General features: G+C 44.2%; 1 protein-coding gene and 1 long non-coding RNA gene across 2 annotated transcripts; one reads left to right on the top strand and one right to left on the bottom strand.

Annotated features, from left to right (window-relative positions):
- Nucleotides 1-14,680: 14,680 nt before the first annotated feature.
- LOC136627495 (uncharacterized) lies at nucleotides 14,681-16,829 on the top strand. The gene is made up of 3 exons (XR_010792796.1): nucleotides 14,681-15,324; nucleotides 15,654-15,951; nucleotides 16,554-16,829. It is a non-coding gene; the product is annotated as an uncharacterized lncRNA (long non-coding RNA).
- Nucleotides 16,830-16,975: 146 nt separating this feature from the next.
- On the bottom strand, nucleotides 16,976-48,304 carry LOC136627494 (aquaporin-3-like). The gene is made up of 6 exons (XM_066602643.1): nucleotides 48,136-48,304; nucleotides 29,052-29,178; nucleotides 25,749-25,886; nucleotides 23,558-23,676; nucleotides 20,022-20,239; nucleotides 16,976-17,792 (listed from the first exon to the last, which is right to left on the bottom strand). Exons 1-6 carry the CDS (start codon nucleotides 48,241-48,243, stop codon nucleotides 17,624-17,626), a joined length of 879 nt encoding a protein of 292 aa, XP_066458740.1. The 5' UTR covers nucleotides 48,244-48,304; the 3' UTR covers nucleotides 16,976-17,623.
- Nucleotides 48,305-72,089: the final 23,785 nt, after the last annotated feature.

A 72,089-nucleotide genomic window follows, 5' to 3' on the forward strand; every position in this document is an offset into this window, starting at 1 on the left:
GAGCATGGAAGCAGCCCTGTTAAAAAAAAATTGGTTCATGTTAAAGTATCAATGCTTTTAAAAAATTTGAAAAATTGTTAAAAAATTGTAAGCACAGCCTTTTGGGCCGTAGAAAAATTGGCAGTTCAGCGTGATGACATGATGTTTCAGGAGGAGGAGCAGGAGGAGGACGACGAATATCATTTTTTTCCGGTGATAGAGAAGAATGCTTGCATCCGCGGTTGCAGCGAAAAGAATCTTTAGGTTCCGCTGCCCTTCGCTGGTGGAGAAGAGAAGTCTGGGGAAATCCAGGCTTTGGTCATCTTTATGAGTGTAAGCATGTCGGCACTGACAAGACGCTAGCAGCAGGGCAGGCAAGCACCTCCAGGGCATACAGCACAAGTTCGTGCCACGTGTCCACCTTTGACACCCAGTGGTTGTATGGAGCAGAGGCATCACGGAGGATGGTGGTACGATCAGCTACGTACTCCCTCACCATCTTTTTACAGTGCTCCCTCCCACTCAGCCTTGACTGGGGAGTGGTGACACAGTCTTGCTGGGGAGCCATAAAGCTGGCAAGGGCCTTGGAGAGTGTTCCCCTGCCTGCGCTGAACATGCTGCCTGATCTCTGCGCCTCCCCTGCTACTTGGCCCTCGGAACTGCGCCTTCTGCCACTACCGTTGTCAGATGGGAAGTTTACCATCAGTTTGTCCACCAGGGCCCTGTGGTATTGCATCACTCTCGAACCCCTTTCCTCTTCGGGAATGAGAGTGGAAAGGTTCTCCTTATACCATGGGTCAAGAAGGGTGTACACCCAGTAATCCGTAGTGGCCAGAATGCGTCTAACGCGAGGGTCACGAGAAAGGCAGCCTAACATGAAGTCAGCCATGTGTGCCAGGGTACCAGTACGCAACACATCGCTGTCCTCACTAGGAAGATCACTTTCAGGATCCTCCTCCTCCTCCACAGGCCATACACGCTGAACAGATGAGAGGCAAGCAGCATGGGTACCCTCTGCAGTGGGCCCAGCTGTCTCTTCCCCCTCCTCCTCCTGCTCCTCCCCCTCCTCCTCCTCCTCCAAAATGCGATGAGATATAGATATGAGGATGCTCTGACTATCAAGCGATATACTCTCTTCCGCCATCTCCTGTTCTGACCGCAAAGCGTCAGCCTTTATGCCTTGCAGTGAACTTCTCAGCAGCCATAGCAGAGGAATGGTGATGCTAATGATTGCAGCATCGCCGCTCACTAGAGATGAGCGAACGTACTCGTTACGAGTACTTACGCACCCGAGCACCGCCATTTTCGAGTACAGCAGTACTCGCGCGTAAAGATTCGGGGGGCGCCGTGGCGGCACGGGGGGTAGCAGTGGGGAGTGGGGGGGAGAGGGAGAGAGAGAGGGCTCCCCCCTGTTCCCCGCTGCTCCCCCCCGCACCGCCGCGCCTCTCCCAGCCCCCCGGCGCCCCCCCGAATCTTTACGCCTGAGTACTGAAGTACTCGAAAATGGCGGTACTCGGGTGCGTAAGTACTCGTTACGAGTACGTTCGCTCATCTCTACCGCTCACCATCTGGGTAGACTCCTCAAAGTTTCCAAGGACCTGGCAGATATCTGCCATCCAGGCCCACTCCTCGGTAAAGAATTGAGGAGGTTGACTCCCAGTACGCCGCCCATGTTGGAGTTGGTATTCCACTATTGCTCTACGCTGCTCATAGAGCCTGGCCAACATGTGCAGCGTAGAATTCCACCATGTAGGCACGTCGCACAGCAGTCGGTGCTCTGGCAGATTAAACTGACGTTGCAGGGTCCGCAGGGTGGCAGCATCCGTGGTGGACTTGCGGAAATGTGCGCAGACCCGGTGCACCTTGCCGAGGAGGTCTGACATGTGTGGGTGGTTTTTCAGAAACCCCTGAACCACCAAATTGAAGACGTGGGCCAGGCATGGCATGTGTGTGAGGCTGCCGAGCTGCAGAGCCGCCACTAGGTCACGGCCGTTGTCACACACGACCATGCCCGGTTTGAGGCTCAGCAGCGAAAGCCAGAGGTCGGTCTGCTCTGTCAGACCCTGCAACAGTTTGGGGACCATGTGCCTCCTGTCACCTAGGCTGAGGAGTTTCAGCACAGCCTGCTGACGCTTGCCCACCGCTGTGCTGCCGCGCCACGCCACTCCGACTGCTGGCGACGTGCTGCTCAGATTTCTTAATTGAGAGGTAGAGGCTGCGTAAGAGGAGGGTTTAGAGGAGGTGGCATAGACGGCCGCAGACACCAGAACCAAGGAAGGACCCGCTATTCTGGGTGTGGGTCGGACGTGTGCGGTCCCAGGCTCTGACTCGGTCCCAGTCTCCACCAAATTCACCCAATGTGCCGTCAGGGAGATATAGTGGCCCTGCTCGCTAGTACTTGTCCACATGTCCGTGGTTAAGTGGACCTTCCCAGTAACCGCGTTGGTGAGGGCACGATTGATGTTGCGGGAGACGTGCTGGTGTAGGGCTGGGACGGCACACTGGGAAAAATAGTGGCGACTGGGGACCGAGTAGCGTGGGACCGCCGCCATCTTGTTTTTGAAAGCCTCCGTTTCCACAAGCCTGTACGGCAGCATCTCCAGGCTGATCAATTTGGCAATGTGCACGTTTAAAGCTTGAGCGCGTGAGTGCTTGGTGGCGTATTTGCGCTTTCGCTCCAACGCTTGCGCTAGCAACAGCTGTACGCTACGCTGAGAGACATTGCTGGATGGGGTCGAGGACAGCGGAGGTGAGGGTGTTGGTGCAGGCCGGGAGGCGCTCGTGCCTGTGTCTGAGAGGGGGGTTGGATCTGAGTGGCAGGTTGGGGCACAGGGGGAGAGGCAGTGGTGCGACCCTGAGGCGTTGAACGGCCTTCGTCCCACCTTGTGGGGTGCTTGGTCATCATATGCCTGCGCTTGCTGGTGGTGGTGAGGCTGGTAGTGGTGGCTCCCCGGCTGATCTTGGCGCGACACAGATTGCACACCACTGTTCGTCGGTCGTCCGCGCTCTCACTGAAAAACACCCACACCCTTGAACACCTAGGCCTCTGCACGGTGGCTTGACGCGAGGGGGTGCTTTGGAAAACAATTGGGGAATTCTTCGCTCTGGCCCTGGCCACCCCACTGCCTCTTCCAACCTGTCTTGCTGCTGCACGTGTCTCCCCCTCTGAAGACCTGTCCTCAGTTGGCTTTGCAAACCAGGTGGGGTCAGTCACCTCATCATCCAGCGGCTCTTCCTCCGAATCCTCTGTGCGCTCCTCCCTCGGACTTACTGCCCTAACTACTACCTCACTGATAGACAACTGTGTCTCATCATCATCGTCCTCCTCACCCACTGAAAGCTCTTGAGACAGTTGCCGTAACTCCCCAGCCTCATCACCCGGACCCCGGGAACTTTCCAAAGGTTGGGCATCGGTCACGGCAAACTCCTCCAGTGAGAGAGGAACCGTTTTTTCCCAATCAAAGCAGGGGCCCAAGAACAGTTCCTGGGAGTCTGCCTGCTCATCAGAATGTGTCATTTTCATGGAGTGAGGAGGCTGGGAGGAAGGAGGAGCAGCAGCGAGAGGATTCAGAGTTGCAGCTGTGGACAGCGTAGAAGACTGGGTGGTTGATACATTGCTGGATGCATTTTCTGCCATACACGACAGGACCTGCTCACACTGCTGTGTTTGTAATAAAGGTCTACCACGTGGACCCATGAATTGTGATATGAAGCTGGGGACTACAGAAACTTGCCTCTCTTTTAATCCCGCAGCAGCCGGCTGTGATTCACCTGGACCAGGAACTCGGCCTGTGCCCCCACCCTTACTTGGACCTCCGCGTCCCGCCCACGTCCATGTCCTCTAGCCCTACCCCTACCCCTCAGCATGGTGGATTACGAATAGAGCAGACACAGAGCGGTGTAAATAATTATGGAATAATTTGCGTACAGTTGGAGGCTGACAGCGGTATTGTAACGCTAACTCCAGGCAGAAACAAAAAATACGGAAGGCTGCAAACAGGCCTAGCTGTGCAATACTGATGCACTGCAACTCCCACCAGACACCCAGTAAATTTCAGACAGTCAGAGGTAGCCCAACAAAGGAGCTTTTATTTAAATTTTTTTGAAAAAGAATACAGACTATATAGCATGTATATGACTTCCCCTCTATCAGTGGCTGTGGCCATACGCTGTGCGTGAAGTTCACGGCAGATAAAGACCAGTGTAAAAAATTATGGAATTATTGGGGTACAGTTGGAGGCTGACAGCGTTATTGTAATGCTAACTCCAGGCAGAAACAAAGAATAAAGAAGGCTGCAAACATGCCTAGCCATGCAATAGTGATGCACCACAACTCCCACCAGACAATCTGCAAAATGCAGATGGTCAGAGGTAGCCCTAAGAAGGAGCTTTTTTAAAAAAATAAAAATACAGGCTATATAGCGTGTATATGACTTCCCGTCTATCAGCGGCTGTATTATAGTAGTTATATTCTTGTACATAAGGAGCAGTATTATATTATTTATATTCGTGTACATAGCAGGCAGTGCAGTGTCCATGAAGCGGGCCCACAACTAAGGAGATAGCAGAGTAGAGTTGTGCCTTGTCACGGGCTTTGTACTCTTCTGAGGGTAGCATGGGACCTGTCCAAGTTACCACTGGGGGAACTTTCAAATGGGAAAACACTTAATGGTGGTTTACTTTAAAGTCCTGTCACTAGTGATGCCACCGTTCCTTTCTCTGCGGTGAATCCAGCAGATGAAATAAATGGTCCACACACAGGGAAACGTTTTAAGGAGCAAGGTCGGGAAAGGTCAGCAGTGCTCCTTTACTTGAAAAATAACTGTACAATCCAGCAGTGCGACAAACTCACGCCAGCAGGAACAATGGTGCAAAACACAAAGTGGTGTGACAGGGAGGAAATCACAGGATATCAGAATAATCCACAGTCCACGTTATTTGCGGGGTTCTGTTCCCTGTTAAACTCCTTCACTCTCTCACATTTGGCAGACAGGCACTCCACACTCCATGGTGGTTCCACTCTTTCTCTTCCTCTCAGTGGTTAAGGAGACCACTGATATCTTCTGGATAAAGCCGACACAGGAAAGGCTGGGGATACATTTCACCCTCTTCAATCCGGCCCACACAGAACCTATGGTGTGTGTGTGGCTCACTTGCAGATCCCCAAATGCTCCTCTGTCTTGCAAAGCCAGAACAGTACTCCTTGCAGAACACCTTGCACTCACATATATATGGCACGATCCCGTGAGAAACGGCAGGATACATTTTCCAGACATCTCACATACCAGACAGTTAACCCATTCAGTGCTGCAGCTATGCAATGTTTACCATATTCATACTACATAAAAAGCATGAGACAAATGCATTCATACATTAACTCAGGGCCACTACAGCAGTATTCTAGTAGTTATTGTCAGGGTTTGAACCTGGGAACTCCTATGCTCCAGATAGTGTCTAACCCTAGTGAACTATTCAGCCTGCTGTACAGCTCCCCTGCTTAACCTTGCCCAGTTCCTTGCACCTGAAACCCAGCTCCTGCAATCCTCCCTCCATCATGTATTTATTGAGCCCTCAGCGATTGGACCAGCTCCTTCATATACCTGCCCCCTCTAAAGAAGATCCCTCTCCATACACGACCACTGGCTTGTTTCCTGACTACATCTCTGCCTAACTTCTCTGTACTGCATCGCCTCTCCATGTAAACACGCCAAAACATGAAGTCCATTACAGTAACAACCCTAAGGAAACAGGTTGCTAAACTGCAAGAGTGCTGTACCACCTATCAGGGGAAAGTTACTGCCTTGCAAAAAGAGGTAGATATTTTACAGAGACAACTACTGGAGTTGCGCACTTCCGGTGCTGATATCCTCATGCCACTATCATCAAAGTTCAGTGATGACTGCCACCAGTATTGAGGATTCCTGAACTAATGCTGCATCAGATGAAACCTACTCCATTTACCAGTGATAGAAAGAAGGTGCTGTTATTTGTCAACCTCCTGACGGATAAAACACTTGCATGGGTCTTACCATATGTGGAAAACAACAGTAACCATCTCAATGACCTCGACACCTTCATTACAGCCATCGATTACGTTTTTGATGACCCAAATCACTATGCCACAGCAGAAGGAAAACTACACAACCTATGACAAGGGCGACACTCTGTTGATGAATATACAGCAGACTTTCGTTGCTGGGCCACTGATACTACAAGGAACCTCGCCATACAGCAGAGTCAGTTTCAGTGAGGACTGTCAGAATGTATTAAGGATGAGCTTGCCAGAATGGAGACCCCTGGTAATTTGGAAGACTTTATTCAGCTATGTATTTTAATTGATCAAAGGCTTACTGAGCAACAAAAAGATAAGCTATGGGTTTTTGGAAACAACCCTACCTATTCCTTTAGTCAACCAGCATTGAACACCCAGCAAAGGGGCGGAAACCATATCTGAATCAATGCAGATTGATGTCATCCACAAACCTCTCCCCATGGCTGAGAAACAGAGGCACTGCACTGAGAACTTATGCCTTTATTTTGGGGGCTTGGCACATTATGCTATGAACTGTCCCAATAAATTCCAGAGGAGTATCGCCCTTTCCAATGTCAAGATCATAACTGACCCTGCCATTTCTAAACAGTCAGTTACCACCATGCAGGCTACTCAAGAGGGCACTGAGATCCTCCCTTCATCCCTCCATTTTGTCATCTCCATTGAGGTCTTAATTGGGCACCATAAAATACAATGTTCAGCGACGTTAGATTCAGGAGCAGTAGGGAATTTTATGGACTTAGAATACGCTCTTGCTAATAACATTGCAAGCAGAACTAAGCCCATGCCAATTGAGATGAAAACTGTAGATGGATCACCTTTATCATCGGTCACTCAGGAGACAATTGAACCTGATGACCAAGCAATGATTAGTTTTCATCTAATCTGTTCTCTGAAATTTCTGGTTATTCTTAGGATCCCTTGGTTTTCAGCTGATAGTCCTTCAATCAACTTGGGTTCAACGACTATTACCTTCCCTTCAGAGTATTGTAGGGAGAATTGTCAGATGACACTGTCCACCCACAAACATGTGCAAGACTCCGAAGGATTGTCATCAGAATTGTTAGAATTTGCCATCTCAGTACCACCTATTCAGTGATGTCTGCAACAAGACGAAATCTGACCGACTACCACCTCATCGGTTCTATGATTTTCCAGTAGAGTTGCTCCCTGGAACAACTAATAAGTTCAGGCAAATCTACAATCTTTCTGAATCAGAGTTGAAGATGCTCAGAGAAAAGCTGAATGAAAACTTAAAGGTTTCATTTGACCTTCTTCCTCCGGGGCTGAGGCACCCATATTCTTCATAGAGAAAAAAGACTGAACCCTGTGGCCATGTATTGATTACAGAAAACTAAAAACAAAATTGTGATTAAAAATGGTTACCCTTTCCCCTTACTTCTGGAATTGCTGAGGAGACTCCATTCTGCCAAAATCTTTACTGAACTGGATCTAAGAGGAGCTTGCAATCCTATATGGATTCGGCCAGTGAATGAGTGAAAGACTGCTTTTAGAATGAGATATAGACATTTTGAATACCTGGTTATGCCTTTCAGCCTTTGCAATGCTCCTGCCACTTTTCAGCACTTTATTAACTACGTGTTTCAAGACCTGTTGGATGAATTTGTGGTGGCGTATCTCAATGGCATCCTTATCTTCTCTGACTACTTGGAGGAACATTGCAGGCACGTTGAGCTGGTCGTGCAGCAACTCCAAAAAGTCATCTCTATATATATAAAACTGGAGAAATGTGAGTTTGAACAAACCCGGATGCAATTTCTGGGATATATCATCTCTCCGGACGGACTGAGTATGGATCCCAGCAAATTTAAAGCCATCATTCGCCATTCCGAGAAATTTTAAAGATGTACAACGCCTCATCGGATTTGCAAACTTCTACAGAAGATTTATAAAAGACTTCTCCAAAATCATCTTGCCTATCACCTCCCTCACAAAGAAAGCACAAGCGTTTTAATGGTCCTCAAAGTCACTGGTCGCTTTTGAGAAATTTCAGACTCTTTTTACCTCTGCACCAGTACTGGTCCACCAAAATCCTGAACTACCTTTTTTCGTTGAGGTAGACACCTGCAACTCTGCTGTAGGAGCTATCTTGTCTCAACGCATCAGAGTTAAAATGCAGCTGCATCTATGTATGTTTTTGTCCTATACCTTATCATCTGCAGAAAGAAACTATGTCATTGGAAATAAGGAATTTTTAGCCATCAAAGTTGCTTTCTCCGAATGGAGAAATCTTCTGAAAGGAGCCCATCATCCGGTAACAGTTCTTACAGACCATAAGAATCTAGAATTTCTCTGCACGGCGAAAAGACTATCAGCCAGACAAGCATGGTGGACCTTGTTCTTCTTCAGATTCAACTTTATTGTGTCCTAACGGCCCTGGTTCCATAAATGACAAGGCCGACGGCCTTGTCCATGATTCTTGCTGAACTTGAGGAAAGGTCTAACACAGACTGTACTATTTTGTCCCCCCAAAATTTACTGGGTATTCTTAAGTCAAAAGAACTACTAACAAGGTTAAAAAAGGGTATGAAAATGACCCTTGCCTCAATCATTTCCCTGAGGACGTGGACCTCTCTTTTGAAAAGGCGTTTTGGGTGAAAGGGGATCAACTGTATGTTTCAGATGCTTGTTGACTCAAAACCCTTAGACTGGTCCATGATTCCAAACTTTCTGACCATCTCGGAATCACAAAAACCTTGGAACTCTTGCTTCGTTTTTACTGGTGGCCTAATTGCAAGGGCAATGTGAAAAAGTATGTCACCTCTTACAACATTTGTGCACAAAACAAAACACTGCAAGCTCGTCCTTTGGGCCTCCTGCAACCACTTTTAGTCCCATCCAGCCCTTGGGGATCTATATCTATGGACTTTATTGTGGATCTTCCCCCTCCTAAAGAAATGACTGCCACCCTGGCTATAGTGGACCAACTCCTAGAAATGTCTTATTTTATCCCCAGCAAAAGAAATGAACCAGACTCTAGAGGAATATCTCTGCCGTTTTGTTTCTCACCTCCAGGATGATTGGGTCGATTACCTACCGATGGCGGAATTCACCTATAACAATGCCAGACCGAGTTTCACCTCCCAGAGTCCATTTCTTTTTTAAATTATGGTATACATCCCATCTTTATTCTGGACATTTCTGTCAATACTCCTGTTCCAACCATCACCCACAGACTGGCAGCGTTACAAGAAACCCATAAAAGGTTAAAAGAGGTACAGGAGAAAAACAAGCAAGTAGTGGATAGACACCATAAAGCCTCTCCTACCTTCCAGGAAGGAGATTAAGTATGTTTATCTATGAAAAAACCTTAAGACCCATGTATTCCCTCCTAGGCTTGAGCAAAAGTTTATTGGGCCAGTCCCAATCACGACGAAAAGAGACCAGGTGGTGTTCCATCTGGATCTTCCTGACAGCCTAAGGATCCACCCGGTTTTCCACAAGTCACTCCTCAAACAATTTTTAAAAAATCCCTTTCCGGAAAGGACTCAGCCACTTCCTCCACCAATGGATGTCAGAGGAGAGGAGGAGTATGATGTGGAGAAGATTAGGAATTTTAGAAGAAAATTACAATATCTGGTACAGTGTGGGGGGGTATGGCCCGGAGCAGAACTCATGGGAACCAGCCAACTACATTCATGCCCCTAGGCTCACAAGAGCATTTCATAAAATATACCCAAGGAAGCTGGCCCCTGGGATGTCCGGAGGCCATCCTGGAGGGAGGGAACTATTGTCAGGGTTCGAAACCTTGGAACTCCTATGCTCCAGACAGTATCTCTCCCTACCAAGCTGTTCAGCTTGCTGGACAGCTCCCCTGCTTAACCTTGCCCGGTTCCTTGCTCCTGCAACCCAGTTCCTGATTATTTCCACCCCGCACTGATTGGACGTCCTATATAAACCTGGTTCTGTCCCTCCCTCTTTGCGAGTTTATTGAGTCCTCAGCCTTTAAACCAGCTCTTCCATATACCTGCTTGCTCTAAAGAAGATTCTTCTCCGAGTACCGACCACTGGCTTGTTTCCTAACTACGTCTCTGCTTAACTCCTCTTTACTCTAACATCTCTCCGTGTACCAACGCCCAGCTTGCCTGGCTACGTTGCCTACCATTACTGGCTATGACCCAAGTCTCCAATCTTGTGCCAGAACGCAACAGCTATATTCTTGCACGTAGGAGGCAGTATTATATTAGTTATATTCTTCTACATAGGGAGTAGTATTATAATAGTTATATTCTTGCACATAGGCGGCAGTACATAGCTTATATTCAATGAGTTAAATAAGTTACAACCACTTGTGTGATTTGAAATGTTCTCAAATCAGTTATCATTTCCCTTCCTCTACCATTACATTATTCATCAGAGGATGACAATGTGCACAGGAGAAAGTTTATTACAGGTTAATCAAATTATTATATCTGAGCTTAATCCTGAGACATGATGGAAGGATCAGTAGTATACAAAAAAAAAACATGCTGTATAATGTATTCATCATGTAATATTAGACTAAATCCTGCTGCAATAACAACAATTTGGAATTGCCATTTAGTGACCAGTTTTTCTCCATTGTGCTACCTCAGAAAAGTTGGTCCTCACAATCCAGGATAGAATTATCACCTTTTTTCAGGAGCTTAGCTGAGTTCATTTATTTCCTTTACTTGCTTGAGAAGAAGCTCTGTGCAGCTTCCTGTCTTGTCTCCTGTTCTGAGAAGAGGATGTTAACATCATAATATTAAATTATATCCTCATCAACATCCAGAAGATGTACACAAGGCAGCGCTGAGAGCAGCTCATTACTGATGTCCTCCACACAGACCCCTCCAGCCATCGTATTATATGGGATTAAGGTCTTAAAACGGCTCAAAATTAATACGTAAGTCAGAACCTACAGAGGATGATCATTTGCTGTTTATTTTTCCTCAGATCTTGCTCCTTGTCTGCTTTTTAGCTCTTTTAGGATACAGATGTGATCTGTGACTATTTTGTAGCTAAGTAGTTAATCTGACATAGTCTTGGACACAGGCTCTGCCATATGATTGGTTCTGACTGTCTTCCCTGCAGCCTGAACCAATGATTAGACAGGGGTGTATCCCAAACTACCTCAAACTAAGCACAGTAGCTAAACTATAGTCACAGATCCCATCTGTATCCTAAAAAAGCTAAAAAGCAGACAAGGGACAAGATCTGAGGAAAAATCAATAGAATGTGATCATCCCCATAGATACTGACATATATCAATTTTTATCTACTGACTGGAGGGTCACTTTAAATGAAAATTCTATACTTCAAGTGATTTAAAACATTTTTTCTTTAATTTTCTATCCAACTTTTATCTTGCATCTGATGGGTTTCCCCAATTTAGAATCCTTTAAAGGGAACTTGTCATCAAATTTATACACAGAAAACCATCTGCACTGTTTAAACAATGATGTCATGGGCTTTTGCAAAGTTACTTTGTTGGAAATCGTGTTGCAAGCATATCTGTATAATGCAGGGTTTTGTAAATTAAGGGCGATCGGTTCGGTGGGCAGGATAGACCATCCGTAGTGGGCTGGCCAGACCATCTCTGATGCCTTGCATACATCCACAAGTACTCCCCTCTCTGCCACTGACGTGGAGACATTCTCGCAGAAGAGCTGTGTGACCTAAAACACGTGCAGTTGAATTTGTCCATAACGGGCACAGATGAACTGGGCATACACCAGTCCTGGCAGTCATGGCGCACGTGTCAGATTTAGACCACAGCGATGACATGAAGAACGTCTCCACTTCATTGCCACAGAGAGGAGCATGTTTGGGGAGGTACGCAAGGCAAAAGAGTTGATCCTGCCAGCCCACCACAACAGACGGTCTGGTCCAACCACTTGACCAACTGCCCTTAATTAGCATGTGGTGCAGGAAAAGAAAAACCCTGCATTTTTCAGGTATGTTTGCAACACGATTTGTGACAAAGTAATTTTGTGGATGCCCGTGACGTTCTTGTTTAAGCAGGGTGGGGGTTTACTTTGCAAAAATCTAATGGCAGGTTCCCTTTAACTGCCATGTGAGCAATAGGCATATATGTGAACCTTGATGTGGGTGGTGATATCTGTATGTAGTACTAGGCATCAGCAGGAATTCTGGGGCTACTTGGAAACTGCTGAATTGATAGACTTTTACTGAGTCATTGAGAATTACCCAGGGAATGGAACGACTGAGTGCATACTACCCAAGAAACTTCCAGGATGGCGCACAGTATAATGTTCCTATAGTAAAGTCAATTATAGCGCTCCTACTACAAAACCAATAGCAGTTCCATAATCATAATGCCAGCCACTGTGCCTTCATTGCAGTATCGACTACAGTTACCCCATAACACAACCAACCAAAGTGCCCACTTAGCAAAGTCAACCGCAATACAATCATAATTGTGCCAGTAAAAGAGTCGTAATTGATAGATCTATCTACAGTGCCCCCATAGCTGCGCCATCCACAGTCATACACTTATACATTATGTGGTTCCAGAAGATGCATGAATCTTAGTTACTACACAGATCTAACGCTGAGATTATCCTCATCTGACACTACATTTCCATTCCTCCCAACAAGAATAATTCATGGGTGGGAACCATTAAAAAAATGAAGTACAGTAATTTTGAACATAATGGCACCATTATTACTACATGCTTCTGGCAGACGTTACATAACATCAGTCGCCTTCTATAGGCGGAGGCTGCATGTTGACGAAATTGATCACCGGCGAACAGATTTTATTGAGCAAAGCCTAGCACTTTTGTCTCCGGTGTATAATTATGCTCTTAATTCTCCTGTAAAGCCTCTGGGATGTCGGCGTTAAAAGCAACACTAATTGTTTGTGGTGTTCAGCCTTATGCAACGTGAATGTGAGATTTTCCATTGAGGGATTAAGAAACAACAATCAGTCAATAGTAATGCAGAGAGGTGATAAAGCATTAGAACGACCGCAGCTCAAACATTCATGACTGCTCCTGTGTCAAACTGTAATGTATTTCCTGTCCTAACATAGTGTGGGGGCAGACTTTAAAGGGATCTCTCCACCTATGCTACATCCAAGCTGGGTGTATGTAGCCGAGTTCTTGTCCCATTACCATCGATCTGCTCCATGTCAAGTACATACAAGTCATGGAGCATATCCACTGGAGTCTGATTTGTGCCTAGATTTCTGGGGCAGATGCATAGTACATATAGAAAATACCAGCCTGGTACCAACTTTATGGTAGACTGAGTGCATACAGTCACAACTTGCATTGAATGCAATGAGAACTGTGCCTGTAGTACCAAACTAGGCTGCTGCAATACGGACAGCGCTATCTGCTATCAGTACTGACAGCGGTACTGGGAATCAGCTAATTAGTGGAGATCCTGAGCGGCAGACTCCTGCCAATCAATTATTGGTGACCTATTCTGAGAATAGGTCATCAATAGTAAAAGTCCCGGACTACTGCTTTAAGGGGGCTGTGCATAGTTAGAAAAACATGGCTGCTTTTTTCCATACACAATATGACTCTTGTCCATGGGTTGTGTCCGGTATAGCAGCTCAGCTCCCATTCACTTCAATGGACAAGGGTGACACCAGGTTTGGAAGAAAGCGGCCATGTTTTTATAACCCTGGACAACCCCTTTAAGGAAAATGGACTAACATGCCCATACATGCTCTTACAGGCCCATAGCATCAGGTTGCTAGTAGGTACTTCCATACCAAAGTCAATACTTGGATCATTAGAACGTGATATCAACTTGCACAACTTTGACTCTTCTTCACTCTTCTTTGCAATTGAAGAACAGATTCAAATCACAATGAAGATCAAGTAGCCCAGGCATAGGACCTACCTAGGTTAGAAGTTAAAAGGTGGTTCTTTGCCATCATAGAGCTTACCTTCAAGAGTTGGAACCATAACAATTCTTAAAGAGATTGTCCAGTTTTAAACTATTGATGCCCTGTCCTCAGTATAAGTCCATCAGTAGTTGATTAATGAAGGTCCTTTGTCCACACTGTTGCCAATCAGCTGTTTGCCAAGCTGGTGCACTTGTGCACTGAACTAAATTCTGCAGGAAACAGACAGCTCCATCCTTACTGTAGCTGCCAGGCTTGGTATTACAGGCAAGTTCCCATTGAAGTGAATTGGGACATTGCCTGCAATACTAACTCTGGCCTCTACAGTTAGAACGGAGCTGTCTGCCTCCTGCAGAAATCAGCTCAGTGCACAAGCATGTTGGCCTGGCAAATAACTGATCAACAGGGGTCCCAGGCAACGAACCCCTGCCAATCTACTACTGATGACCTTTACTTAGGATAGGCCATCAATAGTTTACAACAGAACAAGTCCTTTAATATTGTGTTCATATATGACAACTATAATAGACATATCATTACCTCATATCCATGTCCTCTGTGTACATTTGAAGAAATCCATAAGATCCTGACTAAATTGAGGAAAAATTGCAGCAAATTGCAGAAACCCAAGATGATAGATGAAATCACAAATTATACCTCTAAAGATAAGGTTTGTTCATTGTCCATATTGCATACACAGATATGGGTTATATACAAAGCGTACAGATAATGAAAGGCGTGCACAACTCATTTTCTATAACAATATTGGATTTAATGACGCATAAAATGTATCCAATGCACAAGCAACTGCAATAAGGTTTATGTACAATGCTTACAGCCGTCATTGTTCACATGGAATTTAAGCCATTATGACCTCTTTTTAAAAAATCATCATATAAAACCCCCCAAAAGCATCGTCTGATGAGTGGATAGTGAAATAATACATTGCAGTGGTTTACAGTTTATTATGTATTCATTACAGTTTTAGTCAATGGTTCAGCCTGACTAGTAGTTTGAAACATAAATGCCCATTTAGACCGCACCTATCCTTACTATTGTACTAATTCTCAATTAGTCCGGCCATAGACGTTACATTAGATTGGATTTTCTTGTGCATTCATTGGAGATTATAATAATAGACGCCATATATGAATGACTCTGTATGTAACGGGTGTTCCCTTTGAGTGTAGGACATGATACAATGGTTCCTCATGACCATAACGTCTTACAAGTTCTTGTGACCCCTGAATATCAGTTGTCCATGCTGCCACCAGACTTTCCACTAATGCCCATGGTTATCGTAGGCTTATCTCCAAATACTACACAAAGTCTTAGCCAGCTCTCCAACTCAATGCACAGAGAGCAAATGGCTTACAATCTATCTTGATCCTCTACTTTTTACTCCCTTCTCATTTGCATCCTGTGGGTGCGTTCACACGAGCGCATAAACGGCGCGTTTTTGCGCCCAGTCGTATAAACGTGACCATCTGAGGCGTTGGTTTCCAATGTATTCGTTCGCACGGGCGATTTTACGGCGTGTAAAAACGGCAACCCGAAAAAAAGACGGAACATGTGCGACCGAAATACGCGCCAACGCATATTCGATGGCCGAAAAGATAGTTTGCAAAGTAGGAAGAAACGATAATACGCTTTCTAGCTCTGGTCATGATCGCCGAAAAACGTTCTTTCCGGCGATTATACACTGCGCACGTGCGAACGTAAATACGCCTACGCTCGTGTGAACGCACCCTGTAGCTGTAGGATGAGTGGGAGGGATCTCAAACAAGCCTGTGTAACATGAAGAGAGAGTCTCTTGTACAGCAGAGGGAACATCCTGTGAATGAAGGTTGATGAGATTAGAAAAACATGGCCACTCTTTTACAGAAACAGCACAACTCGACCATGGGCTGTGTCTAATATTGCAGTTCAGTCCAATTCACTTAATTGACATTAAGATGTAATACCAGATACAGCCTTTGGACAAAAGTGGCACTATTTCTGTTTAAAAAAAAAAAGCAACTATGTTTTTCTAATCTCATGCAGCCCCTTTAAGGCCTCATGTCTACGGGGAAAATCGGGCCCGCTACGGATTCTACATGTAGAATCTGCAGCGGGTCCCTCCTGCCCCGCGGACATGAGCGCTGAAAATAACAATAAATGAGAATAAACTTACCTCCCATCCGCTCCGTTTCTTCTCTTCGCGGCGGCGTCATCTTCTCTCGTCGCGGCCGGATCTTCATTCTTCGGCTCGGCGGATGTGCATGATGACGTCGGTGACGTGCCCCGCGCATGCGCCGGGCCGAAGCAAAATGATCCGGCCGCGACTGAGAGAAGATGGCGCGGCGCCGAAGAGAAGAACCGGAGCGTGTAAGTAAAATATGATTTTTGTGTCCCGCGGATCCGGACGGCTTCCATAGGCTTCAATAGAAGCCCGCGGGAGCCGTCCCCGCGGGAGACCCGCATGAAAATGGAGCATGGTCCAGATTTTTTCATGCTCCATTTTTTTTAAAATCACTTTTATTGACGATCCGCGGGTATTTATCTACCCGCGGGTGGTCAATGCATCCCTATGGGATGCGGATCCGCGCGCGGGAGAAGAGTTAAAATCCGCTACGGATTTTAATTCTTATTTTCCCCGTGGACATGAGCCCTAAGTCTATGTAGTGATACTGAATGATGGTCACCGAACCAACAAAATGTACCGGGCTGTTCCTGATATGTACTGAAGTGACAGTGTTGCTCATCCTAGCACCACTTTACTTCAGTCAGCTGATTGGCAAGCGGTGGACCCCGACGATCAACTATTGATGACCTATCCTGAGGATAGTTACGGGAAACCTCTTTAAGCACTACTCTTCATCCCCCTGGGAATGCCAAAAAATATACCAAGAATACCCACTTTTTGGTAAATCTGCATAAATTCTGCTCACCTTGAGGTCCATTTAGCTGGACAATCCTGAGAAAAACCGGACATTGGGAAGTGTGGCAGAGGTACTGTATGTCATACAAATTAATTGTTTTCAGGGGGAACTAAACAGTAAAGTAGTAAATACTCATGAAATTTGTAAAATCTCTTAAATTTTTGCTCCTGTTAAAAAATAGTATTGATCTATGTTAGAATGGTTTAATACTTAGTTATCAACTCAGTACCAGAAGTGTATTCAGTGCTATACAGAGAAATAGAAAAGGAGATGGTGTCCCATAGTGTCAAGCAATATGGGCCCCAACTTTGTATTGGTTCATGCCACCAAACCCTAATCCCTGGACAAGAGGGTCCAGCACTGGTTCCTTCCCTTCTCTTCCCAGAACATGTAGGAGAGTTGGACAGCCTAACCACTGGAGGTTCCATTTCCCCTAATTTGATAACATCAAGGAGCTGGAAAAGAGAGACAGTTGGTGGGTTTAAACCGAGCTGGCCCTTCTTTCCCTCCATAGACCCCATAGAAGCTGTAGGGGTTACTTCTACAGTACACATGCCATTGTAAATTGACAAAAATATTGTTAAATGGGATTAAATATGGTGCTCTTACACAAATCAATACCACAGTCCATAAGATGCTTTATGTACAGAGCATGGTAAGGGAAGACGTTTCTGCACATCCGACAAGCTAGTAATAGTATACAAGAAATATCTAATGTCTAAGACCCATGGAGGTCTTCTGCCAGATTGTGTTTGGTTAGTTGCCGCCATGTTATGAGTATTCAGTCCTCTAGTGGCTGCCCTTTTAGATTCTCTCTTTGTGTTTGACGTTAGACAGCTTGACATTCTCTTGTTCAGTAGACTCTGGAGGAGGCTCGACGTGGCAGCCGATCATTAGTTGGTAGACCATAACTCCGGCAAAGGCTCCCAGTAAGGGTGAGACGATGGGGACCCACCACCACTGCCCACCAGCACTATGGATACAAACAAAGTGCATGTTAATGTGGTATGTAGTAAAGATTCAAAAGCTAAATTTGTGAGTATATGTTCAAATTAAAGGGGTTGTTTGGTTACTGGAAACATTGCCTATATACCTCATACTATGTAAAATAACAAAAGGTTACATAACTTTCCTCTGTCACAAAGATCCAGTGCTGTACCCTCACCGTCCTCCCCGTTTTTGTTGTGGAAGATGATATCAAAGGAAGTTACATGACCACTGCAGCCAATCAGTGGCTGCAGAATTACTGTTCTGAACTTCTGGCATCATGGTGCCCAGGATGTGAGTGCTAATGTCAGAAGAATGGGTGAAGACGCTGTCAGGTGACTTCCTGTGATGTCATCTCCACAGCAAACACCGGGAGGATGGCCAGGCTACAGTGATGGATCCCAACGGTAGAGGCGGCGTTTAATTCTGCTCTTTTTGTTATTTTAACACAGTTGGTAATATAGTAGCGAATGTTGTCTGGTAACTGGACATCCCTTTTAAGTACTCACCTCTACCCGTTCCCACACTCTTCTTCACTCCAGGGCACTGCAAACAATGTTCTGGTACTGGGGCCAACATTAGGTCATTGTCTGTAGTGCACATGAGTGAAGATGACTACATGAACGGGGAGAAGTGAGTATGTGCACATGTGGTCTGGGGTCTCTAGGGAGTATAGTCTGGGAATATATATATTTTGGAGTGTGGTATGGGTTCTGTAGTTATTCAGGGCATCAGTTGTGGGGTCTGTATTTGTTTGGAGGCACTGACATTAAGTTATAATTATTTAGAGGTCTAGCCTAAGTTTTTTTTTAAGAAGGTCAAATGCAACCACTTGTGATTTAAATGCCTTACAGCCCTCTTACTTGGGATGACTGTCGGTGGCTTCAGCTTTACCTTCACACACGAGCAAGAATCGCTTGGTGAGTGGAGGTGGAGCATGCTGGAGATCTCTTCCAGCCGCCCTCCTCCATTCACTGTAAACAGGCCGTCATTCATAGAAGAATTAGATTTTTATGCCTGCAGAAGTTGTACAATGAATTGTTTGTTATTCAGTTGCTGTTGGCTCTCACACTGAACGATCATCGTTCAGATTCCCAGCGAGAATCTGAACAATGATTGGCCCAAGTTAAATTGCCCTTATGTTGGGGTGTGTCTGATATAAATGGGCATGATAAATGGTCAAATATTTTATCACACACATCACACCAGGACTTAACGAAGACCCGTGTAACTAGGGTTGAAACGTTGTGGGCACAATAAAGACAACTCTTTGAGATAATTCCCTGGAGTGCTGCTTCTCTCCTTCTTGTTTGGCTCTACACATCACATATCTGATGTTGCTTCTCAAAAGTTTGCAAGAATGCCTAACACCAACTTCACCCTTCAAAAGAAATTACTTCATTTGAAGGTCATGCCTTTTTTGTGTTGGTACTCTAATATTTACCCAAACCCCTGTTATATGTCAATCAAGACTAATGTGGACTGCAGAAGTTTTCTTCCACACTCTTCTGACAAGGGAATGTGTAGGGAATGCTGGGAGGTACGATAAGACATTAGCACTGTTTTATTCCTTTATGTGCCAACTTATAAATGAGTACCCAAGCTGGGTACTCATTTTACCGAGTAAGTCAGCTACCTGAACAGGGATTGAACTGCTGCATTAATACTCTGCACCACACAAGGCCCCTATATAGGCAAATTATGCTCAAAAAAACCTGAATGCATGTAGTAATGTAAGAAAAAGGCAGAATAAATTAGCAGATTTTATTACCCGAAGATTTCATTTAACATATGAGGTAATCTTTATTGTAAATTAAAGAAATTTAGATACTATAATTGTTGTTTGTCGATAGGATAAAAAAAAGTTTTTGTCATTTAAAAGGGTTATGCCACCTAAAACATTTATCACCTATCCACAGAATAGGTGATAAACGTATGATTGCTGAGGGTCAGACTGGCAGGAACTCTAGGGATCATGAAAACGGTGTAGGCCAAGTCTAATGGAGTCCTAGTGCATATGTGTGACCACTGCTCCATTCACCGTTTATGAAGATAGTCAAGTGATCTGCTCAGCTGTCAGTCCTATAGAAGTGAATTGAGTGCTGGTCATGCATGCACACTGCTGCTCCAATCCAACAGTCCAATCCCCTACAATCCTCTGTGGATTGGTAATTTTTGGTAGGACAACCTTTTAATTAGTAATTTCGACACTTACGTGAAGACTTCCGTGCCCCACCCGGCCAAGGCGGTGAAGAGACGCGGTCCAAAGTCCCTGGCTGGGTTGACGGCATAACCAGAGTTGAAGCCCATGGACAATCCAATGACCAGGACGACAAATCCAACAGTGAAGGCTTCAAGCCCTCGGGGAATGGGGTTGTTGTAGGGGTCAACAATGGCCAAGACACAGACGACCAGAGCTGCAGTGCCAATGAACTGGGGAAAAAGGAGAAAATACATTAGACTTAAAGGAGATGTCTCGAGGCAGGAGTGGATTTTTTTTTATTGCCCAGTCCCCCTAATTAAGCATACATTACTAAGCCCCCCTGTAAATGACTTTTCTAGCTGGTTTGTACTTACCGTTCCAGCGTTTCAGCAACTTATAAAAATTTTCCCAAGATGGCCGCCGCCTCTTCTCCCTTCGCTTGCTGTAGCCCGACGTGCGCGCTCCCGAGACGCTACCAGCTGTGTCTCCCTGACAACCAGACGCCCCGCAGCCGCCGACCGGACCCCTGGAGTGAACACGGCCGACCAGTCACCCACCGCCAGGCAGCAGGTAACCGGCGCAGCCCCCCCCCCCCCCCCGGCACAGCGACAGCCCCCCCCATCAAGCGACAGCCCCCCCCATCAAGCGACAGCCCCCCCATCACAGCGGCAGCCCCCCCCATCACAGCGGCAGCGCCCCCATCACAGCGGCAGCCCCCCCATCAAGCGACAGCCCCCCCATCAAGCGACAGCGCCCCCATCACAGCAGCAGCCCCCCCATCAAGCGACAGCGCCCATCACAGCGGCAGCCCCCCCCATCAAGCGACAGCCCCCCCCCATCAAGCGACAGCCCCCCCCATCAAGCGACAGCGCCCCCATCACAGCGGCAGCCCCCCCATCAAGCGACAGCCCCCATCAAGCGACAGCCCCCCCCCATCACAGCGACAGCGCCCCCCATCAAGCGACAGCCCCCCCCATCAAGCGACAGCGCCCCCATCACAGCGGCAGCCCCCCCCATCAAGCGACAGCGCCCCCGGCGCAGCGGCAGCCCCCCCCCCATCAAGCGACAGCCCCCCCATCAAGCGACAGTGCCCCCATCACAGCGGCAGCCCCCCCCCCATCAAGCGACAGCGCCCCCGGCGCAGCGGCAGCCCCCCCGGCCCATCACTTAACTGGGCGGCAGGACGGCGGGACAGCTGGGCGGCTCTGCACCTTCCTCTAACAGAGGATGGTACAGAATGGCCGCTCCAGCGCGCTCCCGAGCAGTGACAGCTCGTCTGCGCATGCGCAGAAGAGCTGTAGCGGGGAGCACACTGAAGCGGCTCGTGCTGAAAGGAGAAGAACGGACTGCGCAAGCGCGTCTAAAAAAGCAAGCTGCCAGCGATTTTAGACGGATCCATGGAGACGAGGACGCCAGCAACGGAGCAGGTAAGTGGAATAACTTCTGTATGGCTCATATTTAATGCACGATGTATATTACAAAGTGCATTAATATGGCCATACAGAAGTGTATACCCCCACTTGCTGCCGCGAGACAACCCCTTTAATATTTTTTAACAAATTCATGGAAGAGAATAACTCAAAAGGTTTTCTTTTTTACACGGGAGAAGTGTGCTTTAACTATTTCCTTACCAAAGTCTACAAGTGTCATAGAAGTTTGTTTTTCTTGAAGTGGAACAAAGACCTTATTGAAGCAGAAGTAAGGAAGAAGCATCTGGTGTTTTGTCAAGGTCAAGTTTATTAAGACATGTATGGGGGGTATTTAATTACAGAGACATGTCTCAAGGTCGGTGGAGGTCAGGCGATAGTACTGCAGAGGACTAGAATAGCTCAATGAATGCTACTGATCTGAGACACTTGTGTATATATCATATTACCACAGGCAAAATATTGTACAATCACTGACATTATAATAGGAATTTACAGCTCATGAAGGGATGTTTTACCTCGGAGCACAGTTTATATATAGAATTAATCTGCATAAAAAGTTGAGTTGCTTTGTAAATACATTACATTAATCGCCTGGTACTGATCCTGAGTTACATCCTGTGTTATACTCTAGAGGTGCACTCATTCTGATGGTAAAGTCATTCTATAGATATATTACTTATTTGTACGGAATTCTGAATTACAGTTTGTATTCAACTTCTGAGCTGTATTCACAATTCTGCAGGCTTCAGAGCTAAACTCTCCCAGCATTATCTGCTTATTTAGTGTCTGCAGAGAACTCCATTTGTGCATAGTAACTGATGTACTGTAGGAAAAACTAATTTCCTCTTGTAATTCAGGAGCTCAGTGAAGCTGTCTGACATCAAGCTGGATGACGGTTTCCAATAATAACCAGAAGAACTATGAATGCAGCTCTGGAGTATAGCTAGCTTATATTTTCAGAAGTGTAACGTTTTACAAATAGGGTATGTGTGCCTTTGACTGTCTTTTGGAGAGCAAATATAGCATTGGTGAAGGTTCTCTACTATGTGGCATGTTTGAGTAGTCTACTGTACCCTTTGTTTCCTGTATTGAAGAGCAGTACATATTCCTCCGCGAGAACAATAGGTTTTCTATGAAATGCTTCCTGCATGGTGACCTTTGTATGTAAAGCACTTGTCTGAATATTTCCATCATTTCTATCAATGTAAGGCTGTACGTATTCACATGGGCGATTTTCACACATAAGTTTCATCTGATTGCAATATGGACAAAACTCGCACATTAAAAGGACCCATAATTTGCAATGAATTTATTGACATGAGCGATTTTTTTTTTTTTTTCTCGGAGCGAAAGTTTGACAAAAAAAAATCGCTGCATGTCCTATTTTAATGCAATTATAGTATCACCCATTATTTTCTATGGGATGTTTAAAAAAACGTGTCACACTTGCACGTAATGCAATGTGCATGTGAGTCTGATGCATTTTTTTCTCTTTTAGATATAGCAACAACATGCGATTTTGGGGAAAACGTGTGAAAATTGCATGCACAGCAATGCAATGATTTTTTTTTTTTTCAAAAACCACACCACATTCACTGAAGAATCACTTGTGTGAATACAGCCTGGGGGCTTATTCACACGAGCGTATATCGGCCGGTGTTTTCACGGCCGGCTGATATACGCTACCATCTGATGCATTGGATTCTGCCAGGCACTTTTATGCCGGGCAGGAAGCTATCTTATGGCATCCAATGACAGCGGCCGGAGGAGGGAAGTGGGAGGGAGTTTTGCAGCCTGAGTACTAAACTCCCTTCCCCTTCTCTTCTCCTTTCCGTCCCTTGCCACTGTTTGCAATGGGAGGGGACGGGGCAGGGATGGAGCTAAGCTCCGACCCCTCCCATTGCTGGCTGCAATCAAGGGGCGGGGAGGGGGCGGGAGGTTAGCTCTGCTCCCATTCCGCCCACTCCCATTGCAAACAGCCAGAGGGGAGGAGAGAGGATGTGAGCTGGCAAGGGGGAGGCCGAGCTCGTGCATCACACAGTAGCGAATATTGGCTGGCCGTGAAAACGCCGGCCGATATACGCTTGTGTGCATTGGCCCTAACTGACATTTCTTTACCTGGTCAAAGAAGCCATTCATTAGCGTGAGATGCTCTGTAGGGTAAGTGGCGAAAATACCAGCTGTGCCGTTCGGTCCGGTTACATAAAGTTGGTCATTTGCAAAGAACCAGATGGCGTCTGAAATAAAAAAAGTGAAAATGTTATCTAAAGGCTCATTGTAAACCAGGTGTTATCTAAGGAAATATAGCACCAAAAGCAATGCAAAATCTGTAGCACAGCCACACCTCCCCCTCCAGACCGCCATGTGCAAACATAATAGTGAGGTCCACCAAGTGATGTCAATCAAGATTTTCAGGGATACCTGATCACCTGATTGTAGGAAGCCTTAGGGTGGTTTCATATATAGGTGGTCATTTATTAGGACGGGTGTTGCAAATGCACACTGGCATATACCTCTTCTTATATTAAAGGTGTTGTACCACAATTACAAGTTATCCTCTATCCACAGGATAGGGGACAACTAGCTGATCAGTGGGGGTCTCACCGCCAATCTGGAGAACAGGACTCCCATGTCCCACTCTCCTTTCACTGCGGGGTTTACTTCACCCCTCACAATGGATGAGCAATCATGGTCAGTACTCCATTCATTTCAATGGGAGTAACAGAAATGCCCGAGCCGGGCAAGCGAGCCGTTTAGTTGCTCAGCATTCCCATTGACTGGAGCCTGTGTGTGCTTGCATGACTGTTGCTCCATTCAGTCAATTCCTCACTGTGGGGGAGCCGTAACCCCACAGTGAGGAGGACAAAGGACTCTTATTCTTGAGATTGGCAGGGGTCTCAGCTGTAAGACCCCCAATGATCAACAAGTTATCCCCTATCCTGTGGATATACCATTTGGTGCTTTTTTTTTTCTATATCTATAGAGTTTTTTAGGTGTGTTTTTAAAAGTTTTTCTGCAGTAGATTAAAAAACACATGGAAAAATAGTACGTTAAAAATGAGGGAATAAAAAAACTTGTAAAAAAATGCATATAAATCATAGTGTCTATGTAGGGAACGTGAACCTGTATTTCCTTCCATCTACTAATTAGAACAATTGTTTCCAGCACATAATAAAGAATATTCATACACTGACACCTAATAACTTTGTTGCCGTCCGTTCTCTAGTTTCCTGGTTGACTTCCAGCCATTTCTAACAAGCTGCTGCATGTGGAACTTGTTCTGTCCGTCTCGTTATCCAATTGGGGCCATGCAAATGTCATCAGACTTCAAAATGTCGTGTGTGAACGCTTCACCCAGATAATTGTCACTTCCTGCAGCTTCCTAATAACTTTATTTTTCAGTTCTGAGCGATATTTCACTCATGGCGCAAGACTCTTGGGTGGGACCGGCCGTGTTTGGCAGGAAAATTATGAGTTTAGAAGTGGGAAAACCTGAATAAGCTGCATATTATATATATTATAATGATCCTATTTGGAAAGGCGGCTGGGTGGTGGTGTGACTACTGTGCAGCCAAAAAGGTCATATAATCTTCATGTTATTACAAGTCACCTTCTAGAAATGTGTAACACCGCAGCTTCTAGAATGTGTTAAAAAAATGGCACAAAGATTGGGAAAGTAAGGAGTAATTCTGGACGCTGGGATAAAGTTAGGGTGCTTTCACACCTGCGTTAGGGTCAGTTCAGGGTTTCCGTCTCTCTGCTCTGTTTTTAGAGGAGAGAAACTGAAATAAAAGGGAAAAAAACAGATGCCGCTCATGTGATCACGGCCTAAAGATGGATCATCAATATTTAAGTCCCAGATAATCCCTTTAGATGAACGCAGTTACTTCCATACAGTAGGTCCCACTAATGAGATCCCCAGTAAACTGCCGTCTTAGCAAAGCCTCCTGGACGTATGAAGCATCACACCAAGTGGGCAAATAATACACAGACACAAGTAGTTGCTCTTCCCTCTTGTTTATATAGGCGGTTCTGAAGAGTGGATCCCTCGATATCAACCCCATATACCCTAAGAGGACATAAGAAGGGGGGTATTTACTGTAATTCCAACTCAATCCATCATTAGATACCTTCCATGCCTCTCCAACCCTACCGGCCACCAGTCCATGGTCTAATGTCTGAAGGCACCTCATCCCCTAGATTAGTGTTACCCAACCTGTCGATCTCCAGCTGCTGCAAACCTCCAGCTCCCAGCCCACCCTGACAGCCCATGGCTTTGGTCCTACATAAAGTTCTGTACTGTACTTACCATAGTATAAACCATAAACAATGCCAGCTCCGAGGAACGCTCCTAGAGTCTGTGCCAAGGTGTACACTGGGAACTTTATCCATGGTTCCCTTGCCATGATACACAAAGCAAAAGTAACAGCTGGATTCAAATGGCCCCCTGCAGAAGACAAGAAGCATCGTATGACACATTATCCATGGAAAGACATAGAGAAGAGAACATGGTGTGCATTCTGTATGGAGTGTGTTAGCGGAGAAGTTCAGTTAATTAGAATCAATACATCTAAGTGGTATCACATCTACATTAGAACCTCCGCTACAGATCCAGCACAAAATACTGGAAGAAGCAGCGCTGCATGCAGTGTCTTGTGGAGCTACATTAGGGACTTTTCACACAGGATGGAAAAATGACTTAAGACCTGCCTGCAATTCCACATCAAAATCCGCATTTAGACCTGCAGATTTTGGTGTGGGACTCTGCAGCTGCAGATTTGGCTGCGACCTGTGGAGTAATTCCATCCCGTGTGAAAGGTCCTTTAATTACCATCCTCCTGGCTCTATCTCATCCCTTTTGATGTTCCAAGGCACCACAGCCAACCTATCGGTGCTGTACTTATGTTATGAGCTTGGATCTGGTGCTGTATTTATGTTATGTTTGGTTCTGGTACCGTATTTATTCACTGAGCTGTTCTGGTTTTACTTTTCAGGTAGCATATCTGCATGAGGGCTTGTTTTTTGTTTAATGAACCATATAATATAATGTGAGACTTTTAAAAATTTTCAAGTGAAGCAAAGTGGTAGAAATCACAGTAGCACCATTTTGAGGGGGGGGGGGGACATACATAGTTGTATGTGTGACGCGAAGGGGTTAATAATACAATGTGTTGCATGTTAGGTCCATAGTGATGATGCATCTAGGTACAACTCATTGACCTAAAGGCATTGGGCTAATTCATTTAAATCTCACATGCAAAAAGTTCTCTATTGGTCACTTATGCACCCAGTGATCCCTGGCTATTTCACAATTTCAGAATGTCCTGACGTTAAAGGGTTTATCTGACGTAAATAAAGCCTAATCATTAATCGCTGTATAATGAAAAGTTCTGCAACTTTCTACTAAACTTTATTTCAGTTCCCTATTTTCAATGCGTCTGTATCCTGTCAGTTAATGGTGACAATATTTTCAGTGTCTGGTGTTGGATAGTAAAAAATAGGGCAGAACACCCAGTAGAGAAGTGGTAGACCCAGAGGAGAAGAGTTGTTAACTACCAAAATGTATGTGCTCATCTACAATCAGTCCTGGTGCATCCATGGGAGAAGCTGCTACCAACCCAGAGACTTCATCCTACAACAATGCTGCACACTGTACTGGAAAGAAAAGGTTGGGGTACGGCGCAACCCTAATGTGTGAAGGCAGTATTCGAGGCCAAGAGGTGTTTTTCCCCAGATCGGGCAAGACAGCAACATGCAACGCAGCCTATATTACTGAGAAGTCAAGATTCACCTTAAATATTAGCCTCACCCATTAGGATTGCATCGGGCCACAACTTTCACTTGACAACCTGTTGTAAAATTGTTACAATGTATCCAGCGTTGACTAAACAGCCAGACTGATACATTTTACCTGCACTTATCTGCTGTAGGAATCTATCCAGACAGGAGAGATATTTCTGCTGCTGATGTCAGTTGCTCTCAGAGGATTGCTTAAAGGGGCTTTCTGAGTACCCCTAACATTGGTGGCAGAGGGGGGCACATAGTCTATTAAAAAAAACTAAATATTCACCTCCCGCTGTGCACTGCTCTACTGCTGCCAATCCATTCTTCTATTTACTTTGGTGGCAGTGGTCACGTGGATTGTTTACCCATGTAACCACTGCTGCCAATAAGAGGCTGGACAGGGAGGTCATCAGTGATATCCCCAGACCTTGGGGTTTCTCAATTAGAAGCCCACAGGTTTACGGAATGCTAAAGAGTCTTCTCGCCTGGTGATGTCACCTGTCAGATGCCGTGATGCTGAACCACTGAACCGGCAGTCCAGCGCCACAGTAAGTATTTTGATTCTATATAATTTTGGACACAAGGTGCCCAAAACAATATTTAAAAATAACTCAAAAAGTTGTTTTGTCTTGCGAGCGCAAAAAGTACAGTAAAACGTGCCAATATTCACGCAAAAAAGCCTTCTTTATGGTGAAAATACATTTCACTGAGGTGTGTGCAAAAACACTTATGCTCATGTGAAGGAGCAATTAGGGCAGCTTCACATGGGTGTACGCACAATTGTGTGCGCCTCAGCGCTGCATTTTGAATAAGCAAGGCTTTTTTGCCCGAGAATTGGGGTATTTTATTGTACTTTTTGCACTCTCAGGACATGATTTTTTGAACACGGAAGACAAACGTGCCCCAATTTAAATGTCTTTTTGGCCTAATGAGTTCCAGGTGTGTTCCTTTTCTCGTGATTTGGGCAGTGTATTGCGCATTGTGCAACCTCCATAGATTTCAGAGCAGGCTGCATTTTTTATGTGCGATCAAAATACACGTTAAACAATAAGAAATGAGAAGGAACCCATTAAAATCAATGGGTTCTATTCTCTGCATATTACACATGCAGATACGCCCGTGAATCTGCCCTTAAGTAGACTAGATGCCATCTAAACAAGCTCTTAGTTAAACGGACAGGATTAGGAAGGTCAGGACAGATTTTGAGATTTATAATGTTGTCATCCACTGTCAGAAAGCTAAGATCGTGAAAATGGCGAGGAACCGGTTGTAAAATGTTTCATTATACAATGATTAAACTTTACGCACATAAAACAGGTCTGTCCTGACCTGTGACATCCAAATGCATCATGAATGGATAACTCCACCCGAAATGTATTCTACAGCACAACCTTAACCTTGATGAGACATCGTGGGGAGGAAGAAAGGGAATCATAGTAGTTTACACAACTGGGAGGTTATAGTACAACTGAAAACTCCATTAAGGACCTTTCAGATGGGATGGAATATTGCACAATAGCGTTGTATAATGTGTCGTTCTTGAATTACAGATTAAAATCCACACTGCAGTTTTTGATGCGGAAATGCTGTCCAAATTCTGCTATTTTCAATTCCGCACCAAAATCCGTAGTTACCAGTGCAATTTTTCGCAGAAGGGCATATTCTGCTACACTACTGCGGAATATTCTTCCCCGTGTGAAGGGTCCCTTATACCGTACGGGGAGAGATGAATCCGTTGTAGTCACTTGTGTGTATGGATCATGTTACATAAGAGGTTCACCATCCATAATGTGTAAGAGCCTACGATACTTATCATGCTGCTTCTTACCTGAAACCTGTCCAGAGATGAGGATGCCTAGCGTGACGGCAAATCCAAAAGCCAGATTAACAGTCAAGAAGAGACCATGGGAGCCTTTACTGAGGACGACCTGAGCCACTGAGCCACAGCCGAACATCTGCAGAACAGAAAGAGACCCGGCCGTTATTACCAATGCTCCAAATACTCTGCATTCACACAGTATACATGTAGCAGTTACTGGATGAGACATGTTTTACCTGTACTCCAGTGATCTGATATGTTTCTGAGTCTCTCATTGGTATGCATTTGAAGGCACTAATATTATATTGCAGTAGTCACCTCTAAAGCTGCATCTCCTGTCTACCTCTCAGAATCTGTTATACACCCTAATGCCTGGGGAAAGTTTATGGTCAACCTTGGTCTACTGTAGATGCTTTATACAGACCATGAACCAGCAGAGCTAACAGTCAGATAAGAGGCTTTGCTGCCTGAAGGTTAACAAGAACCCAACAGAATTCTCAACGCAGCTCTGGCTGTTACTGGAGGACCAGTACAGGATAAGAAGGCAAGACATATGAAACGTTACAGAACAGTAAACAGTATGTATATTTAACATCTAGTACTGCAATTCAAAATTGGATGGGATCTTTATAGCTTTGAACTTGTCAATTTGCAAATACTTTACAATACTTGTACTGATCCTGAGTTACATCCTGTATTAGACTTCAGAGCTGCACTCACTGTTCTGCTGGTGGGGTCACTGTGTACATACAATACTTATCCTGCACTGATCCTGAGTCATTGCATCCTACAAGCACTCCTGAAATACCCTGCGCTGCTGGGGTATCCTGTTCTTTCCAGTGTAATGCTCTGTCTGTAACTTTCTGCAATATCATATGAACATTGTTTTCACTGCTGGGATGTTTCAGCCGCAAATACCACAGCCGAGAAAATATATAGGACATGCCCTATCTACCCCACATGTAGTGAATACGGCCTCACTGATACATGCAAAGTCTTAAGGCCCATTTAGACGGACAAATGTCAGGCAACTGATGTCCAACACTCGTCCCCGCGTGTACTCACTCCCGTGCTGCTGCACAAGAGCGAGTGTTGTTGGCTTACAGCGGGGCGTCAGGAGGAGAATTCTCTCCTTGCTCTCCCCCGCCCCTCTCCATTCACTTTATATAGCGGCAGTTCATTACTGAACCGCCGCTATTTACACTGAGCGATCAGCTCATCGTCCATCATTTAGGCTGCATAAACGATGATCGTTCAGTGTAAATAGCAGCTATTCAGTAATGAATGGCTGCTGATTACAGTGAATGGAGAGGGGCCGCCCCCTGCTGGCCGCTCTGTGAGCAAGCCAGCGATACTAGCTCCAGTGCAACAGCACAAGTGCGAGTACATGCGGGGACGAGTGTTGGGCATTCTTTGCCCGACATTCGTCCCGTCTAAGTGGGCCTTTACACTTCAGGCTGATTAGTTCAGATGGAAGGCAGTACTGGTGATGAAAGCTGTAACCACTGGAACAGACTTGTGTTATTTAGCAGACATGGCAGACAGCCCAAGCCCTTATTACCCACTGAGTAGATGAAGTGCTTGCAGTAAACATGAACTACTTGCAGAACTTGTGAAACAGTTTGCATTAATTGTTCCCTAAGTTATTCTACTTTATATTTACAGTCACACAAGTAATTGTATTCATCAAATCCATGAGAGTGACGGGAGCGTCGCCGCATCTAATCTACCACTGACACCTCTCCAACCGACTACTACCATTGTGCATGCAGCTCAGTGCGCCACCCCATCAAACCATATCCTGCATACAGTGAAAGGTCTCCACATTCCTGTTAAATGCCATGTTTGTGTTATGTTAAAAATCCAACAAAGATGAATAATTTCAGATTTATCTCCACCAATGTGTCCCATTATCTGTACAATTTTAATTGGAAAACAAGCAAATCTGTTAGGGCGGAAAAATAGCAAAATAATAAATAATGTCCTTGCATAAGTGTGAAGATCCTCTTATTTGGGGATGTGGTTGTGTTCAGAATTAGTCAATCACATCTAACCCTTTTCTGTCCACTGTCTGACTTCTGAAGACATTATGAATTAAGTCTGTACAGCTCTGATGTTGGAAGACGTCCATCGGGGTTCTCTTACTGTATATTGTCAGCCTCTCTGCTGTCGGAGCCTATCCAATGTGTCACTTCCTGCAGTACTGGCTTTAGCCAGCATATAGCACCGTTGTATAACGGCAGAAAAAGTGTAAGCCCCCTAGTAAAACCAGGATACAGATTGGATTGGATACACTTCCAATATATTACATATACCATGGGACACAGTGAAGACGTCATCAAGAAGTGGATTACATTTGGCACAACAACCAAGAACTGGACGTCCGTCAAAAATTGGCAAAAAGACCAGAAGAAAATTGGTCCAGGTGGCGCCAAGAGGCCTACAGCAACATTAAAGGAGCTGCAGGAGTTTCTGGCAAGTTCTGGTTGTGTAGTGCCTGTGACAACTATCTCCTGTATTCTTCATATGTCTGAGCTGGGGGGTAGAGTGGCAAGACGGAAAACTTATCTAACATCCAAGCCCAGCTATGTTTTGCCAAAACCTATATCAAGTCTACAAGAAGTCTGTGGGAGAAGGTGTTATGGTCTGGTGAGTCCAAGGTGGAACTTTTGGCCATAATTTCAACCGGTATTTTTAGTGAAAAGCCAACAACACACATCACCACAAGAGCACCATAACCACAGTGAAGATGGTGTAAGCAGCATTATGTGTGGGGCTATTTTTCTGCTGCTGGAACTGGATGTTTAGTCAAGGTGGAGGAAACTATGAACAATTCCAAATATCCGACCATTTTAGCACAAAATCTTTGGTTTCTGCTAAAAACTGAAGTTAAAGAGGAATTTTACCTTTCATCACAACAACGACCCAAAGCAGACCTCCAAATAACTAAGAGAATGGCTTCACCAAAAGATGATCAACGTTTTGGAACCTCCCAGCCAGATCCCAGGCCTGAATCCCATTGACCTGTGGGTTGACTTGAAGAGGGCGCTAGCCAAGAGATGCCCTAGCAATCTAACAAATTTGGAGCATTTTTGCAAGGAGCACTTTTTTTAAATAATTTTTTCACCCCAAAAGATTTCAGCTTATTTTCCACTTGAATTGTGCCGATAACGGGTCACAGTATAGGTGGAAATACATGGGAAATTATTCATCTTTGTCTGATTTTTTAACATGACAAAAACATGGCATTTAACCGTGGGTGTGTAGACATTTTATATCCACTGTACATCACACTATGAACAAGTAAGAGGAGGTCACTTCCAACTGCACAACTGTGGGTTAGCTGTTCAGGAAAACAACATTGCAAAATCATAACATTGGTTTTGATTGCAAAATGTTTTTGTGTTAGAAATGTAAAAAAAAAAGGAATAGTAATAACTATTATACATACTATGTGTACTTGTTCATATTCTTATATATAGTGAGCAGTAATAGTTATTTAATAGGTAGTATTGTAATAGTTATATTCTTGTACATAGGGGACATAGGGGACAGTATTATAGTAGTTGTACATAGGGGGCAGTATTATAGTAGTTATATTCTTGTACATAGGGGGCAGTATTATAGTAGTTATATTCTTGTACATAGAGGGCAGTATTATAGTAGTTATATTCTTGTACATAGGGAGCAGTATTATAGTAGTTATATTCTTGTATATAGGGGCAGTATTATAGTAGTTCTATTCTTGTACATAGGGAGCAGTATTATAGTAGTTATATTCTTGTACATAGGAGGGCAGTATTATAGTAGTTATATTCTTGTACATAGGGGGCAATATTATAGTAGTTATATTCTAGTACATAGGGGAGAGTATTATAGTAGTTATATTCTTGTACATAGGAGCAGTATTATAGTAGTTATATTCTTGTACATGGGGGGCAGTATTATAGTAGTTATATTCTTGTATATAGGGGTCAGTATTATAGTAGTTATATTCTAGTACATAGGGGAGAGTATTATAGTAGTTATATTCTTGTACATAGGGGGCAGTATTATAGTAGTTATATTCTTGTACATAGGAGGGCAGTATTATAGTAGTTATATTCTTGTACATAGGGGGCAGTATTATAGTAGTTATATTCTAGTACATAGGAGCAGTATTATAGTAGTTCTATTCTTGTACATAGGGGTAGTATTATAGTAGTTATATTCTTGTACATAGGAGCAGTATTATAGTAGTTATATTCTTGTAGATAGGAGGCAGTATTATAGTAGTTATATTCTTGTACATAGGGGTAGTATTATAGTAGTTATATTCTTGTACATAGGGGGCAGTATTATAGTAGTTATATTCTTGTACATATGAGCAGTATTATAGTAGTTATATTCCTGTACATAGGAGACAGTATTATAGTAGTTATATTCTTGTTCATAGGAGACAGTATTATAGTAGTTGTATTCTTGTACATAGAAGGCAGTATTATAGTAGTTATATTCTTGTACATAGGATGCAGTATTATAGTAGTTATATTCTTGTACATAGGATGCAGTATTATAGTAGTTATATTCTTGTATATAGGGGCAGTATTATAGCAGTTATATTCTTGTACATAGGAGGCAGTATTATAGTAGTTATGTTCTTATACATAGGGGGCAGTATTATAGCAGTTATATTCTTGTACATAGGGGGCAGTATTATAGTAGTTATATTCTTGTACATAGGAGGCAGTATTATAGTAGTTATATTCTTGTACACAGGGGGCAGTATTATAGCAGTTATATTCTTGTACATAGGGGGCAGTATTATAGTAGTTATATTCTTGTACGTAGAAGCAGTATTATAGTAGTTTTATTCTTCTACATAGGGGGCAGTATTATAGTAGTTACATTATAAAACATATTGTATACATTGTGACTTGATTCACTCTTTCATATATGTGCTTTTCTCAGGCAGCAAACACATGATCAATCATTTCGTCTATTCGCAGACATTGAGTAATGTGCAATTAAGGGCCTTTAATGTGAGTTATTGCTAGCACACTTCACAGTCAGTCAATAAACCCCATTGTGTGCTAATGTGCAGTCATTGGAAAGTAACCTACATCAAATGAGAAAACAAAGACAACTTGAGAAAGTCTACAATCTTGTGATATGTTGCAGCTGATGATCTCCTGGATTACCCAACAAATCACTGAATATTTGGCTGCTTTAGGTGGTTAAATTATTTTGATATAAGCGACTAATAAAGAGTTTTCAGTGGAACATTTTTGGGTTGGCAGCCAGCTGGCACTACCAGCTTGTAGATCCTGTTTTTGTTTGTGGAGAGTGAGGATCCTGTTGGGCATACATCCATATGAAAGCTGACACAGTATTGTATAGGTGTTTGTAGAGAACTGTATGTAGATTGTGATGTGGCACTACAGTAAGGAGTTATTATAGATAGCCTACTATGAGTGGAAAATTTGACATTATGGCAAATCTCCAAAACTTGGGCAAGAACTTAAACTGTAACACAGAATATAGCCTGTCCTTGGATTCATTTCAGAAAAGTTTGGGCTCACCCTATGTTACCATGTGCCCCATTCACCCTTAGACCGACTGATGAGTAATGTACACTTGCATGTTACTGTCCATCGGTCTATCTCCTCCACCTGTTTTTCTCCTTCCACGTTACTTCAGTTAGGTGTGCTTATCAACACCCGGTCACAGCCCCATAGAAAATTAGTGTATTGGGCTTTATGTGGTTTTTCCTTATGGCGATCATTGAGTACAATTGCATAAAAGTGTAGACGATCCCACAGCATAAATAACAATGAAGCCCTATGCTACTGCTGGTTCCTATATTTCTCAGAAAGAAGGGCAAGACACTTGTTCAACCCAACCCTTGTAGGAGATAGGGAATGGCATGAACCTCTGATTTCTACTCTCAACCCTTTCTTCTTAGCTTTGTTAGGAAGTCTCACTGGAACAATTGGCCTGGTGTCTTAAGGCGAGTTCAGAGACAGCAGAAATCATATATCAGGTATTTGCTTGGGGATGCTGCTTTGCAGTACAGGAGCTGTGGGTTCAGATCTGGCCTTGATGGGGATTTGAGCCTGGGACCCAGCCACTGCAAGGCAGCAGTGCTAATTACTGCACTGATATTGACACTAACTCCTCCTCCAGTGCTCTTTAAGGAACATTTTGGAGGTCATATTAGAAAACCCAATTTTTCCTTCTATTGACTTTAATAGAAGTAATTTTTTAATACATTTTAAAATCCCAACTCCATTATTTCGATGATCGCTCAGCTCTACTATTCATGGAACAAAAGGTCGAGTGTCCTAATGCAAGCAGGTGAGCTCAGGAAAGACCTTCGTGGAGCCCTTCTGCTCTTTTGGAGGTTGCTGTCCTTTCCAAGCTCGCTGTATGACACCAGAGTTAGGGGTTGAAATGTAAATCCATATGCCTCACTTCTACTTGGACTTCTTCCTCTCTTCCCCATGGACTACTTCCTCTCTTCTCCATAGACTACTTCTGAATTATGTATATTTTTGTAGACAGTCTTATAATTTTTACTTTTATTTTGGATTGAAGAGTAAAATGCAATAGTGGGTTGAATTAATGAGGTTTTCCTGGACTTAAAAAGAAGCATTAAAAGGTCTTGAAATAAATAAAAATTGGATACTTACTTCTCCTCGCGGCTCCCTGTTCAGCGCAGCAGCCCAGTTGCCCACCAAATGCAACCTAGAAGAAGTGAGGGGTGGTCGCATGCCATTCATAGTACACCTGACCACTCATAGGCTTCAGCGGTGATTCTCCTTTGGCTGCTGAAGCCTGTGGGTGGCTGACCGGTCACATGCACAATGTGCGGTCCGTGATCACCCACCACTTTTTCTGGGTTCCGTGCAGCAGGAATCAAGGTTGCAGCGCTTTGACCGGTAGCTGCAGGGAGAGGTGAGTATTCGATTTAAATTTATTTAAAGCCCTTTTAATTCTTTTTTTTACATCCGAGAAAACCTCTTTCAATTTGAAGGTATTGTTCAATGTTGGGAAAATTGGTCTAATCAGGAGACATCCATCATGGATGACCGCGTCCATCCTTGGACTAAAGACAGCACAATGCTGCTCTGCTTCACTTCTGCTGTTTTCAAGTTACATAATTTTTTTTCTTCAGTCCCTTCCGAAGCTGCATCAAAAATTCTGCAGATTTTCTCTTTGCACAGAGCAGGGCATTGTGGGAGAGCTCAGATGGCAACTAAGCCACATTAGGGTTCCTTCATACAGCATTTACAGTATGGATTTTAAAAATCTCAGTCATATGGCGGTATTCACTGCAGATTCCACCTCAAACTGCAGCAGAAATCCGTGGCTGGGCTGCATAGTTCTGTCGCAGATCCGCATGCGGATTTAACCCTGTCAATGGACAGAATCTGAGTGCGGAATTTCCAATGCAGTTTCATGTATATCTGCGTTAAGAAGTGACATTTCCCTTCTGAGTGCGGATCTGCTTGGAATTACATGAGAAATCCTGTAAGCATATTTTGTCCACTGACAGGGCTAAATCCGTGCGCGGATCTGCGGCAGATCTGCTTACCTGCAGATTTCTGACATGCTTTCAAAGACGGAACCCACATGGGAATACCCGCTCAGATTCTACTGTGTGACCCTACTTAGACCCTGTTAGGTATCATGACAAACACCAAAGTTTAGACTGCGCTTCTAAGGCAACCAGAAGAACTACGAATGCAGCTCCGGATGTTACTGACGTATAAAAGCTGATAAAGGTCAAGTTCAGAACAAAATAAGTTGAACCTCGTGCTGCTCTGTGGTCAGCTTTCATATTGGCCATAGCTGATAACTGCAAACAAGAATCAGAAAGGGGTTTTGCCCAAATCCCCAGTGATTTAAGAGGAGCCTTTATGTGGCGTGGATCTCTCTTGAACCTCCAGCTATTTACCTAGGATGTGTGCACAGAGATTAATAGATTAATGGCTTCCTGCCCGGCCAGAAACCACTGGAATGCATTAACCCTTCCTCCTCATTGCACCTTGGATTGCAAAACACTGGCAGGTGACACCTGAATGGCAGGTAGCAAGTGAGCATGGCTGGCATAGTTGGGCAACACTGCTTTTTTAAATTAGTGCAGAATGTGTTGCTGCCATTCAGGACTATGGGAGAGCAGGGTGGCAACCTCTGTATGGATTATCACACAGCTTTTCTGGATACAGATGGAGTTTTGAGGAACTGATCAGAGTAATAAGTCACATATTTATATTTACTACGAAATACTCTTATTTTACGATTTTCTCTCTTTGGGATGCAGGCGTGGTGTCTTATGCATTATAGATGTGGTTAATCTCCCGCCGGTCTTGGCACCTTCTCACTTCACTTTAGGAAGGGACTTTGGACTTGATCGACCCTTCACAATGTAAACAGAAACTTCCTGGGCATCCTGCAGTCTCCTTGGCACAATAGGCCCCAGTGTTGGCCAGGACGTATCAGGCACTTACTTTTCATCATCGCACTGGGTGAGATTTATCTCCTCGTCTGCAGAATCCTTTAAATCTGTACCAGACAATGACTGAAATAGAACAAGGAGCTGTTTTCTGCAAGGAATTCATTACTAATTTAATTCCTCTTGTTAAAAGATGACGGTTAGGGTGCGGCCTGAACAGCTGGCAACCTGTACCCACTAAACATGACAGTGATTGATTTAGCTCACACTAGAAGCCCAATATTTCAAAGTGCCTCACATGAGGCTCACATAGGAAAATACTTGCTGCCCACTGATCCTTGAGCTCCTGGCAGTAAAGGAATGGCATACTTGTCACTATTGATACAGCAGTGCTGAGCTTGCCATTCGGTACAATGTGGCGCAATACCATATGTTATTTGTGCTTATACTGTACATAGGAGTGCAGCTAAATCTGCAACACCATATACAACTAGTAGCTTTCACCATGCCCAATTTCTGATATTGTACATGATGATGACATTTTGAATCATTCGCACACATTTGATGAATCATGCATTGAGCAGGGGATTGGACCCGATGACCCTGGACCCGATGACCCTTGAGGTCCCTTCCAACTCCAATTCTATGTTTCATATCCTGCTGCAGAATAGCCTACAAATTCTACTGCAAGAATGCAGATTTGAGCTATGCCTCCAGTGACCATAACTGTGCTGCAGCTTCCATAGTCAAATATTAATGCTGCCAGCTTGTAGGAGGGCAGCACAAGTGGGTGTAAACTAGAGGCAATCGCCTCCCTTAGCTCCGCCCAGTCTGTGTGGCAGTGTTTTATGGAGCTAAATGCATCATCCTCTTCCTACTCTGACTCCTCCCCATTGATGTTCCTGGGCATTGCTGTTAGCCGATTAGCACCCCCCCCCCCCCCCCCCACAACACGATCACTTAGTTCTTCTACTGTAGTTATGAGCTTGGTTCTGGTATGCATCCATGTACTGAGGCAGGGTTGTGCTGCATTTATGTTATTAACTTGATTCTGGGATTGCATTTATTGACTAAGCTTGATTCTGGTGCTGCATTTATGTACTCAGCTTGGTTCTGCCACTGTATCTATTTTAGTAGCTTGGTTCTGGTATTGTATATGTACTAAGGCTGGTTCTTGTGGCAGTATTTATATTATGAGCTTGCTTCTGGGGTTACAGTTATGTACTGAACTTGGTTCTGGTGTTGTATTTATGTTATGAGCTTGGTTCTGGTACCATATTTATTCACTGGCCTGTTGTGATTTATGTGGCTATCTTAAGCAAAATACATAAATAAATATTTTTTTCTCATGACGGAGGGTGTTAAAAGAAATATTTGCACAGGGTGCCATCCAACCTGAGGCTGGCGTTGTATTGAAATATCACCTCTGCCTCAAAAGATATCACTGACCTCAACCTGAGTGTCATACAACATAATGCTGCCCGGATCACCCCTTCACCCTTTCATAATTGGTTCCACTCACCACCCCACATTCCCACTATGCAATGTATTGCCCCCACCCCGCCAATGCACAGTCTATGTACTCCACCCTTTCCTCTCATTGCACAATACACAAAAGATTTGTGCATCATCATAATTTGCAATCAAAAGCAGATTGAGTCACTTCACGCAGTCACATCGCCATCCCTAACCTCGAGGCTTCATGACCATCACACCCACTTCAAAGCTTCCCTATAAATTTTCTTATGACCCTTGTTAAAATACAAACACATAAAGCCGCATCTCGATAAAAAAATTTACAGCCCAGATGGCAAAATGGAAATAAGTGCAGGACAGAAGCCAAAACAGTAAAAATTATACATCATCAAGCCTTCCAAATGTATACACAGAGGGGTGGAAGAACGGAACCCCCTAGAATAAAGCATCCCCAGTAAATACAAGTCCCTGAGTCATCATGTCCTGCAAACTTGTTATATCTGTGTCTAGGAAAGGCTGCTTCACACCTGCGTTAGGGTCAGTTCAGGGTTTCAGGAACATGTTTCTTCCACTAAAGCAGATGATCTGAAACGTATAAAGCATGTTGCATTTCAAGGTGCAACAACAAAATAAGAGTAGCAGTGTCCCTTTAAATGTTACACATCTGCATAGTATGTAGTATCAGTGCCACAAATCCATGAAAGGTTTGACACCCCACATTCCTCCAGTTCCTCCTCAGGGTGCTTTCACACACATCGGAGTATTCCGCCATATGCTGTGTAATAATCCAGCTGTACGAAAATAATCCACGTCTTTCATGCAGATTTTGATGTGGATTTGCCAATGGTTTAAATATCTTATAATTGATAACACTGGGGACTATTTAGGCTGCTCAACCGGTTCAAAAATTGACATGGGTGTGAACGAGCCTGCCAGCATAAAAAAGTACAGTAAAAAGTGTGCGAGAATGCATGCGAAAACACGTGATAGCGCTCCATTCAGAGCGCAATCACATCATCCTCTAATGAGCATATGGCGCCATTCCTTCTTTCCTGGGAGTACAGGACATGAATATACAGTAACATCCCTCTATTCTTTCCAGCCATTTCTGAAGAAGGGTCTGCGTCCCCGAAACGCGTTATTGATGCTGGCTATCATTTAATTAATAAAGAAGAAATTGGGTGAATCCCTTTGCTTTTATGTGCTTTACATTACAAGGGTTGCGCCAACAGTCCATCAGTTTCTCCTTTTTCCAATTAAGCATTTCTAAGCCCCATTACCTATGGTGATGGTAATTGGACAGGCAGCAGCCTACTAACTATTCTATAAAAACCTATTCTGAATATTAGGATCACATCCTTAATATCGCTCCACCTGTATCTTTTCTTGGATTCATTTGAATGGGAAAGCGTATTTTTCACTGCAGATCTGAAACATGCAGAAAAAAAGAAGTGGCGTGTTGTCTATTAATTCGTATTTGAAATTCCACACGTATATTTTGCCCATTCACAAAGGCTAAATCCCTGTGTGCATCAGCTGCAAAATATGTGGCAGAAAAACATGGATCAGCTGCGGATTTCTGCCGCAATTATAGAGGCAGAATCCACGCCAGGCTCCGCTGTGTGAACATACCCTTAGAACTGGAGTTATAGAAACTGCTTTTAATATGCAGCCCAGCCATATATTATAACACTTCCTAATATCTTAGACGCATATTGGGCCACCTGTGCACTTAAAAGAGAATCTACGTAGATTTCAACTATATTTTGCACTAGTTTTCTGGTATATTTTTAGTAAATAAGTTGGGCTGTGGTGGCCCCACCTCCTGCCACAAAGCCACACCCACTTATTTACCTGGTTATTTTTTTAGAATTAGCCTGGGATAAAACAGAAAAAGACACAATCTTGGTTAAAGAATACATGGCTTGCACCAGAATTTTTGATGCCAGAAGTCTGTCACAACTCCGTTGATAGCTTACACCCTATATGTCTAGTATTGCACAATAGACATAGGAGATTGGAGAAAATCAATCACATGGAATATAATCTATCCGGTCCAGAAACCGTGAAACCCCAAAACTGGGAACATGGCATATTCTTGTCCACTGCTATCACATCCACCTCTTCCCCTTCCGATGGTCAGGATTACACATCGAAACTATGGATTTGCATGCAGGGATCACAGATATACAGATCAGATGCTGTATACATATAGTTACAATGTGTCAGTGTAGGCAACAGCTGGACTCCAGAACCAGAGAGCTTCCTGCTGCTGTTGTCTTTAGATTTATTGCACTGTTACACTGTAACAAAACTGCAACATGTTTTCAGCCTATGAATCTAAACAAGGATTTCCTCATTGACACAAGCAGTGATCTTGATATATTGTTGAGCAATTTATAAAATATTTGAGTCGGAAAACGCAACCCAATTTTCTAAAAATTACATTAATTGGAATGGACAATTTGGACTCCCATTGGAATAAAAAAAATTGATTTCAATATCGTGTGTCCCATGTTTTCTATTAATGAGGCTCAGTTGCTAAGGTTCAAATCCCATCAAGGATAATATTTGCATGGACTTTGAAAAACTTCATCCAGATGTTGCCTTTTATTAGATTTGAACTGTGGACTCCAGACAGTACTGCAAGGTAACAGTGCTAGCAACTGAGCCACCATGCTTGTCCATTCTACTCTGGATGAGAACAACATGGATGAACACCAGGAGAACATAAAAATCTCATGCAGATGTTGCCCTTACAACTCCAGCACGGTAAGGCAGCAGTGCTAACAACTGAGTCACCACACATGTGCATTTTGCTACTTAGAGGGAAAAGAAAAGGAAGAATAAACACAAAGAGAACATAAAAACACCACCTAAATGTTACCATTGGACAGATTTGAACCTAGAACTCCAGCAAGGCAGCAGTGCGAATCACTAAACCACCACGTTTGCTCTTCCTTCTCCTTGTTCTTACTTCTCTTTCTGTCTCTTTCTTCTTCCTCCTCCTCCAGTGAAGAAGGAGAAAAAAGAAAGTGAATGAGGAGAAGAAAAGGAGAAGGAGAACTAGAAGGAGCAGGAAAAGGAGAATATAAAGAAGGTGAAGGAGAATAAGATCTACTTTCTTTCTCCTTTTTCTCCTTCTCCTCCTCTGGAGAAGAAGCTTGGTATCTCAGTAGCTAGCACATTTTCCTTGTAGCGCTGGCGCCCTAGATTCATGGCTAATCATGGACAGCTCTCTTTCTCTGTTACAGTGAAAGTCTGCACTCCATGGGCACCACTGTTGGCAGCCCTCTGTTTAGCTTGGCACAGGTATGGATCCTGCGAGTACCTCTTAAAGTACATCTGTGTCCGAAAGAACCTGTTCTTCATATGCCATGTCCAAAAAACTTGTGAAATCCCATCTAATAAACTGCGTTCAGGCATTAATTAACCCATTCATCACATCACACACTTTAGCCCTTTTCTTTTCAAGGTCATCGGTGTTTAACCTTCAGCTGAAGAGCTCTTTAAGGCACTTTTAGCAGTATACCTTTATATGTGGTCCTAAGTTGCTGGCCCATCAGCTCCTGTGTTTGCTACTCTGCCAGTAATGCCTTTACCTAAACTTTAAGGAGCACTCTTACTGACCAAGGAAGCCTCTGTCCTAATTCCTGAATGTACATTATGCCCCTCAATGTGAATAATATTTTCATTGTCTCTTCTAGAAGCTACAGACTTTTTGGGAATGTATTATGTAAGGGGGTATTCCAGTGTCATATATTTTTGTATGCTGTGACAATGGGGTGTACCTGTTTCTTTAATGGTTATAGATCATAGAGGCTGAATTATGTAATAAATAGTGGGGGTCCCTGTGTGTGCTCTTTGACTATGGTTTTCAGAGAAAAGCTGGGTGTGTGCAGCGAGCTGATTGGCACAGAGAACAATGCAGGTGACTCTCCGGAACAATGTGGCCTGTTCCCCCCAAGGGCGATTTGTCCCATTTACACAAGGATCAGTGCTCTGCCATATCTGCACCGTAAGAAAAGTAAAATCACCTAGCCTCACAGCTTTCTATAGAGACTGCTAATAGTACCTGGGTTGAACATCCAAAGCGATCTCCCATCTTTGAGTAAACAGCCCCCGTGATTTGGATAAGTAGCGCAGCTGCTCTTAAAAGTTTGGAGTGATTGAAAGCATCTCATGGTAAAGGTCTTGTGAACTTAATGAACTGCAGCCATGTATGCCCTTATTGGTGCTAACTACTTTTGATTCTGTTATACAGACTATAGCTAAGCATGTCGCCTGATATCAGCCCTCAAACCGTGTGAGCATAACATGTGTGTTGAGTGCCTTAATAGAATGTCCTCAAGACTGTAGGAAGAAAGTGAAACTGCTACACAGAGTGAAGTGCCATTTTACAGTTCTTTGAATTACAAATCACCTACAAGTGTCAAGAGGCTCTTCATCCACGCTACAGTGCAGAGCATACCAAGGGTTCCATAAGTGAGGTCGGGCCTCAAAAAAACCCAAAATGTTTGCATGCAAAGAGAGAGACTATAGAGACTATGCAGGCCTGCTAGTCACAATACATTAGGAAAGTGTGGGCTCAAGCATTTAGGAACAACTGGGACTTAACAATGTGTAATTCAGAGACTTGGAGCACTTTGATATGTTGCAGCCAAACCTTGGGACAACACTCTTATCACTCCTGGACTGCATGCAGAAAGCTACCGACAACGAGTCTTTATATAATGTTGAAAGCTTTCTCGTGTCTCAGTTAAAACACATTATTGATGTTGAGATTGTTGTCTGCTGCACTACTGAACGTGTTCTACAGTAATTGTTGATGCTAATTAGCTATAGTTAGGATTGAGAAACAGAAACAAATAAATTATGTGACTTTTTTCATTAACTCCACTTGCATAACTATTTTCCATTTACAGCTATTTGGTACAATAAAAGTTTATGTTTGTAATTCTGATGTTCGCTTCGTATCCTGGTACCTGTATAGCTATTTAATATCTATAGAATCTGAGCTGGTCCTGTAATTGATGACCCATCACCAGCCATAATGAGCCACCAGCATGTAACCTTAGATGAACTTTGCATACATGCTGATACCTCAAAGACTACACCAGTTGGTGTCCAGCAGTTCTTCATCTGATTGGAGCAGCAGGGACTGTCTATTGGAAACATACCAGATACATGTCCGATATGAAGTAAAGGACTTTAAAGGGGTTGCTCGATATAATGAGACCTTATAATCCCTTGGATCCCCCTAAATAGTGAGATGAAGCCAACCACCAATTTTAAAGTGCCCATACACCTTCAACAAATGTGGAATGAATGGTTATTGGCTTCCCTGGGCCAAGTGTTCATGTGTTTAGGGCAATAATCCAGAGGCAGACAGCTCTGGCACCAATTTGTCTCTTGGAGAACAATTGGATCAGGCATTGAAATTCACCGTCTCCAATCCCTCTTTCACATGGCCCGACTGAACGATGAATGAGAATTTGTTTGCTTCTGGATCGTTGTTCACTTTCTGCATACAGAAAACTAAATGTTATGAATGACTGCCTTTGGGCTGTGAATGGAGGCGGGTGGAATGGAACTCTGATTATTCCTGTGTAAAAGCATAAGAATGATTATAACTGGGACGACTTGCCGGGCATCTGCACCCAACAGGTCGTCCCATGTAAAAGTGCCTTTAGAGAGCCATCCACCTAGTATTCAGTAGAGTAAACACTGAAGTGTATGAGAGTCTTTAGAGAATAGCTATTTCCTATTGAGATAAATAGGAGTCCATTAGTTCTATTTCTTTCGAGTGACTGAGATTCAATATCAGGACTAGAATGGTTAATTTTAGCAATTAGTGGGATCTCCATTGATCATACCTTCATGACATGCCAAAATAACCTATTGTAAAGTAACCCCTTTAAATGCCTCCATCTCAAGCTGCCCTAGATGTAGGGAAAAAGGTATCTGCCTTTGGAAATTTTGGAGTATTTCTCATTTAGGCAAAAATTTGCTACTTTTTTTTATTTTTAAGTCAGTCTCATCGCTTTTTCTAAAAGTGGGTGTGGCTTGGTGGAACGGGAAGGCCTCCCACAGCCAGTGTTCTCTGCAAGTAGGGCAGCCTGGAAAGTAAAGAAAATAATATACAGTACTAATAAGGTCAACAAACCCAACTAGGGTTCCCATATAACAGGTACCACTTGCGGCTGAGACTCTGCCCAGCCACAGCTGCCAGTGGAAGCACAATTTTGCCGCTATAGGCAGCAGTGGTGGAGTCTGAACTGCATGCGGTACCTGTTATGTGGGAACACACCGTCAGGGCACATTCACACAGGCGAGTTTCTCACGCGAGTACCGTCCTATTGCGATATAGGTGGAAATCACACATTAACTAATTGATTTCAATATTTTAATTTACATTAGCAATTTTTCTCTCATAGTGATTGAAAAATCGCAGCATGTCCCATTTTTGGCCAATTCCTCGCCCAATCTTTCACGAACATAGTTTTTCAGGACCTATCTTACAGCTTTTTTTTTACCTGCGTGCAATAGCAACCATAGAAATAACACGCAGATTCAGCCAAGTCAGACAGGAAAAAGTTGAATATCTTATTGATGCCAAAAATTCCCTCTGTATCCGAAATGTACTGCCATAAAATAGCGTGCGGTAGAATAACAGCGGCATGAATAATATATCCTCCCCCGCCGTGTGATACACACTATCTATTCCTTTTCGCCATCGTCGTGTGATACATGTTATTTTTGTGGCTTCTTGTTTATACAGACGCAGAAGCGACGTCCAGCCCAGATGTGAATGGCGCACGTGTCTGCAGGTTTCTAGAGGAACACTGCATACCTCTTCTCTCAGTCATTCCCCTGGGGGTTCCCATCTAAATCACTGCTTTTATCCCATCAGGGAGAACTTTGTACTTACGAAACAACTGATTAGACTACAAGAATGCAGCAGGCTATAATGTAGGAGCGCTGCGACATATGCTGCAAGACAGCGGAACTGTAAGAAGTGCGAACAGTATTGCAGAAGAGACTTCACAGCTGCTTAAATAATAACTTAATATCCCTGCACAGTGCATCACATCCAATGTTACCTAACCTCAGGAGCTTACAATCTAACCCTACACAATGTATCCCTCCCATCATCCCTGATTTTAGGTGCTCAATATCTAACCCAGTACAATGTAATGATCCCTTCAGCCCTGATCCCAGAAGCTCACAATCTAACCTAACACAATGTATCACTCCCATCATTCCAGACCCCAGAAACCCATAATTTAATCTCAATATTTCACTCCCATCATCTCTGTCACCAAGAGCTCACAATTTAATCTCATTGTATCATTCCTCTGTCACCAGGAGCTCATCATCTCACATACGCACACAGAGCAACTTCCATGAGATGACAGACCTACAAAGCTGTATTTGGAGGAAACTCAAGAATAAGTGGAAAACATGCAAACTCCATATGGATCTGTACCCTGCTCAATGATTCAAACCCATGGCCCCACAGCTGCAAGACAACAGAGCTAACCGCTGAACCATCACCCTGCAACAATCTATTCTGCACCCCAAAGTAACCCAAATGTCATTCACAGTCTTTAGAGTGCTGCAATTAACTACCGTATGTATGATAACTGGTGGATGGGAACTGGAGGCAACATGTGGGCAATCTAGCTACATGCCATAGTCTGGAATTCTAAGTACCAGCTACACTATCTAACTTTGCTACAACTTCCAGTATGGTTCATAACTATTCATTTCAGGGTGGGGGTTGTACTTTCCCAATAGCAGGAGTCGCAGGTGGCTGATCCAGTCTAGGCATGTTGGAAGTTGCAGTTTTGGAACAACTGGAGAGCCACAGGTAGCAAGACTACTGTGCTCATCTTACTAGAAGCTATCCTCACTATAATTAACCTATTGTAGGTGAACTACAAATCTCAGCCTGCCCTATAATACATATCACATGGTCTGCAGGACGTGTAGTTCCACAGCTGAAAATAAAGAAACTGTGTTCACTGGAACCAATACAAAATTTTATATATCAGTCATGTAGCTAATAACCAATGCAATACTATGATATGTCCATTCAAGTCATAAAGGCTGGAGCTACATGGAGACTTTTTGAATGACAGCTGCAGCTTACACAGATTTGCATGCAACTCCCAGTATCCCTTAGAGTGCAGCTGTAGTTTGATGTGATTGAAACTGAAAAACTGCCCTACAAAAAACGTCTTAAAGAAAGATATGATACTTCAAAATCACCACCCAAGGAGCCCATTCAATCTAGATAACACCAGGCTAATAGCTATGATCCCTTCTGCTGTGTGGCAAGAACACGTTGCAAGGCAAACAGCTGTCAGACACCTCTGGTGATACTTTTCCCTCAACTAGTTTTGGCAATCCACTTGGCTAATCTTGTTATGACTGCCAACAACTTCATTAGACTGTTGCATATCAACTGGATTTGCCAAAAGTTAAACTAAACTGTAAGAACAACCTTTGGGACTTTGGGTAAAGCAGTGAAAAATTAAGATAAAATATTCAGATGCACATTAAAATCAATACGTAGTCTATAGTCAATATAAAGTGTAACAATGTATGTAAAGTGCAATCCTTCGACCTCTCCCTATACATTTTATGCATAGGCATAATACATGTACAGATGCAGCAATGTTTAACATGACTAGTGCATTGTGATAACTTGGTATATAACAGTATACTACATTGTAGGTAAGTGATCATAACGGGCTAAATGTCCCGTTTATATTTGCTATATATGTGCACAACTATATTTTGTATGTTCCAACCCCATGAAGAAGAGGGTGCATCTGGAGGAACATTTATATGGGCAGTGAGAGTCAAAAGCAATGTGACTGCAATTATTATTACTCCTATTATTAATAATGATGATAACACAACATGTAATATAAAAAGCATAAAACGACAGAATTATGTATAAAACATGAAAGATATACAACATAATAAATAAAACCAAACACTACATCTAAATTACAATACTGTAACAAAAATAACTAAATACAGAAAAATCAATAATATACAAATGTGTCATAATAAAAAATAAAAAATATATACAGCCAAAAAGATAAAAATATAACCGTAAAAATGAGAAAGATGGCGTAGAATGCTGCTAATATTAAGGCGACTTACGACAAGTATGAGGGTGCCCAGACATTCGGATAGCGCCTGCCTGAGCAGCTTGTTCCTGATGCGCAGCATGGAATTGATGCTGCTGAGACAATCCTTCTGGCGCCCCATGTTGCTGAGCCTCTGGGTCAGGGAGAGCTGTGATGCTGCAGGCTGAGTAGTGAATATGAGTGTGTTATGATGTGTCAGAGCTTATAAGTTTGGAGCCGGTCACCTCCCATCTTCTGCTGACAGTCACTCCTCTCCCCACCCAGAGCTACACATGCACACGTCAGGTCTCTGGAGCAATTCACCCTGCACTTGTCTGGGTGTTCACCCCAATCATCCCTGCAAGAGTCTAGAATCCCAGTGAAGGTGATATCCGAGAAGGCGGGTGATAGTCATCTCTGCACATATTTGCCCTTTACCTTCTATACTGCAATAAACTATAACAATCAGGAACTTTGTATCACAGATTATTTTATGACTGGTATTTTACATTTATAAGTTACTTCATTTTTACTTTTGATTTCTGCACCCAGTTAGGGGGGTTATAGGGAAGAAAGAGAGCTGGCATAGATAATATCGAAATGGGATTCCCGCCAGTCGAAGCCCTAAAGCCACTCTCACGCGTGTTCAGAAAACGCTGCATTTTTGCCACAATTTTGAGCAGCGTTTTTGACCGCATGTTACAGCGCTTGGCAGAGATTTTTAACATACCCCATCATTGTGTCGAGTGATGAGGTGTGTTAAAAAGCACTGAAATGCGCGGAAATAGAGCAGACAGTGCTTGAAAATTGTGGTGTTAGAAATTCTGCATTCGAGTGCAGTTCTGAGAAGCCTCATTAAAATCAATGGGAGCGTTGTACCACGGTTAGCGCAGAACTTTGGATGCCGCGCTAATCGCGGTAAAAAGCAGTGTGTGGGAGATTGGCCTACCTCGTAACATCAGTCTTCGGGGATCCAATGCAAAATGTGATACATAGCCCCCCAACTATCACAAATCATTGAAAGGGGTTGTGGCAAGATGGCACCCCCTGTTCATATGCCTTATTAGGGCATATGAACGTCATAGAGAAGGGTCCCCTGCTCAGGACCACACTCTGTCCCTTTAACAGAGAGCTGTTCGGTAAGGGAGGCTCCCATTCTGGAGAACCTTCTTCTGTCCTGTTATTCCGCTGCAGCAGAAATGTCAGGCTGAGCACAGCATCCCTTAGCAAAATCAGCTTATTGCCAGGGGTGCAAGAGTGGAAATCAGGCGATCAGTGTGTCGCAGGTTGAGGTGTGGCAATGCAGGATACGGGATACTGGTACAGAGTCTCTTTTTAGGTGAAAGTGGTTACACTTCTGAAACCCTATTTCTCTTCTTCCATTGTAGAATATCTCAGTTCTGGAATGTAATACATGAGCGGTGGCGATTTGTCCTTCACAGCCCTATGAATGCTGCAGTAGGCATGCCCTTCCCTAACTGTCACTCTTGCTCTATTGGTGTGCACACGTACGTCTTTGGTAGAGGCAGGCCTCACTTCCAGCTCTTTATGTTGGAGTTGCCGCTTTGATCAAACCTGTTCCCTTCTGCAGTGTTGTTTGGGTTTAGGAACACTACTCCCTGCACCTTTATTCATCTGCTGGCCATTGCAAATTGGTCGTCATTAGCTTTGGATCAAGGTGCTCCACTCGCTTTCCTTCCAGTCTATGCAAAGCTGCTGCGCAGCAAAAATTATCTTTTTTATGCAAAGGCATCAGCCAATCAGCAAGTGTCCAGTGAACATGCTCAGTTCCATTGCACTCCCTCACAATAAAGCAGCTTGCAGCCTCTGTCACATGTGCCCCAGGAGCGGCAACATGTAGCCCCGCCTCCAATAATACAGGATCCGGGAGAGTGAGGAGGGAGGGGATAGCAGGCACTGTGTAAGAACCCCAGTGCAGAGGCACCTGGATGGAGTCCCTGCTGTCTTGCCAGATAGCAGCGGCAGGGAATGGGGGGTTGTTGGGTGCTGCAGGCACCATTTTCGTGAAGTCTCTGTTTACTCGGTTACAGGTTGCAATATCCAAGAAAAACAGTGGGAGGCTCTATTAAATAAAATAACAAATGGCAAACAACTCCCTAGAATCAAGAAGATTGATCTCTTTTTTTCTTCGCAGCAACTGAACAGACAATTGCCCAGTCTTGGAAGAAGACCTCCTTGGACAATCGTTTGCCCTCTCTGACACCAGAGCCCAGATGCAGTTACTGCCTATGCACCCGCTATGGCTACACCTCACCCCTTTCTCCACAAGGGTAATTGACTCTCAGGCTTACTCACCCTTTCGGTAATGTTGTGGTGCCTGTGGAGTGGAGGTCCACACCCCCAATGGGGAAATGGGGTAGGACCCATCTCTTTAAACAGCGGTTCAGCCTCCATGGGCCTCATGGAACCAGCAATATGGCCTTTCTCTTTCGTACAGAGCCTATAGCATTCAGTCATGCCACCCATGGCACAGTTATATGAGTAATTCACCAGGGAAATCAAGCTGCCATGTTGGAGAAGGGAGGTGACAACCAACTTTTTAATGGTGTCAGAACAGTGGTTGTTACTTGTTTAGTCCACAACTGTTAACTGAAGTAGACCCACCCCATATAAACTGCCCCCTACCCTTTTACTAGGAGAAACCAACACCCCCAGGCATACAACCCTGAAGAACTTCAGAGAGAAAGTGACTAAATAATGCTTTCTCCAAACTTCCCAAACAAATTTCATCTGATGCCAACCCCAATTTTTCCAACAAACTAAACGACACCAGCCTTCTCCTGTCCAGTTTCCCTTTTTCTGAAGCCTTTCAAGGCTTGTCCTACTAAAAAATGTTTTGTCACATCCTTCTCGTCTCGCAATTAAAAACCAAAAGCCATTGCTGCCATAAAGCAGTAAGCCTTAGCAAACAACATGCCTACCTTCAATGCATTCCCCAACCTATGCAATAAGACACCCACTTTATCCTCCTCCATCCCAATGTCTCCCACTCATAGCATCCACTTCTCCCTTTCCTGTCACGCCAACTCATCTGCCAACAACGTACCCTGAGCTAACAATGCACTAATCAAGTGATTCGCTGCTCGCCGACCAATCTCCAAAGCTGTAGTGGGTACGTACTCCCTTCCTCCTCTGCTCCCGGAGCCAGAAAACTAAAGCGATTCCCCTAAAACCAAGAAAGAGAATCTGCAATTGAGTTATTTACCCCCGGTACGTGCACCGCCACAACCCATATATATTTAGCAACAAGGTTTCCAACACGAGATGCCACAACAAACTCACAACTGGGGCAGAGGATGCCATTAATTATATATATTGTTTGAACTACACCCAGATTGTCACAATGAAACCTAACTTGATGGTTCTGAAAACGGTCCCCCCATAACATCACCATGACAATTACAGGAAAAAGATCCAGCAACACGAGAGTCCTCACCAAACCTGCCTGATGCCACTCCACTGGCCAAACCCCGATGCACCATTGGCCTTGAAAATAGGCACTGAAACCCAAACTGCTGTCGGCATCTGTTAACAACTCACAGTCAAAATTCTAGATTGCCTCAGCCATTATCACCGACTTTCCGTTATAACGTTCTAAAAAGGACATCCACAATTCCAAATCCACTCTGTGATCTCTCCCCAAATGAACAAAATGATAGGACAATTTTACTTCCGACATAGCAGACGCCAAGCTCCTACAAAAAACTCTCCTCATAGGCATCATATGACATGCAAAATTGAGCTTCCCCAATAACGATTGCAGGTCCCGCAGCGTAATCTTTTTAGCCCACTGGTCCTTAAGCACCTCTTGCTGCAAGGCCTGCAATTTGTCCTTCAGCAGCCTGCTGTCCATAGGCTCTGTGCCAGTGGTAATGCCCAAAGATTTTAGATATGTTGAAAGGTGCTCCGTCTTGTCAAGTGCCAGCGGCAAACCCAAAACGATATGCCACTCATTGAAGCATTTCAAGAATGGTCACACAAATCCGCGAACTCGCTGGACCTATGCAAAAGGAAATCATTCAAATAATGAATTACCAAGCCGATTCCTGCTGTGTCTTTTACCACCCTTTCCATGAAAGAACTAAACTCCTCGAAATATGCGCATGAAATCGAACAACCCATGGGCAAACATCTCTCCGCAAAATAACTCCCATCCCAAAAACACTTCAACAAACAAATACTCTCCGGGTGTACCAGGAGAAGACCAAATTCAACGTTCATTTTCACCAGCAGTGCCCCCTTACCATATTTTCATATTTTCTCACCCAACATACCTCAAATGAGGTATAAACCAACAAACAGAGCTCAGGATCTATGCCGTCATTTACTGACAGCCCCTTTGGGTAAGACAAATGAATCAAACAAAATTTATTCAGCTTCTTTTTGGGGACTACTCTTAAAAGTGAAACCATAAAAACCGGAAAAGGAGGCTCCGTGAAGGTTCTGCCAATGCGACCCAATAGAACCTCTTTCCCTAGTTTCACAGTAACAACTATTGGATGCCTAAGGGCTGACTGAAGTTTTTTTTGTAGAAACTGGAACAGAATAGCCTGAGACGGAAATCTTAAAACCAAACGGAAACCTAGTAACAATAACTCTGCTTTTAATTTATCAGGGTATCTACTTAGAAACGGCACCATCTCTGCTGGCTTCACTGGCGTCATCCCTTTACTCCTTTACGTTTCCTTTTCTAAGGCATTTTGTTGCTCCATGTGATGTTGCATTACAGTGTGAGCAAGCGTGCTTAAATCTGCACCCCAGCCCCCAAATTTACATTGGCCCCTATTAAACTACCAACACAGTCCAGGCTTGTGCCCCCCTTACTGCCCAGATTAGCTTGAGGCCTACAACCCACTAGACAGGGCTGAAGGCCTGGCTTCCCCCTTAAAGGCCTGCCCGTATCGCATTGGGGCCATCACCCACAGCCAAAGGCTTATATCTTTTTGGTCCGATCTGATCTAAGGGAAAATCGCTTTCCCTTGCCTGAACTGCTTGTTGTACCACAGTCAGGTATGCCCCCCATATACTCTATAAGCCTAACCGATTGAATCCATGTAGCAAAAAAGCAGGGAACAATTTCCAGTGAAAGCCTGCAGCCAATTAGTAAGCGTCTGCGGAATCAAGCGCCATCTTCTCTTCTCCACTTCTTCCATTTAATATTCCGTCCTCTTCCCTTTTATCCAAATTTAATTTTTTGCAAAGGAAGCAGAGAAAATAATCTCCACGTATTCATTACGCCAATTTTTTTCCCTCACCTCCTTTTTTAAATACACTTCCAACCGACCCTGGAAACACACGTAAACCTCTTCCTTTACTCTGTCATCTAACAGAATCTCTTCTCCATCCTTTTCTGTCTGCACCGCGACCGTCACCCCTGGCACCTGCTGCCCCTCCGTTGTCACCACTGAATTCCCCCCAGTGGGGATGTCCACGCTGAAAAAGGAGATGGGACATGTCCTCTCTCCTGCCTGTTCAATAGTTCCCATATGCACCCCAGAAGTGCCATAAAATCATTCCCCTCACTGCATGCGTATTTACCTGCCCCCACATTTCCATAACTCCCACCTAAACTGTCCCCAGCGAGCGCCAGCCGCCTATCTAAACTGAACAGACAAAACGAGTAAATCGCGGTAAAATCACGCGAGAAATGTGTGAGAAAATCACAAGCGGCAGAGATGTTTTTGCAAAAAAAACCCAGCACTAACGCTCAAAAATCACGTGAACAAAGACGCGATTTTGCCACAATTTTCTCACGGTGATATTGCAATCGCCCATGTGAAACTACCTGTAATCCGCAGTGTCCAAGTTCGCATCAAAAGCTGGTGTAACATGAGTGTATGCGTATTTGTGCGTGCAGGAGCGCAGTATTTGTGTATTGAACGGTATTTTAACCCCTTAGGGAACAAACCTGTTTGCGCCTTAAATGACCAGGCCAAATTTTGGAAATCTGACGTGTCACTTTAACATGGCATAACACCGTAAAGGTTTTACATATCCAAGTGATTCTGACATTGTTTTTTCGCCACATGTTGTACTTCATTTAGGCGGAAAAAATAGACCGATAGAATTTGTATATTTATTAAAAGCTCCAAAATTGGGAAAATTTTGAAAAAATCTTAATTTTTTCACATTTCCAACTGCAATATCTCAAATATGTGCAAAAATAATATAGAATTTTTTTATAAGATATATATTTCCATCCATTTACTATATTCTGAGCGCACATTGGAAAAACTTTCATTTTTGTTAACCATTTAAGAGACGTACAAATTTAACATTAATTATTAACATTTTGAGGAACACTTAGTTTTCCTGCACCAAGCCAAGATGGCAAAGGTTCATGGGTGTCAAAATGATAGATACCCCACAAATGACCCCATTTTAAAACCTGCACCCCTTAATGTATTCACTGAGGAGGGTCAGGAGTATTTTGACCCTACCGTTTCTTTTCAGGAATTAATGCAATTTAGACAAGAAAAAATAAAATTTCATATTTTTGCAAATACGCAATTTTAAACACAGGATTTTTTTCTATAGTGCACATGAAAATGGGGATTTGCACCCCAAAACGGATAACCCCATTTGTCCTGTGTTCAGAAATATACCCATTGTGGCCCTAATCGTCTGTCTGTATGCACGACGGGGCCCAAACCCAAAGGAGCAGACGGGGGCTTTCAGAACAGACATTTTGCTTGAAGGCGTTTTAGGCCCCATTGTCCACTTGTAGACCCCTTGAGCGGCCAAAACGACAGAGAACCCCACAGATGACGTCATTTTCAAAACTAGACCTCTTAACGAATTCATCTAGGGGTGTATTTTGTATTTTGACAGCGCAGTTTTTGAATGAATCGAAGCAAAGCAGAAGGAAAAAATTATGTTTTTTATTTTTTTAGCAATTATGTAATTTTAAAAATATTTTTTTTTGTGCAGCAAACATAGGAATGAAGACTTTCACCCCAAAATGGATCCCCCTGTTTGTCCCGTGTTCAGAAACATACCCATTGTAGCCCTTATCTTCTGTCTGGATGCACAATGGGGCCCAAACTGAGCAACACATCCAATTTTAACTGTCTTTTAACTTTTACGTGATCGCTATTTTCCATTGGATAATGGTGATCACATGACCGAGGACCACTCACTGTGGCCCCCCGGGACATCTCCAAGCTCTCGGCTACCTTTAGTAGCCAGGAGCAAGGAGATTTAAAATTTCTTCTTCCCCTCCCCAGCTTCTGCGCTTGCGTCCATCATTTTGGCGATGGGCGCATGCGCCAAAGCTGGGGAAAGGTCCACAGATAATGATCCCATCAGGGGACATCGCTGGTGACCTTGGTTAATTAATTTCACATCCACTCACGGATCGGATCCCTGACGGGATAACGGCGATCACGTGGCTGGAAACCGCGTACCGTGGCACCCGTGAAATCTCCAGGCTCTTGGCTACATTTAGTAGCCAGGTGCGGGGAAATTTTAAATTACCTTGCCACCCTGCGGCCTTTGTGCCTGCATCCGCCATTTTGGCAACGGACCCGTGCACAGAAGCCACGGTAAAGTCTGCGGATAAATCCGGGGGCCTTAGGTTCCTAATTTCATCTCCCCTCATGGATATGATCCATGAGGGGAGATGAAACAATTTTTTTTTTTTACACTTTTTAAAACTTTTACATGATCGCTGTTATCCATTGGATAGCAGCAATCATGTGACCGGGAACCGCATACAGCGGCTCTCGGTGACAGCTCTCTGCTCTCGGCTACTCATACTAGCCGGGAGCAGGGAGTTTTTACATTTCCCGGGCCTCCCAGCTCTCTGCGCATGCGCGTGACGTAATACACCTGGCACGCATGCACGTGACATAATGCGTGTGGCGCGCATGCGCGTGATGTAATGCATCTGGCACACATGCGCAGATGCCGGCGGCAGGTCCAGGGAGAACAAAGAAGACACCAGGCATCGCGGAGGACAGGACGTGATCCGATCCGAAGGGGAGCTGTAACTTAAAGTCTCATAGACTTTAACACGATCGCCGGTATCCACCGGATACCGCATAACTGGGAGCGAGGTCTTGCAGCCGGAATGACAGCTCCATGCTGTCGCCTACCTCCAGTAACCGGCAGCATGGAGCTTTCACGTCCAGAGCCTGCAGGGCTGTCATTCCCAGAGGATGCATGCTTTTACGTCCTCTGGGAATTAAGCCCAGCAGGCCAGGAAGTAAAAAAGGCAATGGGCTAGTCACTAAAGAGTTAAAGACTGCATAAAGGTTCAAAAAGTTGCAACTTTGGCACAAAACTAAGACTTTTGTACAAAACTGTATAAACCTATGCGCCAATCTACCGTATTTAATGTATATCAGGGACTTGAAGTTGCCATGTAGGGGGAGGGAGAACACTGGTTGTCACTTGTGTAGTCCACAGTTTATACCTGAAGAAAACCCACCCATGATGTTTTATCCATAGGTGGAATCGCCTGTTAAGGTTATGGTCTACTTTTGCACAACCACTTTTCAAACTGATTTCTGCTGTACAATCCACTCGGAGCATAAATCTCTCTTCTGTTGTGTTCATTACAATATTAGTCTAGATAACATGTAATGCAGGATTATCCAAACTGCAAACAATGGTAGCAAAGCCTCAGCAGTCAAAAGTAATAAGGCCCATTTACGTGGATTATCGCTCAAAATTCATTCAAACAATGCCACCATTCACTCTTCGGTTGAACAATGATTTTAAGGTGAGATTAAAATCAATTGTTCGCCCGGAGAGAGATAACAGGGACTGCATGCTGTGTTCTGCACAGGAGCCGGAGATTACATTGTATTCTGCTGACAGCCCAAGCAAAAACAATGGAGCTGTGTGCAGAGCTCAGACCACATGCTGTGCTCTGCAAACAGCTCTAGGAGGTCCTTTTACACGAAAATCAAGCTGACAAAGTGTTAATGGACATTAATGTCCATTAGTACTTTATGCAAAACAATCGCTACAACTGTCAATTTTTCAATCATTTGAATATCTTTTCGTGTAAATGGACCTTTAGATCTATACAGGTTTTCAGCCTCTGGGTGTAAGCAAGAATATTTCCAATTACTGATAGCAAGCAGAGATCTTGAAAGTGGTGAGCAACTACTAATATACTAGACAATGCAAGGGATTGCTGTTCTGGATAAACATTTGCTTTTGTTTGACCAAATCAAGGTTGGATCCTAAAAAGAGAAGTATACCCTACTATATCTTTTGACATTTTCCAATGCATTTTAACATCATGAGTTTCCCCATCCAGGATGTGACACACTACAGCCAGTACCTGAGGAGACGTTGTGTAACGCTATATATACCAATCAGCCAGAACATGGAGCATGTGGCTTGTTCTGAAAAATCACATTTTCTTTTACGTCATGGAGACGACCAGGTACGTGTCATCACTTACATGGGGAGAGATGGCACCAGGAGGCAGTGTGATGCTCTGGCCAATGTTCTGCTAGTTACTGACATTGATGTGGATGGGACACTTAGCACCTACCTCACATTTGTAATTCCAGGATAAGGGGGGTTTGTGTCACGGTGGCTAATGTCTCTAACTCCCACCTGGCAGCACTACAGTGAAGTGATGTGGGATAAGATGGTATGTGCTGGTCTCTGCTCTTGGGGACAGTGTTGTGGTGTAGCATGGCGCAGGTCCCCCAGTGGGAAGAAGCTCCTGGAGTTAGGAAGGGATTATCAGCAAAACTTACTGTTAATGTCGCTTCCGGTGGCACACAAGGTGACATTGTATACAGTCCATTCTATAATGTCCGGGCTCAGAGGTGGTGACTGGAGATACCATTGTTTCTATACTAAGGATGAGCGAGTATACTCGCTAAAGCACTACTCGCTCGAGTAATGTCCCTTAGCCGAGTATCTCCCTGCTCGTCCATAAAGATTCGGGGACCGCTGCAGCTGACAGGTGAGTCGCGGCGGGGAGCGGGGCAGAGCCGGCGGGAGAGAGGGAGAGAGAGATCTCCCCTCCGTTCCTCCCTGCTCTCCCCCGCAGCTCCCCGCCCCGCGGCGGCACCCGAATCTTTAAGGACGAGCAGGGAGATACTCGGCTAAGGCACATTACTCGAACGAGTAGTGCCTTAGCAAGTATACTCGCTCATCCTTATTCTATACAAAATTCCTGTATTGCTTATCCAGGTTTTTCACTGGGAAGACTCATACAACGTTGTGTCTGGCACCTTGCTCCTTCCTCAGGCTCAGGAATGAGCTTTCCCTTAGCCTGCTGTCTGCACTTGTTACTACACCTCATGTGCTCTCTTCATGTGCTTCTGGAACTATACAAGGGTTTTTATAAAGTTCTGGGGTCCACCAGCAGCATAGAGCTGAGAGGCAGGACAACTACACTAAATAAGGCCTCCTGTCCACGAGCGGATTTTTGCTACGGAATCGGGAGCAGACGTCCGCCTCCGGGTTCCACAGCAATAACCCTCTATAGTATGCTATGGAAAAATGATTCTTCATGCACACAAGCGGAAACCAATTGTGGTTTCTGCTCACAGATGAAAAATCATAGCATGTTCCATTTTCCTGCGGTTCCCGCATGGACAGCTTCCATTGCAGTCAATGGAAGCCATCCAATCCACAGCCCTGTCTGCAATTGATATAAAAAAAAATCTGGGGAGCCGTGTGGACCATCCACAGTACAGAGAAGCCGGAAGAAGACAGATCCTTGCGGACAGTGGCTGGGTACAGGGTCGGATTCCGCTGCGGGCTCCTGCTTGCGGAATCCGACCCGGTTGTGTGCAGCCGGCCTTAGCCTAGCTTCCTACAAGGACGTCATTTGCATTGGAGTAAGTGGATCCCTTGCTGATACTTTCTATAATGCTGCTGTAGAGCTTGTGGTTGTAGATATATATTTCCTATGTGGAGAAGAATCCAGTAAAGCTTCCTGAGTACTCTGACATATCCCCTAATTAGCCGGATGGTAAGACAGTAGCTTAAACTTCAGGGATGTAACGCAGCGGCTCATTCTCACCACTTTAATAATGTTTCTAGAGACTTCAGGGATCTCTCACTAAAGCTTTGGGATTAGATGGCAAATTGCAGAGAGAAATGGAGAGTATAATGACAGCGTGTAAATCCTGCTAAACAGAAGAGCAATAGAGAGAATCCCTAAACCAGACGGAACAATCATCAGTTATGTTGTATGTGCCCTTATATCTATTGATATAACACAGGTGTAATCTTCATCAATGTGTCCCCCGCTTGTACATTCCATTATCTATTTCTATCTACATTGGTCACCATTAACCCTTTCCGCTGTCTGAGCTCTGAAGACATTATGATTTAAGGCTGTACAGCTCCGATGTTAGAAGACGTACGTCGGGGTTCTCTTACTGTATATTGCCAGCCTCGCTGCTGTCGGAGCCTATCCAACGTGTCACCTCATGCAGTACTGGCTTTAGCCAGCAGATAGCGCCGATGGCAGAAAGAGAGTAAGACCCCTAGGAAAACCAGGATACAAATTGGATTGGAAAGGGTTAAACTCCAAAATGGGAAAAGTTACTGTGTATATTAAGTAGAAAAGTAAATTAAGTGAAAATGCACTAATATATATATATATTAATATGTGTGTCATTAACATTAAAAAAGATTTTGACAGTCTCACCGAAATTAGAATATATAAACATACATAAATATCTAGAATATTTAGAAAAATATGCATAATGACCTTAATCATTTTAAAAGGAAACTATTTTATTGATAAATTCATAATAATTTTTTTTTAGATGTATGCAAAATAAATCTTAAAAGAATCATGTATTTAAAAAAAAAAGGGGAGGAGAGTGAAAGGGCAAAAATTCAACATTATCAAATATTATTTTGCTGCAAAGGCATAAAAGAGATGAGACATTCCGGAACATGGAGTCCTGCGTCATCTAAAAAAGGAAGAAAATGTATTATTAAAAACAAAAAAGATTAAAAAAAACAATTACCGGCAAAAAGTGTATTATACTGAAGAAAGCAACCAATGAGGACTATCTTAGATATATGGCATATAATGGTAGTCTATATTTAGACCCTTCAGGGGTAAAGTGTCCAAGGTGTAGAACCATTTCAATTCCTTCTTTTTAAGCAATGCCTGTTGGTCTCCCCCTCTAGTCAGTGGAGGAACATGGTCAATTACCCTGAAACGTAATTAACTGACTCTATGCTTCTTTTCTAAGAAATATTTGGGTTGGGAAGTTGAGTATTCTCGGTGCGGATGGTACTTTTGTGTTTTATAATATGCAACCTCACCTCCATCGTCATCTCACCCACGTACCCTGGCTGCAGGGAATAGACGACGTAGGAAGAGGTACACGAATACAGGTGTTTGATTTTATATTTCTAACCTGAAGACGGATGAAAAAACTTATAACCCCTTAACATGTTGCTGCAACATGAGCAATTGTAACACGGATGATTACCAATCTTCAAGGGGGCAAAGATTCTTTGTGTAATATTGACCTCAGGGATAAAGAGTGGTTTGACCAGTCTATCTTGAAGGTTCATGGCTCTCCTGTAGGCCTTGATAGGCCACTCTTTAAACTCAGTGACATTCCCACAGCCATTTAATAGTAATGTTTGCTAATGATGCCCGAAATCTTATTGCTAGCTACCCCATACATGGAGACAAATGGGATCCTAATCCCAGAAGAAGGCTTATCTTTAGGTACCAGCAAAGCATTACATTCGGTCATGTGTACCTTCTCCATTGTCTTATTGGCCAAGATTTTAGGGTATCCCCTAGCAATAAATCTCGAGCTCATTTGTTGTAATTTCTCATCTCTGTGGGTGTCATCAGTGATCCTCCTGACCCACAACAGCTGACTCCATGGTAAAAATTGAATCATTTTCTTCAGATGATTGCTGTTATATTGTAGGATATTGTTCCTATCTGTAGCCTTTGTATATAAGTCAGTGGACAATTTCCCTGATTCTTTGTTCACCAAAATATCAAGGAATTGAACGTATTAACTTGAAGAGGTCAAAGTGAATTGAAGCTTGGGATTAACCGAGTTCAACTCCTTCTGAAATTCAAAAAGATCCGCCACAGGACCCTTCCAAATGAGGAAAATATTGTTTATGTAACGAAGCCATGACCTCACCATTGGCCAATAGCTAGAGGGGTAAACGTATTGTTCCTTAAATCTCCATACGTATATGTTTGACTACGTCGGTCCGACGTTTGAGCCCATGACAGTTCCCTGCCGCAGCCCGTAGTGCACACCACCAAAAACAAAGTAGTTCTTGGTGAGTATGAACTCGAGCAGCGACAGGGCAAAGCCAATGCCCCCAGTCGACAAACCTGATTTTGTAATATAGAATTCAACTGCCTCCAGGCCTCTATGATGTTCAATTGAAGTGGATAGAGATGTTACATCCAGTGAGGACAATATTGTTCTATCACTCACTGCACAGTCCTCACTTCATTGGTGTCTCGTAGGTGTGATGCAGCCTCATCTGCAAATGGTTGTAACACTCTGGGTTGCTGAACAGTAAGTCACATCCCGAAATGATTAGTCTTCCTGGTAGGTTTTGTAAATCCTTATGGAATTTGGGTAAGGTATAAAGGGTTGGTACCCTAGGATATAAAACATCCAAATATGTCACCAGATCAGAATCAATTGTGCCCTGACTAAGGGCATCTTTAAAGGGGTTCTGTCAGCAAAATAAAAAAAATTATACTCACCTGCCGACCACATGTGTCGACTACTGACCTGGGCGGCAGGACTTTGCCAGCTTCTGCCCTGGGATTGGACGGCTGCCAGAGGGAGAGGAGAAGACCAGCAGGTTCCCGGTGACCAGCTCCATAAGGCACAGGTGAGTATGATTTTTTTTTCCCTGACAGAACCCCTTTAAGGATAATTCTCAGCTGTATCTGCAACCTGGAAGTAGGATCAAATCTCAGTTTTTCACAGACATCCTCATTGTTCAGCTGGCCCAGTATCTCATTACGGTATTGCAAGGTGTCCATTACCACGATGGCCCCACCTTTGTCTGCAGGCTTAATAGTTAATGATCTATCATGAGACAAGGTTTTGAGTGCACGAAACTCATCTTTACTTACGTTTCCCCTATTTCTCTCATGTGATTTATACTGTGATTTAAACTTAGAGATATCATTTTGCACCAGAGAAATATAAGCCTCCAAGCAGTGTTGTGAAGTTGGGGGTTTATACTGAATTTTATTACGCAGTCCAACACCCAACAGGGAAAAGTCCCCACAGGGTTTGGACTGCGCAATATCTTTCGAAGGACGTCCTGCAAATCATACCTTTCAAATGTAAATTCCTATAGAATTTCTTAAGCCCCATTTACACGGGACGAATGTCAGGCAAACGATGCCCAACACTCATCCCTGTGTCTCCACGCTCCCGTGCTCCTGCATGGGAGCTAGCACAGCTGGCTGGTTTACTGAGCGGCCAGCAGGGGGGCGGGGCAGTGTAGGAGATTTCCTCCCCTGCCCCTCTCCATTGACATAACACAGCGGCCGTTCACTGCTGAACGACGTCTGTTCAAGCTGCACAATTTTCTACTTAATATACACAGTAACTTTTCACATTTTGGAGTTTAATGGTGACCAATGTAAATAGAAATAGATAATGGGATGTACAACCAGGGACAACATTGATGAAGATTACTGCTAGATTCCCTTGATCGCGCTGTTTCCCGGTTTGACGTCTTGTTGCCACGGCTACCGATTCCTTCTAGACATTCGCGCATGCGCGGCAGACGTTGTGATATCTCTATGTAGCTGCGATGTGTAACGCATGCATGTTGATGCGACCCGCGGCAAGCATGAAGCATACACGTTGGAAGTAATCTTAGGCAGACAGGGTGTAGACTGAGACGCCGCTGCATAAAAGGAGGCATCGGGGATGACATCCGAAGCATGGGCTGTCTGTTCTGTTGTCGCATAGTGGTATGTACTATACTAGAATGACGCTGTGATACTTTCAAGTTTGTTTCTCTTACACAATGTCTATTTGTTGTATCTGTTACTTGCTGAGAGTTTTGGTGCATATTATTTGTGACATTGTTTTTATGGCAATTCTAGGCTTAAAAAAGAGCTATACGGTTGAAATGTCGCCTATTTTAAGATTATGGAACAATAAAGTTTTGCTCAAAAAATTTTTCATCATTTATCCTGCCACAACCTGCTTTAGGCCGGCTGCACACGGCCGTGATGGGATGCGCCGCGAAATTCCGCGGCGGAGCCCGTCACGGCGCCCCCCCCCAAGGAGACACATACTTACCTGTGGATCCGGGGTCCTCGCTCCCGCATGACGCTTCCCCACCCACCTCCACCGCGTCATGTGACACGCCCACCGCGTCACATGACGCGGCCGCATAATATGACGTGGCGGCGGTGGACAGGGAAGCGTTTTCACGCTATCTTCTGCTGTGCTACAGCGGAAGATAGCGTGAAAGGACGGCTTCCATTGACTGCAATGGAAGCCATCCGTGCGTACACCCGCGGCAAATAGGGCATGCTGCAGGTGAGGACAGGTAAATTCACAGTGCGGAATTCCGCACCGTGAGCACTGAGCTATTAGGTTCACTAGAACCTAATAGCTGCGGGTAACGCAACGGATTTCCGCCGCGTATTACACGGTGAAAATCTGTTCGTGGGAAGGAGGCCTTAAACTATTCTTCCTATTCACACAATGTAACACTCCCATCATCCTTATGGCTTCTTCAGATGAGCGTAAGTGTAAATATGCTCACCTTAGCGCGATGTATTTGGACGAGGTTGATTTTCTCGCGTATTGTTCTGTACTTTATTGTGCACACAGGACCTGTTAATGAGCTCGTGGGATACTCTCCCATCCTGATTTAAAAGGCTATTTAACCTAATGAGGTGCAGATGTGTTATTTTCTCTGCGGATTTGCACATTGTTTCACGTAACCCCCTATGTATTTTTGCACCTCCCATAGACTTCTATAGGGCCCTTTGGTGCACAAATACGCAGAAAGATAGAGGAGGTCCTATTTTTTAACACACAACCGGAATGCATGCAAAAAAAATCGCTCATGTGAAAGAACTCATCAACATCAATGGGTTCTATTCTCTACGTACATATATTTTACGTGCGCAAACATGCAAGCAAATACATCCGTCTGAAGAAGCTCTTACGCCTAGAAGCTCAGTATTTGATTTCCCTATCTATGTATCACCAGCTCTGCGGACAGCATTCCTCATGGTACAGTAACCTTCGATACATTGGTTTGTAGTGGCCCAGAACACCATCCTGGTCCCCTCCATAAATGTCATACATGTTTGTCTTATGTAGATGCACTGTGCAAAGCTCGTCTTGTCATATCCAGTGTGTGTGTTGCAGGCGTTTGAGAGGTTAACTCCAATAAAAACACTGCCTGCATGTAAATGTATTAGTTTGTCTTGTCATGTGGTATAAGTGAGGTTATAAACGTGAGTGTTTGAGAGCGGAAGAGGTCTTCCATTTGTCCACCTGAGAGAGTTCTAACGCAGAGCCACATGGAAGCACCTTCAGCTTCCATGTAGGTGAAGATGGAGGAAGAGGAGCAATATCCTGTAGCATTTAGAGTGTGCATGTTAGAGGAGTGAGTCCCGTCATCAGAGAGAGAGAGAACCCTATAAAAGTTCTAAACAACGTACCAGTTCACACTACAGGCTTTTCCTGTGTGGCTGTCCATAGTTAGGATCACCGCACAGAGGTACTTCATTGTGACACCCCTGCGCCTGCCATGTGGGGTGTTTATTGGCTAAGCCTTCTTTAATAATTGTCTGCCAGAGAGTCTGCAGAGGGACCCCTACCCCTTCCTCCTCTGGAGTGTTCCCAATCCAGGACCGGTGACATACAGATAACGTGGACTGTAGGACTGTATTCAACCTGTGTATCCTCCCTACCTCTGAGCTCCAGCCTCCTTATGTTTAAAGTGAATTGTACCTGCATTACCTGTTGTAAGAGTTTATTACTAAGTAAAAGTTATACCAGGTCCTAACCATTCCTGGGGACCAAAGGTACTATACACAAGTCTCTGTGTTCATTTCTCCGCCGTGTAGCATACCGGTGTTTGGGAACTGTGACGTCACAAGTGATCAGTACTACTGCTCCCCCCATCCCGTTTATTGGCATTCCCTATCATAGGGTTGTCAAAACAGGCCTGCAATCCTACTCTGGCCTTGGCTGCGTGTCATCCCTCTGAGACCAGAGCCTGGTATGTGCCGCCATGATAAGCCAGCACTTATTCCTCCCAGCTCTTCACGTTAGCTAGGTGCATAGGGTCACCCCTCTGGGGTGTTGCAGGTTCAGCAGCACAGTAGAGGTGTACAGTATATACACCAGCTCAGGAACATATATCACACATGATAAATTATATATATAAATTCATGGGCTTAGCAGATGGTATCACACATGATAGGCTTAGATACACCAGCTGATCAGCTCACTCTTGAACGTCAGCTTGTCATTATTCTGAGACCTGTTTGACCAGGGTACAATAGCTTCCAAATAGACAGTGGGTTGGAGCTCCTTCAGATGGACGTATTTGAATGTGCAAAGTATATGCGCACATAACGCAGAGAATAGAACCGGTTGATTTCAATGGGTTCATTCTCACTCTTCTTTAATGTGCACGCAGAAAAAATAGAACTTAAAGGGGTTGTCCCGAGGCAGCAAGTGGGTCTATACACTTCTGCATGGCCATAATAATGCACTTTGTAATGTACATTGTGCATTAATTATGAGCCATACAGAAGTTATAAAAAGTTTTATACTTACCTGCTCCGTTGCTGGCGTCCTCGTCTCCATGGTGCCGACTAATTTTCGCCCTCCGATGGCCAAATTAGCCGCGCTTGCGCAGTCCGGGTCTTCTTCTTTTCTGAATGGGGCTCCGTGTAGCTCCGTGTAGCTCCGCCCCGTCACGTGCCGATTCCAGCCAATCAGGAGGCTGGAATCGGCAATGGACCGCACAGAAGCCCTGCGGTCCATGGAGACAGAGGATCCCGGCGGCCATCTTCAGCAGGTGAGTATGAAGACGCCGGACCGCCGGGATTCAGGTAAGCGCTGTGCGGGTTGTTTTTTGAACCCCTGCAGCGGGGTTGTCTCGCGCCGAACGGGGGGGGGGGGGGTTTAAAAAAAAAAAAACCCGTTTCGGCGCGGGACAACCCCTTTAAGGCTAGTTTAGACGCAAAGATAATCGCTCAAAAGATGTCGTTCAAGCGACTTTTGAGCGATCATCGTTGTGTCACTTACAGTGCAAGATGATCGCTCAAGACGAGCGATCACCTTGCGCTGACAGCAGTGCATGCAGAAGACAAGCGGGGTGTCCCTGCTTGTCTTCTGCATCCAGCTGTTCCTCTACTCCGAGCGCCCTGCTGTTATACTGCCTGGTACTCGGAGCGGAAGATGCAGAAGACAAGCAGGGTGCCCCTGCATACAACTGTTCTCCGTTCCGAGAGCCCGGCTGTTAAACAGCCGAGCGCTCGGAGCGGAGGATGCAGAAGACAAGCGGGGTGTCCCTGCTAGTCTTCTGCATCCAAATGTTTTCTGCACGGGGCGCCTGGCTGTTATACAGCCGAGCGCTCCATGCTGGGTATGGAGAGCACAGCTGGACCGCTCTGTTCTTCATACTCAACCCGTTATCAGAGAGTGGGATACAGCTAAACCAATAGTATCAGCTGTATCCCGCTTTGAATCCCTGATAAGACTCATCCTTGTGTCCCCGCTTGTCTTCTGCATCCAAATGTTTTCTGCACGGGGCGCCTGGCTGTTATACAGCCGAGCGCTCCATGCCAGGTATGGAGAGCACAGCTGGACCACTCTGTTCTTCATACTCAACCTGTTATCAGAGAGTGGGATACAGCTAAAACTATAGTATCAGCTGTATCCCGCTGTGAATCCCTCATAAGACTCATCCTTGTCTTTCAGCACGCTGAAAAACAACAATGAGCAACGAGATAACGAAAACTGCATGATGTGTGTTCAGTTACACACAACGATTATATTTTGAGTGATAATCATTGTGTCTAAATGGGCCTTTACTCTATTTCTGTGTGCATTTGCACACCAAGAGCCTCCTAGAAGTCTATAGGAGGTGCGCAAATGCTCAGTCAATATCCGTGCAAATTCGCAATACGCTGTGCAATTCCTTGAAAGAAACAACACATCTGGACCTCATTAGGCTAAATAGCCTTTTAAAGCATGGGGGTAGAGGTGTTGTGGGCACATGTGAACAGGCCCTGCATGCGCAAAAAGTACAGTACTATGCACCGAAATACGTGCACCTCAACCGTGTTTATGGTGTAAAAATGTCACGCTGAAACATACCAATTTGCGCATACTTTGGTGTGCAAACATGCACAAGATAGAGCAGGTTCTACGTTTTGTGCCCACGGGCGCAAAAAAAAGTGAGAATGAACCCATTGAAATCACGTACGCAAAAACACACTCGTCTGTTTAAGCCCTAAGCCAGTAAATTTAGCTTGAATACCATTATAACGCTGCAGAGTATCATAGGCAGAGCACGCCATGATGTGGTCCTCTAGGTGGTGGAGAACAGGTGCATGGCCATGACCTCCGCACTGCTCAGGTTCCATTTATGTAACGTTAATACGTTGATAACAAGCCATCTTTGTTCTATTGTGTTTTGCAGATTCTTCCCTGATACATTGTATCAAATAGCAAACACGTAGCGGTGGAATGTTCCTGACACTGTTCTTGTACATAGTGACAATATGTTTTTAATAGTGTAACAATGGAATGCATTTAAAGGACATGCTCCAGAATGGATTTTTCCTCTTCTGCCAGGACTGACGGGACGTAAAAACTAATTACTGCCTGCATCCTATGCATATGAATAGCATGCCCCCAACCCTTGTTCACATGCAACAAAAATTTCCACGTGCGTTTTTGGTGCCACGGCATAAATAAGTAGCAGCTAATCCTCATGGAGATCCATGGCAGTACAAACTGAACGTATGCGGCAGAAATACACAATAGACATTAGTCTGATGTCTGAACATATCCTGTACTTAAACCTTTGGTACAGCAACAGCTAAGGGAACTTTTGAGTGGGAAGACCCTGCAAACAGCTCTATGTAGCTGAGCTTCCCAAATCTCTGCGAATGAGAGTGTTAGCCTGTGTTCCTGGGACTTAAAGTTCTATGAGTTTTCCGGAGCATGCCTTTATAGGTGTGGGATATTTGAGCTGGCTAAGTGTGACTTTCTCCAGCCAGCCAATCCCCACTGGTCTGCTTTACATATATACCAGCCCCTCTGGTTAGAGGGTGCTGGTTTTCTCATTTCCCTTGTGTTTGCAACCATGTATAGTTCTCGGTATGGTGTGAACAGTGACGTGTTCTGTGGGTCTGTACAGGTGGCCGGACATGGAGTATGACCAGTACTGCTCTGTGTGGGATGTATTACTTGGTATGTTGGTGTGAATTGTGTCCTGTCTGCTTGGATTGTTTACCCTCTAGGGCTAATCAGGTCCTTAGGTTCCAGCATGAGGCCATCTGAATTGGGAAAATCGCCCTGTTTGCAGGACGGATTCATGGGGTAAGTTGTCTTGTGAAAGTAAGGACCTATGAGACAAGAACCCTTGTCGTGGGCTCGTGGGCTTAAGTGTCTTGGCCGAAATACCTTTAACCGTAGCTATTCCATCTGTTTATGCATGTAGGTACGCTAGGTGAATGTTTTGGCCATTTGTCAGCCTTTGTGTTATGTCTGTCCGTGAGTCCAGTGTTTGGTTCTTTTTGTGTTCCCTGTGTGCATTTGTGTAATATTTCAGGTTATGGAACCCGTGCAGCCTATTGGGACGTGACAGGGAGATTTTACTTAAAGAGAATCTGTTGGTCTCATTTCCCCCATTTTCCAGTACTAATCATTAATGCAGACAAACCCAAGCATAGCTTTAGTTTTATGATCCATAGACACAAAATCACTGTTTACAAACACCCCTTGCTACATGCTAATTAGGTTCAAACAGTCCGATAGGCGGTACACTCCTTAGGAATCATCTGGTCTCTCTCTTCCTCCTTTCTGCTTTAAATCATTTAGAGTTGATTGACATTTCCAGCTTCCTTTGGCTGGAGATGCTTGACATCACAGTAGTGCTCCAATCACAAAAAGTGCAGTGCATGCGCTATGTCTGGCATACACATTGTCCCTTGAGCTGCAGACATTCCACATTCCAGAGATGCACTTTCATGATCGGCGCATGTCAGCACCTGCAGTTAAGTGAAGCTGGAGATGTCAATCAACTGCAAATGGGAGACTTGAAGTAGAAGAAAAAGGAGAAAGCCCAGACGATTCCCAAGAAGTATGATGCGCATCAGACTGTACATGGCTAGCCTTAGCTACGTAAGACCTGTGCGCTTGTACAGGGCAGCGGCTTATAGGGGGACGCTGTCAGATATAGGGTGGGGGTGATTACTCCTGGTAATTCTAGCAAGACAGATGAATCATTCTCCTCCTAGCTCTGGCTTCATTCCCTCTAATGCCGGGGGAGTAGACAGAGCTGGGAGAAGCATGACCTCTTGGCTCCTATCTGGCCAATATACCGTGGTATACCTTTTTAGTGTATAGAATAGCATAGTAGACGTCACTATTCCATAGAAAGAGCTAGCTTCTGGTGCCATATGTACTGAGGTTGGTTCTGGTGCTGGTACCATATTTAGTCACTGAGCAGTTCTGGAGTTGGTATGCTTCTATCTTAACGCTTTCTGTATGAGCAGAATACAGAGTCCTCATCAGTGCAATATTGTATATTATATGTAAATATAACTCCATATTGACTGGAGGGGCAGCGCCAATTCTGCACAGGATACTAGCTAATCTAAGACCAGTGCTGTAATTGATGATTGTAAAGGATGCTTTTAGTACCATGGAGATAAAACGCATGGTTGTGTCTTTCTGCATTACCCCTACATATACTGTTAGTATTGGTAGATAGGGGGAAACATGAATTACATATTCCTTTCAACTGTCCAGAATTTTCAGTTGAGGCTTTAATATGAGTAAAGATATGAGACAGACAACATGCTGCACTGTGTGATGGGCCGTTATACAGAACACAATAGCTTTACAGACATCATTTATACATCCGTATTGGCCGCATCCTGAATATTCTGCATAATAAAATGCCGGCTTTATACACAGTGACTATTATTAGACTCCAGGAGCTCTGTGTATACTCCGTCCAGGAAAAGTAGTCATTGAAGAGGAAAATCCCCAGATCCAACAATCATTAAAAGGTCTGATGACGAGCAACACAAGACCGAGGTCCAGAGTGTGAAGAATCTTCTGAAACAAGACGCTGAAAGAAAAAGTACAATGTCATTATAGTTTATCTCCAACACATTCTGGATGAAGAGGGTGCATGTATTCCGACATCGGTCAACTGCTTACATGTTCCCTGTATAGAGAAAAAAATGGTATTAGCTCATCAGTGAGCAGTAGTAATATTGTAGTCACATAATTGTACATGGGGGGCAGTATTATGGTAGTTATATTCTTGTACACAGGGGGCAGTATTATGGTAGTTATATTCTTGTACATAGGGGGCAGTATGATAGTAGCTATATTCCTGTACATAGGGGGCAGTATTATGGTAGTTATATTCTTGTACATAGGAGGCAGTATTATAGTAGTTCTATTCTTGTACATAGGAGGCAGTATTATAGTAGTTATATTCTTGTACATAGGGGGCAGTATTATAGCAGTTATATTCCTGTACATAGGGGCAGTATTATGGTAGTTATATTCTTGTACATAGGGGGCAGTATTATGGTAGTTATATTCTTGTACATAGGAGGCAGTATTATAGTAGTTCTATTCTTGTACATAGGTGGCAGTATTATAGTAGTTATATTCCTGTACATAGGGGACAGTATTATAGTAGTTATATTCTTGTACATAGGAGCAGTATTAGGCCTTAGTCACACGGGCGTTTTTTCACGCGATTTGCGGATCGCATGACGGATGCGCATCCGCAAATCGCGTGACCGGTGCGCGCAAGTCGCCCGCAAATCGCCCGAAAATCTGCTCCTAGCCGCGTTTCATTAGAAACGGGCCGGAGCTGTCCAGCGCATTGCATTCAATGGAGACGGCAATAGAGCCGGCTCCATTTAAAGCAATGCGCTGCGGGCGAGCCCGGGATGAATTGTCGGTAAGGGCTTAAATATATAAGCCCTTCCCTGCAATTCATCCTAAAATGTGTAAAAATAAAAAATATATATATATATAATCACCTTCTCCCGGCAGCCGGAGCTCCGCGCGGCCGTCCTGCAGTGGGTGTGAAGGGGGTGTGAGTCAGACCTGCCCCCTGATTTGCTCAGCGCTGAGCCAATCAGAGGCATGCCTCACTCACACCCATTCATGAATTCATGAATGGATGTGAGTCAGACCTGCCCGTGATTGGCTCAGCGCTGAGAGGCAGCAGTCACTCACCCATTCATGAATTCATGAATGGGTGTGTGAGTGAAACCTGCCTCTGATTGGTCAGGGCTGTGACCAATCAGAGGCAGATCATTCAGCAGGCGGGGATTTTAAAGCCCCGCCGGCTGATTAGTGCCGAGAAGCAGTTCAGGAGAACTGACAGCGGCCGCGGCTGAACTCCGGCTGCAGCGGAAAGGTGAGTATACAATTTTTTTTTATTTTAACACATTTTAGGATGAATTGCAGGGAAGGGCTTATATATTTAAGCCCTTCCCGACAATTCACCCCGCGCACGCCGGCAGCCCATTGCTTTCAATGGAGCGGCTGTATTGCCGGCTCCATTGAATTCAATGGGCAAACATCGTTCTTCTCTTCCACAGCTGTTACAGCTGTGGCAGAGAAGAATGATTTGTCTTCTATATGTTCTCAATGGGGTCGGCGCTGCTGCCGCCGGCCCCATTAAGCGCATATAGAGAAGAGAACAGGAATCGCAGATAGGTGCGATCTGCGATTTCTGTTCTATAATTTATCG

The sequence above is a fragment of the Eleutherodactylus coqui genome, chromosome 5, assembly GCF_035609145.1.
Source record: "Eleutherodactylus coqui strain aEleCoq1 chromosome 5, aEleCoq1.hap1, whole genome shotgun sequence".
Taxonomy (NCBI): Eukaryota; Metazoa; Chordata; class Amphibia; order Anura; family Eleutherodactylidae; genus Eleutherodactylus; species Eleutherodactylus coqui.

Bases quoted from the DNA above. Each gene is read 5' to 3' on its own strand.
- LOC136627494 (XM_066602643.1), bottom strand. From the start codon at position 48,243: ATGGGGCGCCAGAAGGATTGTCTCAGCAGCATCAATTCCATGCTGCGC. The intron at 25,887-29,051 runs GTAAGAAGCAGC...TGTCTTCTGCAG, and splicing joins CATCTCTGGACAGGTTTCAG to GGGGCCATTTGAATCCAGCT. The intron at 17,793-20,021 runs GTAAGTGTCGAA...TTGTATCCATAG, and splicing joins TGGGGCACGGAAGTCTTCAC to TGCTGGTGGGCAGTGGTGGT.